Source organism: Quercus suber, unplaced genomic scaffold (genome assembly GCF_002906115.3).
Source record: "Quercus suber isolate HL8 unplaced genomic scaffold, Cork oak 2.0 scaffold_17, whole genome shotgun sequence".
NCBI lineage: Eukaryota > Viridiplantae > Streptophyta > Magnoliopsida > Fagales > Fagaceae > Quercus > Quercus suber.
This window is the reverse complement of record NW_027069482.1, coordinates 1,049,600-1,121,688: the sequence shown is the minus strand read 5'-3', so window position 1 is coordinate 1,121,688 and position 72,089 is coordinate 1,049,600. Positions and strand designations below refer to the sequence as shown.

Here is a 72,089-nt window from a genome sequence, read left to right as displayed (position 1 = left end):
TCTTGCATGCTCCTCGGACCACAAAACTTATGGGGAAACTAATAACTTTCAGCAATTACCTAAGGGTTGAATGGAATCAGGGTGTTGCACTGACCCTTGGACCATGGCCCCTGAGGAGATTAACTACTCCAAACATCTATCTGGGTGATGAGTAGAATCTAAAAGGAGTCCGACTTTTTGGACCCCCTACCCTTTCCCCATTCAACAAAGACGTGAACCAAGGTCTTGCATGGTCCTTAGACTCAAACATGTGGGAAAACCAACAACTTTCGACAATTATCTAAGTACTGGAAAGAACCAAGATCTTGCATGGTCCTTAAACTCAAACCTGTGGGGAAACCAATAACTTTCGACAATTATCTAAGTATTGGACAGAACCAAGGTCTTGCATGGTCCTCGGACTCAAACCTGTGGGGAAACCAACAATTTTCGACAATTATCTAAGTATCGGACAGAACCAAGGTCTTGCATGGTCCTCGAACTCAAACTTGTGGGGAAACCAACAACTTTTAACGATTATCTAGGTGTTGGGCAGAAGAACCAAGGTCTTGTATGGTCCTCGGACTCAAACCTGTGGAGAAGCCAACAACTTTCGATAATTATCTAAGTATTGGACAGAACTAAGGTCTTGCATGGTCCTCGGACTCAAACTTGTGTGGAAACCAACAACTTTCGACAATTATCTAAGTATTGGACAAAACCAAGGTCTTGCATGGTCATCGGACTCAAACCTGTAGGGAAGCCAACAACTTTTGATAATTATCTAAGTATCGGACAGAACCAAAGTCTTGCATAGTCCTCGGACTCAAACCTATGGGGAAACCAACAACTTTTGATGATTATCTAAGTGTTGGACAGAAGAACCAAGGTCTTGCATGGTTCTCGGACTCAAACCTGTGGGGAAGCCAACAACTTTTGACAATTATCTAAGTATCGGACAGAACGAAGATCTCGCATGGTCCTCGAACTCAAACCTGTGGGGAAGCCAACAACTTTTGACAATTATCTAGGTGTTGGACAGAAGAACCAAGGTCTTGCATGGTTCTTAGACTCAAACCTGTGGGGAAACCAACAACTTTTGAAAATTATCTAAGTATTGGATAGAATCAATGTCTTGCATGGTTCTCGAATTCAATATATTTTCACAGTTACACAATTTGTGGTATAGAATACATGGTTATGTTCCCGATTATTTCTACCTAACTAACTTATTTAAGGCTAGCAACCGAGTGCCGTAGTTGGCTTTGTTAAAGTCAGGGCGACGATTTTTTTGTTGCCACCAACGACATTAGTTCCAAGTCCCATTGAAGGGAAGAATGACAATACACACATTAAATAATCACTGCAAAGAAAGAAAAAATTCATAAAGTAAAAATTACAGCCATTTTTTTATTAAATAAAGGAAAGGTACATCATACACCAAATGTCTTAGACAGGCTTGTTTTAAAGCTAACTATAAAAAGAGAGGCTGAGACAGATTTGTTTTAAAGCTAACTATAAAAAGAGAGGCTGAGGCAGACTTGTTTTAAAGCTAACTATAAAAAGAGAGGTTGAGGTAGGCTTGTTTTAAGGCTACCAACTGCGATTGAGCCAGTACGGGTGGTACCGGCAATGAGAAAGGAGAAGAAGCAGAAGCACCTGATGGCCCCATCCCAAGACGTTCCCTTGATTCTCTCCCAGTTTCATGATAATTAAGCATTGGAGATGGCAACGCTCAGGCATCAACCGTTCAGCAATCTTATAAGCCTCCATTGGTAAGTAAACTGGACGCAAATCACTACCAGCTTGAAGGACAGGCAAAGATGCATACTGGAAAAAAATGTTATATTTCTCACGAACCTTTCTCCTAACTGCAAGATGTCCTACCATTAAGGTGAGACCTAGACTTTGTCGCACCGAAAGTCTGATACGATCTACGCCTGCTTCGATTCTTGGCTAAAGGAGGAGGGTCTCCTTTCTTACTCGATTGAAAGGCAAGAACATCTTTGGCCTCTGCTTCCTTTGCCTCAACTGCGTCGCCCAGGTTCTAGGCAATATTCTTGGTTCCTGAAAGGGGCTTGGCTTTCTTGCCCTCGCCTTAATCCAAGGCCATCTCATTCCCTAGGCCATGATCACGATCTTGGCAAGGTCCTTGGAAATGCCTAGAGGGCTGAGAACTTAAAATTCCTGTTGAACTTAAGGATTTGTAAATGTGGAAGAATGATTCCCCTAGAGCGCCTTATATAGGAGGTGAAATCCAACGAAAATTAATTCGCACGGAACTCGAAGAGAGAGTCACAGGCGAAATAACTCCCGCCCAATTTTTGAAGAAATCCTCAACCGTTGAATCTGCGTTGCTTCGCAAAGGCATTAATGAGGGCGCACTTCGTATACTGAAGCGCCAGGAACGCACCATAAGCAAGTGAAGAGACTCAGATGCTAACGGAAGGCAAGACTTGACAAGCCATGGCAAAGACCCTAGAACATCAAAATCCTCCTCTCCATCCGGGGAACCGGACAGCAAGATTTTGAGGGGCTATTGTGGGGCCTAAGAATTCGGCGACCCCGACCCATTTTTGTACTGGGCCCAAGACCCATGCCAAGAAGAAAGGAATGTCTGAAGACGAACTAAGAGAGCCCATATTGCTGAAAGACATCACCGAGGACAATCCTATCCTTGGCCAACAAGATCATAGAAGGGAAGAGTGGCGCGCCATCAAGGGCAGCCTCCCAGAGCATTCAGAAAAGAAGGATGAGTGCAAGGGATCAGCCATGGGGGCGTGGTGGAGGAGCACTTCAAAGAGAAACCGTCACCTCCGCATTAAGTACCCTCAACTAACGTCCTAGCTGCATTAATGGGGAAATGACCTATGAACAGCGCTACCTCGATTACCGTGACTCACAGAACATCATAAATGATGTCTGATGGGACAGGCACTCAAGTATAGGCTTAGATATTTAACAAATGGAAAGCTAAAATCATTTAAAGATGACTATATAATAAGAGAAACCCACCATGGGGAGGGGGGGCAATCAAAAGAACTCCTGCAACCATGGCCACCTAATGCATACTAGAACAAAGCTCCTCGAATGGTGCCGAGGACGAACGTTCTTTGATAAACTCAGCTCGTTTCTATTTGATCATCATGTAAATCCATTCTAGTCGTTATTCACGCACTAAGGCCTAACTCTTTGGCCCACTCTCTACAAATTTATTGTACTAGGCTCACTAGGCCAAGATTCCTTACGTTTTGGGCTTGGCCCGAAAATCGTGACCCTACAGTTGACTAAACATAGTTTTCCTTTGACTTTTTTTTTTCTGGTGTTACTAATCACTAAAAAATACGGAAAAATATCTTTACACAAGCTTTTCCATTAAAACAAACAAAAACATTTTGTTTCATTATATTTGTATAAAATTACTCCAATTTGACCAAAGTTTAATACTCTTATTACCATTTGCTCTGCCAAATTATATTATTATAATTGACGATATAATTATCAAAATCAATAATTTATAATTCTAGTTTCTCAAAAAAAAAAATATATATATATATATTAAAAATGACAATATTCATTCATAATCTGTTATTATAATGGAAAACATAAAAATATACATTCTTCAAGCCAAATAATTAATGATCTCTTCATTCTTTTTGGCAGCACTAGTAGGAAATAACAGTTAAATTTGCACTACCAAAAGAATAAACCTAAAACTTGCACAAATCAAAGATATTCATTTATCCATATTCTTGAATTATTTTCATTGAATTACTTTTAAGGTTATATATATATATATATATATATTGGGTGCTATCTGCATTAGGGTAGGCATGGACCGTGGCAAAGGGGACAAAACTTAGGTACAATATCTTAAGTGCTGTTTTTTAGGTTTCCTTCTTAAGATTTAGTCATATAACTATTTAACTAAAAAATACACTTTCATCTCATAAGAAAAAATCCACATGGCAAAATCTTAAAAATGGAATATAAAGAACAGCACCTAAGTATTATATCTAAGTCTTTGCTCGATGAAGGACAAGTGGCATAACGAGGGTAACAGAACATGGCCAGCATTACATTACTCCAACCACAAGAATAATTAATCATGTTTTAAACAATACAAAGAATAAAATTGAAGTCATTTCCACTGCGTAAAGTATTACTTCGTGGCCAAGCCTTTTCTTTAAGAAGCTTTTATTAATGGCTTATGAACTATGAGGTGGGTATCATTTGTCCTTTCTCTCTACAACAAAATATCCTTATTCACACCAACATTAATTAAAATAGAACAAAATTTATGTACGGTACCTTAAGTGTTATTCTTTAGATTTTTCTCTTAAGATTCAACCATATGCCTACTTAACTAAAAAATATACTTCCATCTCCATAAATAAAAATTCACATGACAGAATTTAAAAAAAAAAAACCTAAAGAGCAGCATTTAAATACTGTACCTAAGTCTTTCCTCTTAAAATATTGTGTATTAATTCGATTTTTCATGTTGGAATATGCCAATGCCTAGAAATCCCAATCATGGATTAATAATGATGATAGTGGAAATACTTGTAGCAGACCAAGCATTGCGCAATAGTTATAAAAATATAAAAACATCAGAATAATCAAATGAATTTGGAAATATGTGAGAAGGTTTGACTCAAATATCATTTTTATTTGGTGAGTTTTGTATTGTTTGGACTCTTTGGTCTTCTCGCTTTTGTATCTCAGTTTTAGACTTTTAGTTACAACAAATAAAGAAACAGCTCAAGGTGAAAGAATCCAGAAAATGGAAGAATTGAATATCCTTCTCAATTTGCATATCTTTTCCTGGTGTTCTACTTATCTCTCTATAGCTCTTCAAGGTTTACAAAATCATCTTGATTTCGAATTCTTGTAAGAAAAAGCTCCACATTTTGCCTAATTAATTTTTTTTTTTTATACAAGATAAAATTATATTCTACCATAATCTAAGTGTATGTGTGTGTAAAATTCCCTTCTGGAGACTTGAACTCCAGCTCTTACCCCCGCACTCCACAAGCACTTATACTTGTGGAGTGACCATCGCACCAATGGTATGCGGTGGGTGCCTAATTAATTCTTAAAATCTCTTACATTAATTTATGTATAATTGTGTAAAATTGATTTATAACAACAGTAACCACGTAAATTTACACTGACAATTTGGCACTATTTATTTTGCATTTAGTTTTTTATTTTTTTTTTACATGTCCTAATAAAAAAGGAAAAAAGTTAATAGTAGTTGTTGTATGTAAAGAAACAAAAACAATTTTAAAAAAATTAAGAAAATTGGATATTTTAATGAAACGTATTATAAAATAAATAATCTGATATGGGGTGTATAGAAAAATAAGTATTTAAAATAGAAAAAGCAGATTCTTATTCTAAAATAGACCAAAAAAAAAAAAATTGTACCAACTTATGCGAATTGCAAATGCTCTTTAGACGTGCTCTGCTTGTTTTAGCAGTGACATTTTCTAGAAAACGAGTCATTTTTCAATAAGTATTTTCTATAAAACTATCTCATTTTCCAATGTTTGGTAGCAACTTTAAATGAGTTGAAAAACAACCTCCTAACTTCCTTTATTTAGCCTACTATGAGATATAGTTGTTTTCCAAAAAAATTTAATGGAAAATAATTTCTAAAAATAAGTCATACTTTTTATATTTACCAAAGATAGTTTTCTTTTGACTTTTTTTTTTTTTTATGCTACCAAACAATAGAAAATATGAAAAACTATCTTTACACAAGATTTTCCATTGAAACAAACAGAGCAGTAGATGAAATTTTAGAAAAATAACTAGAACTTTTGTAGAACACTTTACTTGCCAACTTGGTTGACTTTTTTCTTTTTCTTTTCAATTTATAATTTTTCCGATACTTGCACAACTAGGGTAAAAGATTTTATAAAAAAAAAATTTTAAAAAAGACCGAACCCTACTTTTGAACGTCCATAAATTTTAAGATGTTTGTTTAATTAAAGTACTCTTTTGAAGTTAAAGATGAGTTAGAATTTGTTCACATAATTTTTTAGCTTCAATTAGAGTATTCCTTTTAATGTTAAGGCAAGCTTAGAATTTTATTCAACGAAAGAGAGAAAGTGAGTCACTCCATGCATCCTCTCCCTCACAATATTTTATCAGGGAGAACACCACAGTCTTTTGCTTTGTTGTAACAACCTTCCTAAAGTCTATCCTGGTTCTTTTAAAACCTTCCATCAAGTGCTCTTATACATTGGGCGAGATACGAGGTTGATGTCGCGGAAGCCTGAAGAGAAACACACACGATGCTCTCTTGATGGAACAGAAACTAAACTGTTAGTTTCTGGTAGTAAACCTCGAATCCATGAGGGGTTTTCCTGAATCCACAAGGAGATAAAACTGGAATCCACCAGAAGAAAATTTGACAAAAGTTTGTGTTTATTGATAATAGTCTAATTTGCCTCTGACGGCGACAAAACATATAAGTACTAAGAAAAAAACGTTTAAAACCCTAATTCGCGCTAATTAAGCGATTAGGTGACAAAATTACCGAATTTTACCAAAAATGGCAAAATTGAGTTAAATGCAGAATCATAAATTACTGACCTTAAGGGTTGTCCCAAAACAGACGGGACCTTATTCTGACTTTTAAACTAAAAGTTATTAAGGAAAAACAAATATTACTATAAATAGCAAAAACACTGTTATCGGGGCCTTAATGAAGGAATTCGCCTAAATTTTGGCGACGTTCATAACATGATTCTGGATCAGAACATCGTTTACCTTCAACCTGCCAAATTTCATGCAATTCCGACACTGTTACCCCGATGGCCCCTACTGGCACCCCCCTTTGATCTTGCGTTGTGACTTCTTGCGCCCCTGCTGCTCAACGAAGGCATGTGCTATCTGTTCTACATCAGAGGTAAACACGTGTTGTGCCCATGTTACATCAAGTGTAAGAGAACTTGACACAAGCCAAACCCATATACAAATCAGGCTTCAACTTATCCATGGTAATGGGTTGTTGTCCCATTTTGAAAACTCAGAGCCATGACTATATTAAGAGGAATATAAGGATCGGCCAAAATGAGTATTTACCCATAATTTGAAAACTATCTAGTAAAATATCTCTGTTTTGAAAATATTTAACAAAATGCCTCTGTTTTTTAAACTCAATTTTTATATAATCGAGTTATAGGTGAAACTCGACGTTAACAATGTCGAGTTCTATGCATATTTTTCCACTTAATTTTTTTTTTTTAATTTAAGTGAAACTCAACATTGCTAATGTTGAGTTCCACTCATAAAATCGATTTTAAGAATATTGAGTTTTACACAAAACTTGATTTTGTTAAAATCGAGTTCCAAAAAATGGACATTTTGCTAAATAATTTTAAATAGGCGAAAATACACTTTTGGTCCCTACATTTTGGACCTATTCTCAATTTGGTCCCTAAATTGATTTAGCTCCTAAGTCAGTCCCTGATTTTTAAAAATCGTTTTTAAAATAGTCCTTGCCGTCAACCCAGTGACAGAAAATGCTGAGGTGGCAAACGGAATACACTGTTTGCTGACGTGGCTAATAAAATAATAATAAAAAAATATATTTAACATTTTTTTAATGCCATGTCAGCATTTTCTGAATTAAAAAAAGCCACGTCAGTTTAATTAAAAAAATAAAAATAATTTATATTTTTCAATTTCAATTTAATTCAAACTAAATTTAAAAAAAAAAACTTTTAAATCTAATATTATTATTATTATTATTATTATTGCTTTCATTATTTTTAAGGAGAGAAGAACACAAGAACTTGTTCTTCAAGTGCTTTGAATCCAAGAACAATCAAACCCACAACAAGAGCACAATTAAACCCAGAACAATGCAAAATTTTATACTAAATCCCTATCCTCAACCGAAACCTCCAGAACACGAAAAAATCATCAAACCCAAACCCACATAAGAAAACCAACCCAGAAAAATCATCAAACCTCCAACCCAGAAAAATGTCAAACCCAGAAACCTCCAACCCAGAACATGAACTTCATTCTTCACGTTTTTCTCCAAATCAAGACAAACCCAATTGACTAACCCACTCAAAATCAATCTCAGCACAAAAAATCCATACCCACAAACTGAAACCACCACCAACAACCAAAACAACCACCACAATCACCCACACCACCAACCACAACAACCACAAATCACCACCAAAAACTCACCGCCGATCAACCTAGCACCACCCACTGCCGAGAGTCAAACCCAAACTCAAACAAAACCCAAGACCCATACTAAAACTCAAAACACCCAAACAAAATCCAAATTCCAAATCCAAAACCCAAACCATCTGCCGCCACTGCCACCACCACTACCACCATCAACATTGCCAAATCCATACCCACAAACCCAAATAATAATAAATAAATAAATAAAAAAACCAAATCAAATCTGAATCCCACCTGTGCCGATCTACCACAACCACCAAACCCAAGACTCGCGGCGGCCCATGGCGAGCAAAACCACGGCCACCCATTAGCACCAACAGCCCCACGCCAGCCCACGGTGATCTGAATCCCACCTGTGCCAATCTAAACCCACCCACGGCGAGCCACGACCACCAAAACGCCACCACTCAACCAGAAATCACCGATTCGGAGAGAGGGAGATCGAGATGAGTAAAAAAAATAGAGAAATAGAGAGGGAGAAGAAGGCTGAATCGGTGATTTCTGATTTAGGGAGATTGAGTGTAGGGTGAAGAGAGAGAGAGGGAGTTTGAAATTAGTGGCAGAGAGTGTAGAAGATTTGTTTTTTAAGTTGATGAGGTTAACCAAAAACAAAAACAAAAAGAGTTAAAACGTTTCTGAATTTTTATTTTTTAAGAAATGATTTTAGTTTAAATTAGATTTAAGGTTTTTTTTTTAAAATTTAATTTACATTTTTTTTAAATTTTCTCTGGATTTTTTTATTAATTTAAATGGTGACATGGCATTAAAAAAATGTTAAATATATTTTTTTATTATTATTTTATTAGCCACATCAGCAAACAGTGTATTCCGTTTGCCACCTTAGCATATTCTGTCACTGGGTTGACGGCAAGGACTATTTTAAAAACGATTTTTAAAAATCAGGGACTGACTTAGGAGCTAAATCAATTTAGGGACCAAATTGAGAATAGGTCCAAAATGTAGGGACCAAAAGTGCATTTTCGCCTTTTAAAAAATAAAAAAGACATTTTGCTACATATTTTTAAAATTAGGGCTAGATACTCATTTCTCTTCCCCCCCCCCCCCCAACACCTCCCAAAGGATCTGAGCATGCATAGAGGTTAGTATTGGTGGTGCCAAAAATAGTTTTTGGTACCAGAAAAAGTAGTTTATCTATTTTACCACCTCACTTTGCAAAACACCCAATATTAATAGTTTTATTTTATCATTCAACACATTTCAATGGTTTTATTTTAGCATTCAACACATTTAAATAATATAAATAACACAATAAAATAATATATCTACTACAATAAACAACAACCACAACTAAAAGGAAAGCAAAAACAAAAGTTTTTTTTTAAAAAATTTTAAATCAAGCCTAAGAAAACGAAAGTTAAAAAAAAAAAATATATATATATATATAAAGGCAACCAGCAGGTATCTAATACGTAATCTGAGGTAGGAGCTAATAAAATATTATTTTTTGTTTAACATTTGAGCTACAGTGCACACAAAAAGATGCGGTGCCCTGTAGCTCAACAGCAAAAAATAACTTTAGTCACTTTTGTTACATGATTTAGTAACCCATTTTAGGAAACTTTTTATAAAAATAAAAAATAAAAAAAAAAAATGAAAAAGTAAGGGACTGTTTGGATTTTCAGTTTCCATCGCCTATAACTCTGTATCCATCACCCATAACTCAAAATATGTGGGTCCTATGGCTGAGAAGTGTGTTTGGCATTATTTCCAGTTTTTGTTTTCATCACTCAATTCTTTTTTTGAGTGATGAGTTATAAAAACTGAAAACACATTTTAGGTGTTTTCAAGTTCTAGAAACAGAGTTATGATGGCATTTTCGTAATTAAACCCACATACATAGGACTCACTGTTAGTGCAAAGTCACACCAGGCACTACTTTTGACATCAAGACCAACGGCTCTCTTTACCAATATCACTATACACTCCATCTTCTACCAAAGAAAGTCCTCACATGAACTGAAGCTAAAATCTGTCTACCCTCACCTTCACGTAGATCATCATACTCTATCTTCACACACGCAGTGCCCGATCCGAGCTCAACCAACCCGCGTCACCGTGTCACAGTCACGCAGTGCTTCACGCGCCAACCAAATTGATCTCCCCAACCTCTTTCTCAGCTTTTTTCACAGAAGTTTGCTTCTCTGTTTTTTTTTTTTTTTTTTTTTTTTCTTTCTTTGTTTGATGTGTGGGTTTTCACATGTGATTTAATTGTATCAACACATGGTGATGAAGTTTGCTTCTATGTTATTTTTTTCTCTGTTTGATGTTTGGGTTTTCGCATCTGATTTGATCTATTGAAACCCGTGGTGAACCTGTTTGCTTCTCTATTTTTTTCTTTTTCTTTTTTTTTCTTTGTTTGATGTTTGGCTTTTCGCATTTGATTTGTTCCATTTTGGTGCTCATAGTGATGTGGTTTCAACCAGTGGTAATGAAGTTTACATCTTTTACATTTGGGTTTTTAGACCCATGTTAATCTCCAAAATCAAATGACCAAGGTATCAAATAGAACAATACCCCCAAGCAACCACATTTCCTTGGTTTATTTATCCCTACCCATGAGCATTATTGTCTTTTTCAAAACTTTTGTTAAACTTATTTAATTTCTATAAGAAAGAACTTCTCATATTTGCATTGAAGTAGTCCAAGGTAAAAGGACCAAATGCTACAAAAAGAATAAAAGAATCTGGCTTAGGAAGCTACAAACTTACCTTACATGAGAGACCTTACACTGACCTTACATGAGAGACTTACAAGAGATTTTACAAGCTAAGTTGATTATAATTTGGAGGTAATCAAGTTGTAATAGTTGAGTTAAACAAATATGCATTGATAACTGTTTGATCCGTTATGTAATAATTTGGAGTAGATTTGGATTCGAGTTTGTGCTTTGGGAAAGTAACAGGGCTGAAGGGAGAAGGGGAAATGAGAAAAGAGAAAAATATGGGGATGAAACCTTCCGTGGGTAGGTTAACAGCTTTGCTCTGACCAAGTTACAGGTATGAGGCCCACAAAAAGTTGAAAATTTTTAGTTATAACAAGTTGAGTGAAGTGTGCCAAACAGGTGGGGTATAAGAAATTGAGGTATTTTAAGTAATGAGTGATGAGTGATGAAAATTGAGTGAGGAGTGAAGAAAAAAAAAAAACAAATAGCCCATAATTAACTGTTTTGACAACTTTTTCAATTTTCCATAAAAACTTTCCCAAAATGAATGGTTAATATGTGTCCTAAGGCACACATTAACCACACATTAACCGGACCCTTTGTTATATTTAGCATTTTAGCAATTTATCTCCACTGATACTAATGCTCTTAGAGCATCCATAGCAGTGGAGCTAAAAATTTAGCTTTTTCGCTCCACCAAAAGTTACTTTATCTATTTTACCTACACATATGCTGCAGCAGTGGATCTATTTTAACTTTCAACACAATAAAATAATATAAACATCACAATAAAATAATATATCCCTTACAATAAAATAATATATTCCACTACCCAAGAAACATCCACGGCACCAACCACAACCACCTCTACCATCAGCCACAGCCACAACTACACCGACAACCACCACCACCACCACCGCCACAACCACCACTCTACTTTGGCAACCACAACACAACATAGGAAAAAAAAAACAAAAAATAAAAAACAAAACAAAACAACAACCACAATCACAACCCCATCACCACCAATCACCACAAACCACCAACCATGACAACCACAACCACAATCACAACCACTGCCACAGCCACAACCACAACCACAACCACAACCATAACCATAAACCACAAAACTCATAGCCAAAATACACAAAACCCACTGCTAAAGCCAAAATCATCCATCGGCACCACAACCAAAATCCACAAACCCACTGTCAAAATCATCCACTACCACTACCATAGCCAAAATCAACCACCACCACCACCACCACCACAGCCCCCAAACCCATATGAAAATACATAAAATAAAATAAAAATAAAAAATAAAAACACACACACACACACACACACAATCACAGCAAAGAGAAAGGAGAGATGGACGGCAGCAATAGCTTGTGGCTTGGGGCTTGAGTCAAAGCGAGGTGGCTCTGTGGCAGCTGGGTGAGTGAGATCGGCGAATAGAGGAAGATGGGTGATTGGCGATATGGGTTTGCAGTGGCTGGGTCAGTGAGGGCGAAGTGGGTCTGTGGGTCAGTGAGGAGAACGTGGGTTTGTGGGTCAGTGAGGGCGATATGGGCGGTCTGTGGTGGTGAACTGTGCTGGTGTCGGTGACGTCGAGCTTCAGTGGTCGCGACGTTGACGATGGTCGGGTTAGCAGCGGTAAACAGAGTGAGAAAAGACCTGAGTTGAGAGAGTGAGAGGTTGAGAGACTTGAGCTAAATGAGAGAGAGTGAATGAGACATCGTTGAAAAAAAAGAAAAAGAGCAAGTTGTACCCGAGGAATAAAAAATTACTTTTTTTTTTTTTAGATGTAAGCTACATAGCACATCTATTTATAGATGTGCACTATAGCAATTCGGCTAAAAAATTTAGCTATTGCCACTGCAAAGGAGTTTTTTGTATTTTGGTACATCTAAAATAAAACACATCTAAAATAACTATATAACTATTTAGCTCCACTGCTGCAATACTCTTACATCCTTGTTACTTCCTAGTCGCCCTAGGAAGTAGCACACTTCTCTCACAATAATGTCATGAAAAATTATGCTACCTAAAAGCATTCGCAGCAGTGGTGCTAAATAGCTATATTGTTATTTTTAGTACCATTAAACACAAAAGAAGCCCATAGCAGTGGAGCTATAAGCAAAATTTTTTGCTTCTCCGCTACAGTGCACATCTAAAGATAGATGTGCACTGTAGCTCAAAAGTAAAAAAAAAAAAAAAAATTATTATTTTAATCTGCCGGTTATTAAAATAATGCCTCTCTCTCTCTCTCTCTCTTCTTTGAAAATCTCTCTCAAAGAGTCCGGCCTCTCATTCTCTCACTCCGGCCTCCCAAGCCGCTGATCAGCCTTACTCCGGCCTCACTCCCGCCTCTCACTCTCTCACTCCGGTCTCACTCTCTCAATTCCGATCTCCTAAGCCGCCGATCAGCCTCACTCTGGCCTCACTCTCTCACTCTGGCCTCTCACTCTCTCACTCCGGTCTCTCAAGCCGCCGATCAGCCTCACTCCGACTTCACTCCCTCACTCCAGCCTCTCACTCTCTCACTGCGGATCGCCAACCCAACTCGCCGACTTGATTGGAGTGCTTGCTCGTGGTGGGTTTTTTTTTTTTTTTTTTTTTTTGCTGTGGACTGGTGGTGGTGGTAGTGGTGGTGGTGGTGGTGGTGGTTGTAGCTGTTATTTTTTTTGGATAGGGTGATATATTATTTTATTATTGTAGAAATATTATTTTATTGTAGTATTTATATTATTTTATTGAGTTAAAAGTTAAAATAGATTTACTGCAGCAGTATATGTGGAAGATCATAGGTAAAATAGATAAAACAATTTTTTGTGTAGCTAAATAGCTAAAATTTTAGGTTTACTGCTACGAATGTTCTATCATCATATATTCCGAGAATCCATATATGCATGCAAAACTCTGACCGCAGCAGGGTTCCAGTCACCCAACTGTTAACATAATTGCTGAATCTTTTATCTTCTGATGATGTTTGCCTCCCGAAGCGATTACATCCTCTGCAATATCTTTCATTGCTAGGTAGCATCTGTTTATTAGCCCAAGTCGTAGTAAAGATAGAACTTGATGACAGTCAAAAAAGTAAGAAACAAACAAAGAACCTGAGAAATTACCCAGTTATTGGCTTATTGCAAGAAATGCGGAATCTCTTTCTTGGGAAAATAAAAATTTTAAAAGCAAGCAAGAAAGAAAAAGAGAGAGAGAGAGAGAACAAAAAGAGACTGCTTCTTCAGCATCCATCAGATGCATTTATACTTTCTGAAAGTGTCACTGAAAATAAAACAGAAAATCCAATCTCATCTTACAAAACTTGCCTCAAATGTTGATGTCAGACAAATAATTCATAATTGGTTGCCAGAACATAGCAAATATGCGCCTTTTTTTACACAAAAGTACAAAACAAGTGAAGCATACAAGTTGATAGGCCTCTGGCATTGACCCTAGCAAATTGGGTAAACTGGAAATTTGTATGAGCCTCATTGTGCCTTGATTTATGCACTTTCTTCAATCAAAATAAAGTGTCCATAACACTGATGCTTTTATCAGTGCCCAACGCTTCTGCTTTAGTTGAAAGGTGGGAGCTTGAAAAGAAAGATTGATGCTACTCAAAGCTTCCCACCTGCCAGATACCGTCCACTGTTATTCCTGCATCCAAGCTCTAAGAAAACTTATTCCTTCAACATGATCCAGGTAACCTTGCCCAAAGAAAAACACTTGAGAGTATAATTAATAAATTGATTATGCTAGGAAATAAAAAAACCAGCAGACATTTTGTAATGCATGTGCAAGTAAAGTGATGCAATCTTGAGTTTCCCAGACAACATAAGAGCAAATCACCTAATATCAAAGATGAAACAACAGTATTGAGAAATCAATTCGGTTTCATGCCAGGACAATCTACATCTACCATTGAAACTACTTTCTTAGACATTTTATGGAAAAATATAGATAAGTATGAAAAGATTTCTGCATGATTTTTATTGACCAAGATAATGTATGATAGGGTAGCTAGAGCAGATATGTAGTGAGTTTTAGAAAAGGAGTTCTTCTAAAATATACTAACTGGATTAAGGATATGTATCATAATGGAGTTGTATTTAGTGTGAGAACAAGAGGATGTATTCCAAGTGAGTTTTTCTACCACTATAATTTTGCAACAAGCATCAAGAATCAACATTAAGTCCATATCCTTTTGCACTAATTATGGAAGAGCTCACTGAATTGATTCAAGATGAATTACCTGTGTATGCTTTTTGCAGGTGATATAATTTAAGTTAATGAAACTAGAAGTGGAGTTGATGTCAAATTAGAATTTGAAGAGATGCATTAGAATCTAAACACTTTCGGCTGAGTAGGACTAATATAGAGTATATGAAATATAAATTTAGTAAAAGTAGAAAACAGTGCTTAAGGGATTGTAACACTTAATGGTCAAGAGATACAAAAGAGTGAGTGCTTTCAATGTCTTGAGATTGAAGAGGATGTGAATCATATGATAAGCATTGGATGGATGAAGTGGAGAAACGCGTAGGAGTATTGTGTAGTCATGAAATGTCTATCAAGTTAAAAGAAAAGTTTACAATTATAAGACCAACTATGCTCTATAATACTGAATGTTGGGCTATTAAGAAGCAAGGAAAAATATGATTAGTATGAAATGTTAATGGATTAGTAGAAATACAAAGAAAGATATGATTCAAAAATTTGCTAAGAGATATTGTTGTCCCCTATTGATGAAAAGATGAGGGAGTCACTTGTTATGGGTTGGTCATGCGCTACGTAGAGCAATTAATGCACCAATGAGAAAATGTGAGTTTATTAAAGTTGAGGATAGGAAACAAAAAAAGGTAGAGGAAAACCTTTTAAAAAAACACATTAGCAGAGGAAGTAAAAAAGGATGACAATTAAAGATGTACAAAAGGCATATGTCTGAATAGGATAGAATAGCAAAAAAGAATCCATATTACCAACCCGACTTAGTCTGTTAGATCTACAGCCAACCCCATAGCGGCATGGATGTTGTTGTTTTTGTACACTATAAAAGTAAAACACACCAGTAAAAAAAAGAAAATTGCACATAAATTACAACATGGTATACAACAAAACTGAACCATAGCAGATGCAGCTACACTGCTGCCTCCAAGTGGAGTAGATAAACACAAATGATGTCTGATTAAAGAATAAGGTGCATTCCTACATAATTGCAACATTAACAATCTAAATTCTCCATAAAGCAATAGAAAATAACAGGCTGGTTTATTTCAATGAAAGAAAATAAAAACACAAATATTCATCAATAAAATTGCAGTGATAGAAGTAAAACACGAACATTCATGGATAAATTTCCTATGATAGAACAAAAGGAGGATGAGGGCATTGCAATTTCATACCTGGGGGATACGGTGCAAAATTAACCATCTGGTTGATGACAATTTAGTTGAAGAAAACTGTACGCACATCTCTGGTAATATATGTTCTCCTAATCTCTTCATACTGTTCAATCTATGCCACCCCCAAGCCTTCTTGACAAATCCTTCAAATAGGATAAAAAAAGAGCATATGCACACATGTGCACAATAAGGAAGATATGATCATTGCACACCTTGAGGATAAGGTGTGCAATGACCAGAACGCACTACCTCCAATAACAAATATCATCCTACTCTCCCTCTTTCCACACCTTCCAGGCCTTCCCCATCTTCCAGAAAGGATCACTCTGGCAGATACAGGCATGGGTCGTGCATGTGTGATAATAAAAAAGGAAACTTCCAAAAACGAAACTTCATTACCTTTACAATGCAATTTATTGAGAATATATGTTAAAAGATTAGAGGAAACCTTAGGAAGTAAGGATTGGAAGAAGGAAAAAAAAAAGCCTCAAAGACAATTAGATACAAAAATAAACATCTTGATTAACAGGGACTACAAAATCAAGAAATGGAGTTCATTGATTTTAAAATTAATATCTAAATCAGAATAAGTTAACTCTATATCAACTATGATTGAGGGAGTTCGATAGGATGTTATCACAAGGAAAAGCTCTCAACTCCATATGGATCTCCCATGAGTTAAATATACATGCTAATGCAATGACCTAAGTAAGTTCAATAGGTGATAATAAAGAAAAAGAAACTCAGCAGAAGTAAATAACCATCATAAGTTTTTATTCAAAGTCTAACTGCAACAATGTACACGCAACTCAAGCTACAAAAACCGGTTAAGGTTTCAGTTACAAAGCAAGCAAAGAAGACAAAGTTACGACTAAATTGACAATTTTTTGCCAGTTTACAAAGAGAACTGATAGTCTCACACTTAAGTAGTCTACAAATATTCATCAATCTTTCTTATCCTCAATTATTTCCTTTCAATTAGTACTCTGTCCATTCTCGACACCAAGACCATATAAAACACCAGCGTATTTCTCTGTAGATCCACTGAAGAAGGTTTCCCTCAACTTCCTAAACGTAGAAGCCGTCAGCAAACTATCAGAACCTGCTTGATGACACACACCAACTCTCTCCACGTCCAACAACTCTGCAAGCTTGTTCAACCCACCATGAAGGCTGTTGCAAAACTTCATCAAATGCTTGATATCATACACCGTGGGGAAATACATATTGATCAAATCAAAGAACCCCGCTTGCGTATCAGGCAGACTCCGGCATGTCAACAGCTTAAGCAAGTACCCAAAATCATACCCACTATGGAAAGTAACCCATTGCACACCATCGTTCAACACAATCCCCGACGACATCAAAAGCTCACCAAACCGATTCACATCAATCCCCCTCTCATTATTCTTCTTGAAATCAATCCCACACTGGTGCAACAACTCAATTGAATCACTGGCGAAGATATCCTCGCTTATATTAAACTCGCGGAAATTGAATTGCCAGATGCAAAACTTGTCAGTCCCACAAGTGGGAAGATTCCCATTTTCGTCGGAGAATGTGAGACCCAATTGGATCAACTTCAGCATATCAACATTATCTTTCAAAGTTTGATAATTATAGTCATTAATATTCTTAAAAGTCCCGACAGGTCGAAGAACCACACCAGGAAACTCAGTGTCCATAGCAATAAAATTATAATTATCAACAACTTCACGGATCAGAGAAAACTCTTCTTCCAAATTATCATTCCAAACCTCCCTGATTTGAATCGAATCCCCTTTCGGTAAAATCGACATTTCCAATGTTTCAATTCAGGCAACAGGATGGGAAATACTATCAAACCCAGATCTGAAAACACAAAAAGTTTTGTTCTTTTGCCTAAGTTCAAAGCTTTGCAAAAAAACGACAGCGTTTTTTGCTTCAGACAGATCTAGAACATACCAAAGAGAATAACAGTAAATCTATAAATTCTTATTCTTTAAACAAAAAAAAAAAAAGGGATTCAGATGAAACTCCAAAAAACCTGAACTGGGTTTGGTTACTTGCAAATCAGAGTCTCCAAAAACGACAGCGTTTTTGGTGGTTCCACTAGATCTGAAACAAACAAAACAAACATAAGCCAAAAAAAAACAAAAACAAAAACAAAAACCAAAGTATAGAACTAGTTTGAACAGTCTTAATAATCTTCACAAAGAAAAGCAAAGTGAGAGATCTGACCTTGGAAAAGTGAAAGATGGGGTTTGGAAAAAACAGATCTAGAAGTTGGTAGATGAAGTGATGATATTATGGGGGGTGGTGGGTAGCGAACTCTCTAGGTCAACGAACCAGAGAGAGGGGAAAATGGGGTCTGAGACCTTTTACTGGGGGTGTGGTCTGTGGCGTGCTGTGCGTGTTGTGGTTCCTTCTTATTTCTTTCCTTTACCAAGTGGGGGCGAGCGAAAGTGATGTTGCCCAAGAATGGGTCAAACGATGCCGTTTCTCTCTCTCCCCCATGCTTCATGTCCTGATTTTTTCAACAAAAGTTTTTTTTCCCTCTACTTAATAAGCTCCTTCAGGACATTTATTAATAAGACTAGTTTTAAAAAAATTTATTTTTACTACTATATTTTTTTAAGATAGTTTTTACTTATGACGTCTATTTCTGATGATGATGATAGTTAATTGAAATTTTTATTAAGCTGATAAACATTCGTTAACTTTTTTTTTTTATCAAAATATATGAGTATGCGTTTGGGTTATAATTAAAAATGAAAATTATTTTACTATTGAGTTTATTTTTGTTATTATTCATGCGTCTCACTAGACTTTTTGGCACTATTTATAAGTTCTACTATAATATTTCAACTAACTTTTATTTTTATTTACAGTACTTTCAGTAATAATTTTTCAATTTTAACAAAATAAGCAGTATCCAAACACATCCTGAATATAGCGGTATGTATTAAGTCATATAACTTTGTCAAATTTTTTTTTTTTTTATGAGTTGTCAAATTATTATTTTGACCAAATCACATAGAAATAAGTTGTTAAAATAAGTTATACACGTGAATGGTTTTGTTAAGTTGTCACATAGTTGGAGGGGGGATTGGTAAATTACATATCCATTTGGGTCTCAAAGCAAAAATTGATTCGGGTCTTTACCTTTGTTCGGACTTTGGATTGGAGTCTCTCACTCATCATTGCGCTGGCTTTGGCAGATTCTTTTTCAAATTTTATTAGCGCATAATAATACACTAGTCTAAAATTTTGTAAGATTTGTTTGAGCTGTAAATGTGTCAGCAATCAGCATCTCTCTCTCTTTCTCTCTCTAATCTCTATAGGTTCTTCCTCTCTCTTTTTTTCTTTTTCTTTTTCCTTTTCTTTTTTAACTAAGGCTACATTTGTTTTGGTTGAAAATAATTTTAAGAAATCCTTTTACACCACACTCTGTGTTTGGTACGTACTAAAAATTGGGTCAACTGAAATTGATTTTTTGCATTGACTGTAAAATAAGGTCTCTCTGGTGTAAAACCATTTCATGGTTTATTTTACCTTCAAATGAATTACACCCAAGAAAATAGAAGAGAGAGAGAAATAGCTAGAGGAGATCGCACATCCAAGCACCGGCTCGCTTGTTGCACCCGAGCACTAGCTCGTCACACCCCAATACCGGCTCGCTCGTCGCACCCCAGCACCGGCGAGATCGCACCCACTCAACCTCACCACCATGCTCCACTGCTACATGTCTCCGATCCACATCCAAGCTACCCATCTACCCACATAACCCAATCCCCATTTTGGCAAACCCACGCCCACCCGATCTAGCTAGTGCCGTCCTCCGTCGGTACTGATCTCTCTCTTTTCTGATCTGGCTGCCGCCGTCCTCCGTTGGTACTAAGATCGCACTTTCCCGATCTATCTCTCACTCTTTCTTCCTCCTCTCACCGAGTATATTATGTATATATTGTGAATAAATGGTTTTATTTTGATTTTTGGTTATGTTAAGTGTGTATTTTAAAATTTTCTATTATAAAATTTGTTTGAAAACTGAGAAAATGACTAAGAAAATGTGAAGTATTTGTAGGAAAATAGCATTTTTAGAATGTTACCAAACACCGAAAATCGTTTTCTGGACTATTTTCCATTGCAGAACCAAACACTTGGATTTCATTTTCCTTACGAGAATTTATTTTCCCTTGCATTCATTTTACGCTCGGAATTCGATTTACATCGAACTAAACGTAGGCTAAAATATATATATATATATTTTTTTTGTTTTTTTGAATATATGTAAACCATTAAAGTTAATATAGAAAAGAAGTAGTTTGTTTGTTTGATTAAAAAAAAAAAAAGATAAATGAAAAATTAAGCAGGTTCGTAGCACATGAGTGGATAAAGATTGAAAGGAGTATGTTCTATTCGCTCCATATAATGGGCTGCATTTGAACTATTTTAACATGACAAGTCATAGCAGCAATCCCTTGTTTCGGTTTTCACCATTCCACACGAGAGAATAAAATGAACATCGAGTACACACAATTTCCTTGACCATATAATACCCATGAACAACTAAGTACAAGTTACAAAATTCTCTTTATTTGTTTATTTATTTTTTTGTCGTTCTAAAATTTTAAAAGTAGGTCTCTATCAATATCAAAGACTTGGCCATACCACTTAATTTAGGCCTAATATGCATTTTGATTTTACAGGAATCGTCGTGGAGGGGATGAATGTGATGTCTTGTCGCAATCAGATTCATGTATTTTCGTATTTTGGTTCAACGCGGAAAGGAAGACTGTTATTACCAAATGTGATGGCTTTCCCAATTTTCACAGCTGTTTGATAGGATGAGTTTGGTTTATGTAGGAAGTGTATAATGAAAAAGTTGAGTTTTTAAAAAGTGTATAATGAAAAAGAATATTTTTTAAAAGTTGAGTGTTTGGTAAAAATTGTTAAAAAGTGTTTTTTAAAAAAACTGAATGTTTGGCTAGCACTTATAAAAGTGGCAGTTTGAGAGATAAATTACAAAAAATGACAATGTATATATAAGGGAGTTTATTTTATACGTTTATTTTTTTTTTGTTTTTATGTGAGTTTATTTCATACTTAAATTAACCACTTTATATACTTAAATCAATTTTTCTCTTTCTAAAAAAATTATTTTTTTCTCATCAATATTAGCTAATAATAATCTACCACTTAAGATTTATTGTGAAAATATTATAAAATTATTGTGATAATTGATACTGATTTTAATTTGAATGTACTATTACAATTATTTTCTTCTCTTTCTAAAAAAATTATTTTTTTCTCACCAATATTAGCTAATAATAACCTACCACTTAAGATTTATTGTGAAAATATTGTGATAAAAATTGATATAGATTTTAATTTTAACGTACTATTAAAATTATTTTTTTCTCACCAATATTAGCTAATAATAACCTACTACTTAAGATTTATTGTGAAAGTATTGTAATAAAAATTGATACAGATTTTAATTTTACGTACTATTAAAATTATTTTTTTCTCTTTCTAAATTTTTTTTTTCACTAATATTAGCTAATAATAACCTACCCTTTAAGATTTATTGTGAAAACATTGTACAAATATTGTGATAACATTTCCTCCATCTTCTTTTTTTCCTTTTTTTTTCTCTCTTTTTTTCTCCTCCACCCACGTACCCTTCTCTCTTTTTTTTTTTTTTTTTTTTTTCCCTTTTTCCCTACCACTTCCCCTCCAAAACATTCCACTTTTCACTTTTTTCTTCATTCTTTCCCCTTTTTCCCTTTCACTTCCTCCAGAACGTTCCACTGCTGAGCTCTTTTTTTTTTTTGACAATTCGAAAGCCGCTCTCACTTCCTCCAGAGAAGATGAGGATGATGATGATGATGATTGAAACATTGGGTTTGTATTTGTATTTGATTTTGATTTTAGGTTTGGGTTATGGGTTTTCAGTTAATGGGTTAATTTTGAGTTGATTTTCTGTGAATTTTGGGTTTGATTTTGAGTTGATTTTCTGTGAATTTTGGGTTTGATTTTGAGTTGATTTTGTTTTGGGTTGATTTTGAGTTGTGTTTGAAATGGGTTTTGTTGATTTTGTTGATTGTGGTGGTAGACCGGTGATAGACCGGGTTTGAAATGAGTTGATTTCAATTTTGTTGATTTTGTTGGGTGGTGCTGTGTTTGTAGCAGAATGGTGAGGGAATAGCAGAGAGATGAGATGAAAGGAGAGGAATGAGGCGCACGGACTGAGGACTGAGGACATATTGAAGGGTAATTTGGTAATTGCCAATATTCTCCAACAGATATATGATGAACGCGCATGGGACTTTTGCAAAATGGACCGAAGTGGAGCTTTCAGTGAATGCGCGATTCTTCACAAATATAAAAAGCAACTTTTGACAAAAAGTTGTGTTTTGAGCTTCACCAAAGGCACATTTAGGCCTGACTTTTTTCAAAAAACACTTTTTGGGCTCAAAACGTGGAAACAAACGGGCACATAGTTGCAACCTATTGTATCGTGACATGAAGTGGACAGAAACCAAAAACACTAATGATGCCCGCTTCCAAAACAAAAATTATTAGGAAGACCTGTTTGATTACTCTCATAATACTTTATTTATATTTAATGGATTTATTTTATATATGGGAAAGGTTTTGTTGGCACACTAGTATAAGCAATTATTATATGATAAGTTATATGCCAGAAAAAAGAAAGTAATACATATTCAAGATCATGTGCAATGCACATGATCAGGTAGACCTTTTGACGATGCTATTCTTAAGCTTGGGGGCAACCCCCCGCCCCCCCCCCCCCCCCCAAATTTTTTTTTTTAAATACTAGTATATATTTATGTACTAACTTTAGTAATTTGGTTCAATAAAATTACACTTAATCTCCCCTAACAATATAGTTGATTCTTTTAAAGGCCATAAAAAAAATTAAAAAAAAAAAGTTATAGATCTAAAATCTAGAACAAAATTAACAAGCCCAAAAAAAATTAGCCTAACAACAAAAATGACAAATAACAAAGCTAAAAATAGTTAAGCCTAATCAATTAATTTTACCTAAATCAAAAATGGATGAAGGGGGTAACAATCCAAGCAACATAAAATTTTAGAGGATAGAATCCAAATTCTAAAACTTTAGAGTGTAAAATTTAAAAACCCCTAAACTTTAGGGGTACAGTTTGCAATCTAGCCTTAAAATAATATAAATGGCTCATTAAAATAATAAATATAAAAACAACCACCACAAAATTCTTTTGCAACCAACCACAGCCACACCACCATTGTGGCAACCACAACCCACCACACACACACACATAAAAAATAATAATAATAAATAAATAAATAAAACACTACATCACCACTAGCCATAGCTAAACCCACAAAACCCATAGCCAAAATCAACAGTCTTGTTCGTTTATAAACCTACTTGTCTCTACCATTCATATGTCCAACCCATATACAATTCAAACTTGTAAAGCACTGAGCTATCATGTCTTCATCCACAAAATGTTAATTGAATTCACCAATAAATCAAATTGGTCAAGAAAGTCTCATTGTCTTGAAGAATGGACACATTCATAAAATGGGTTGGAGGGCTGCAAATGGAGGAGAGGGGAGAAAAGGGGTTAGGCAACTAGCCAAAGAAGAGAGAGAGAGAGAAAAGGTTAGGTGGATTGAGATTTGAGAGTACATAAATGCTTGCATATAATTTCATATGGAATTGCTTGAGAGTACATAAACGCCTTATAGCTCTCGATATGATAGAGGGGGTCTTTCACGTCATTGAATATTTACAACTATGACATTTTTAACTTTCATGGTAAAGGGAAAACCATTGCTTATAAGGTAAACTGCACATCAATAGTTTAGTCCAATGCTTCCACCGTTGTTGGTCTTTCCCTTTATGGTCTCCATCAATCCATTAAGATTTACTTTTACCTCTTTCAATTGCTCGTCCTAGGGATTGAGATCAAGTGCAACACCTTACCTGATGCTATAGCAATGAATGGTTAAAATTGAAAGTTATAAAAAAATAAAAAATAAAATAAAAAAACTTTCAATCTCAACCATTGAATAAAAAAATTTGAAAAATAGTTGAAAGAAGTAAAAAATTTATGTGAAAGGGAGTAGGGTAATTGCACCCAGTTTGTAGAGGATCCAAATCCCTTGTCCTAGTATGTAGAGGATTCAATCTTATTTGGAATTTTAAGGCTAGTCATTCAACTTTCTGCTCATCATGTCATTTTCAACTCATTCTTCATTCTTCATTCCTTTCACATTGTTTCCTTTTTCCCTTAGACGCTTGTGGGGATCATCTTGAGAAGGCAAAAGTTGTTGCATGATTTTTTAGTTATATTATAAGTTGTTGCATGCTTTGGGTCAAGTCCCTCACTTGTTTTTTTAAAAGTAGCAACCCTTTACCAATCTTGAGGATGATCCAATGGCGAAATTAGGATTTCAATTTAGCGGGGACAAAATTGAAAGACAATTTTAAAAAATAGCCTAAAAAAAATTTAATCAATATTAATAATAAATAAATAAACAACTATATTGTTATAACATTTTGTTGTGTCTTTAACATTATTATTTTTTATTATATTATATTATATTGTGTATAATATTAATACGAGGGCCCATTGATTGAGTTGTTGTGGCTGATTTGAAAGGAAAAAAAAAAGGATTGGGGAGAAAATATAAAAGAGTAGCAGGAATTGTGTAGTGTGGTGAAATCATGTGTGACAATGGCTTTCAAGAAGTGAGAGCTAGTCTCTTTTTCTTAGGTGCTAGGCTTCTTGATTAAGTAGTATAGGTTTTANACAAAATTCTTTTGCAACCAACCACAGTCACACCACCATTGTGGCAACCACAACCCACCACACACACACACATAAAAAAAAATAATAATAAATAAATAAATAAAACACTACATCACCACTAGCCATAGCTAAACCCACAAAACCCATAGCCAAAATCAACAGTCTTGTTCGTTTATAAACCTACTTGTCTCTACCATTCATATGTCCAACCCATATACAATTCAAACTTGTAAAGCACTGAGCTATCATGTCTTCATCCACAAAATGTTAATTGAATTCACCAATAAATCAAATTGGTCAAGAAAGTCTCATTGTCTTGAAGAATGGACACATTCATAAAATGGGTTGGAGGGCTGCAAATGGAGGAGAGGGGAGAAAAGGGGTTAGGCAACTAGCCAAAGAAGAGAGAGAGAGAGAAAAGGTTAGGTGGATTGAGATTTGAGAGTACATAAATGCTTGCATATAATTTCATATGGAATTGCTTGAGAGTACATAAACGCCTTATAGCTCTCGATATGATAGAGGGGGTCTTTCACGTCATTGAATATTTACAACTATGACATTTTTAACTTTCATGGTAAAGGGAAAACCATTGCTTATAAGGTAAACTGCACATCAATAGTTTAGTCCAATGCTTCCACCGTTGTTGGTCTTTCCCTTTATGGTCTCCATCAATCCATTAAGATTTACTTTTACCTCTTTCAATTGCTCGTCCTAGGGATTGAGATCAAGTGCAACACCTTACCTGATGCTATAGCAATGAATGGTTAAAATTGAAAGTTATAAAAAAATAAAAAATAAAATAAAAAAACTTTCAATCTCAACCATTGAATAAAAAAATTTGAAAAATAGTTGAAAGAAGTAAAAAATTTATGTGAAAGGGAGTAGGGTAATTGCACCCAGTTTGTAGAGGATCCAAATCCCTTGTCCTAGTATGTAGAGGATTCAATCTTATTTGGAATTTTAAGGCTAGTCATTCAACTTTCTGCTCATCATGTCATTTTCAACTCATTCTTCATTCTTCATTCCTTTCACATTGTTTCCTTTTTCCCTTAGACGCTTGTGGGGATCATCTTGAGAAGGCAAAAGTTGTTGCATGATTTTTTAGTTATATTATAAGTTGTTGCATGCTTTGGGTCAAGTCCCTCACTTGTTTTTTTAAAAGTAGCAACCCTTTACCAATCTTGAGGATGATCCAATGGCGAAATTAGGATTTCAATTTAGCGGGGACAAAATTGAAAGACAATTTTAAAAAATAGCCTAAAAAAAATTTAATCAATATTAATAATAAATAAATAAACAACTATATTGTTATAACATTTTGTTGTGTCTTTAACATTATTATTTTTTATTATATTATATTATATTGTGTATAATATTAATACGAGGGCCCATTGATTGAGTTGTTGTGGCTGATTTGAAAGGAAAAAAAAAAGGATTGGGGAGAAAATATAAAAGAGTAGCAGGAATTGTGTAGTGTGGTGAAATCATGTGTGACAATGGCTTTCAAGAAGTGAGAGCTAGTCTCTTTTTCTTAGGTGCTAGGCTTCTTGATTAAGTAGTATAGGTTTTTTGTTTTTTTCTTATGTCAGTGGTATAGGTTGGTTATTGTGGGAATGCTTCTTTGTTTTTTATTTTCTCATGTCAGGAGAGGCAATACCTTAAAGAGTTAAAATTGTTTTATTTAAAATTCATTTTTTTGAGGAGCCTGCGGGGGAGGGGGTTGGAAGTCTCTTGGGCGCCCCCTCCCCCCTGGCGCCTCCCATGGGATGATCATTATGGTTGCCTTGTTTGCTTGCAACTATAGTGTTATGTTGAGTGTCTATTAATTGACATAGTATGAACTATTAAACTATACAACCTTTGTCACAAGGGAAAGATGATAATTAGATTCTCATGGACAATACCAATTGACGAAGCATTTGATTGTAGGACTAATGTTGATAATGAATACCTGCAATGAAAAAGGAAATTTTGGAGGGAGATCAGTATGGTGTTAGCCTAAATTTCTCCAATACTTAAAGAATGTTACTTCCATGTAAAGAAAGTTGGAGTTTTTAGCAATCATTGAGTTACATTTAATATAGCATGGAATTTGATTTATATTGAATTTTGGTTCCTTGACCTTATTAGTGATCTTTTCTTGTATTATTATTATTATTATCTGAAATATAATTCTATTATAACCTAATTTAAATATATGGACACAAAATCTTTAATATAGAGACTTAAACCGTTTAACCTCAATCTTTACCTACCACTCCATAAACGGTTAAAGTTGTGGAGTGATTGATTAGATTATTACTTTATTTTTAGCAATCATGGGAGCAAAATTATTGCTTCCCCGTTCAAGTTTGTCAGACTTTAATTTGGGAGCTGTGGAGCCGTGTACGTGTACAACATATTAACATTAACTCTATTTATAGATTAGACTTTTTTTTTTTTTTTATGAGAATGATTTATGGACTAGACTTGGTCAGTTGACATGACATGAATAGAATATGTACCTTGGGCCTACGCGTACGAGTTGGGCATATATGCTTTAGAATACAGGGCTTGCCAAATTTTGCAACCACCTTACTTGGCAATAAATTAAGGAAAAAGACTATCACTACAGTCACAATTTCAAAGTATTTTAACGATTTTTTCTATAGATTGGATTAGTTCAATTGATAAAATTTTTGGTGATTGAATAAAAAATTTAAGATTCAATTCTCATTTAAATTAAAAAATTTATTAATATTTTGGTTTGATGATAAAAAAGACAATCACAAAAAATAGACTCTATAAATTAAAACTCTATAATAATAAAAAGCAATGATTTTTTTGTGCGTGTGCTATGTGTGAAATAGTCCTTGCTCATAAATTAAAGCCTAAAGCTTTTTAAAATCTTATTTTTGAAAATTATTATACTAATTAAAATTTGAAAAAAAAAATTTTGTTTAGAAGATTAAAATTTGAATTTGATATAACTACAATATATTAATTGTGGAAAATTGAATGGTACGTTTTACAATCATAATTAAAATTATGCATTTTTAAGTGTTTTAGTATTTATATATTTTTTTAATGAATATATACAAATAAAAGGCTAATATATATATATATATAAATAATTTTTTTTTGAAAATATAAAAGGCTAATATTAAAATACTTGAAAGTTGAAACAATCAATTTTGATCATAGTGAGTAATCATATCCGAGAGCCAGAGCTTACATCGAAGAATTTACAAGTCAACGAACAATATATTTTACAAGCAAGTTGATAAGCTGAAATATAGGAACACCGACCGTCAAAGCTTTCGTAGCTCAGTTGGTTAGAGCACCCGTTTAGTAAGCGGGAGGTCTTGAGTTCGACTCTCAACGAAAGCATAACAAAAGCTATGTATATGTTTTTTGCTCTCCGCAATTTTCGGTTACTACTTTATCTGACCCATTTTACATTGTTCATCGCAGGAGACACAACAGAATATGAATCCGAGAATCTTTTAACCCCAGATAAATCGTAGGAGACACACAACAGAATACGAATCCGAGAATCTATTAACCCCAGATAAAAAGACAAAAGTACCTAGTACAGTACACAAACTGTTAAAATTAAATGCCAACCAATCAGGAGCTAGACTTTGATTTCTTCCCACCACGTGTCTCTCCCTCACTCGTCCCCAATCCTAGGTCACAACGCTCTCTCTCTCTTTCTCATTGGTTGAATCGGATTCTGTTAGTTATGTAATGTAATATGTAGTACTACTGTTACTGTTTTTTTTTTTTTTTTTTTTTCCTTAATGCTCTGTTTGTTTCCCGAGAAAACGAAATTTATTTTAATTTCTTTTGCTTCTCGCACATTTTTATTTTCTCACCAAATGTATTAACTAATATTTTTCCGTGCATGTTTAATAATTGTGCCAGAGTTTTCCTACATGTGATCTCTGATTCTCATCTATTGGGTCAATGTGCTAAAACTTACTCATAATTGGAATTAATTTTAAATTTCGATTGTTGTTTTTAATTCCAAATGATTTTGTTAATCATGCGGAGCCTCTATATTAGCAAAGATTTTAGTTTTTTTTATTTATTTATTTTTTATGGTGCAAACTTTACTGGAAAATTTGAATTTTTGTTTCTTTCAAGACGTGGCCTTTAATAAATTAATCTGTGTGGTTCCTTGAAATTTTGAGAGAGGAAAAATAACTCCCAGGTTTCAATATTGTTAGATTTCTGAACAATTAGAACAAAACATTTTTAACATGTGCTATTGTACCATCAAGTGTATGTCTTTCGAGGCCAAGATCCTCGTAGCTCAACTGTACACCTATTACTGGTTTCACTCTTGAACTGAACTTTATCAAACTGAATTATTATTATTAATTAGCTCATTACTATACAACATACTGAATCAACCTTATTTTATAGAATATCTGCTATGTAAGTACTTTATGTTTTCCCTAAAATCTTTAACATGTTAGGGAGCGGCTCTCTGTATTCGAACACCTGAATGGCTATTGGTCTGTGGCTAGAGAGCTGAGTAATGTCAATGCCAAAACAATTGCAGCTGACAAAGGTCTACTTCTTTGTTGGGTCTGAATTTATCTGCAAATAATTGTCAAGAAAAACATGGATCAGATACGGAACACAATTATGCAACATGAAGCGTTATTCAAGGAACAGGTACAGAGTTTTTTCTGTGCACTATAACAGAATGGGTTTAATCCCAGATGAGTGTCAATTGTATTCAACTATTGAGAAAAAAAAAGAAAAGAAAAAAGAATTGTTGATGGTTCATGTACTGTAGACTGCTCACTGACTTAGTGACACTGAGTTAAGTGGTAAAGGTCCTTGTTAATTAGAAAGAATGAATGCCATTGAGAATGATCCCTAAAAAGAAGATACAAGGAAAGCATAATTATTTACTCCTAACAATGACCTGGAGCATTTTAGGTGAACAAAGGCATTTCTTATAAGGAAGTTTAAATGTCTGGTTTTCTTTCTGAAATTGTTTCTTTATGTATCCAATTTTTTAAAAATGGCATGGATGTCTTCCAATAGTGACTAGATTTATATTAATTGCAGTCTTTGAGCGTTACACATGAACTTTCATGTAGAGCTTTGGCCTTTGGACACACAACTATATTATTTGGTGCTTGCATTCCTGTTGTTTCTTTGGGGTAGGATAGAAAATCTTTTTCTTTTTTAACTTTATATTTATCATACCAATCATTATTACTATCACTATAATTGGGATGGTATGGTTTGAGTATTTTCTTTGTGTTTGCTAGGAGAGGAGGGTGAGTATTTTCTTTGTGTTTGCTAGGAGAGGAGGGAGAGCTGGGGCAAGGGGGGGGGGGGTGTTGTAGAACATGGATCCTTAAATTTTAATTGTAAAGATAAAGCGACCTGGTTTATGCATCTGGTGATTTCATTATTCATAAATTTTTGTATTCCAAATCATTAGGCTGTGTGTTTTGAGGCAATTTCTCAAGTATATTCTTGAAACTCTATTCTAGCATCAATATTTTGTTAAAAACACATTTTATGTTCTCCAAATGAATGAAAACAAGTTCTTTAAGTCCTTAGTGGGAAGTTCTTTGCAGAAAGCAAGTTGACAGACATGACTCAGGAGCAGGTCATGTTTCACTGGCTCAATGTCTCTTCCCTTGCTTCATATGGATTCTTGTGTGGACTTTTAAGTACATCACTCTTAATTACCATCACATTGATGGTAATCTCTTTCAACAGAATAGCTCTCCTCTTCCTGATATTGAGGTGTTTTTGTTCTTGGAGGTGGAATGTTCTTTATTCCACCCCTTCCAGATTGCAATGTTATTGTTTTTGCCACCCAATTTTATTGTCTATATTATGACTACTGCAGGTTCAGGCTCTGCACAAGCTGTACAATATTCAAAAGTCTGCAATGCAAGAAATAAAAATTTACTCTCAGGCCCAAATTCTTGCTTGCAGTTCTAAAGGTTTTGTACTTTTAGATGATAGATACAGCAGTTCTGTTTTGGATGAGAAACATCTGAGGCCAACCTATGCTACTGGTCAAGCTTATAAGGATGAGTCGCTAAGTCTTTCCTTGCACCCTTTCTATGCATTAGATCATAAAGGATGTGATTCAGAATGGATAAATAGCAGAGGGGTTGAAACTCTCCAAACTGCTCAGAGTAAACCGATCAGAAATTTTGATCTTGAAAAGCTCCCGGAGGACTGCATGGATGAATCTGAGTATCAGATTGAGCCAAACAGCTCCAAAATGTCAGATGAAAACTCCATTTTGTTAAAAAGAACCACAAATGCAGATGGAGATTCTTCCGTCAAAGAAAATTTATCTGCTATTCAAATGGGTTCTCCAAGTTTGAAGCAGATTTATCCAAAAACAAACATAAGCATACTTTCAGAAAATGGTCAAGAAATCATTCAAAATTGTGACAGAGTTTCAGAAGACAAAGCTTACAGAAATGAGATAAAAAGATTTGCTTTAAGTTTTCTGACTCCAAATAACACCAGTGAAAATAAAACATCACAAGATTTTCCAAGAAAGTGCTTGCCTGCAGGTGCCAAGTCCGATCTATGCCAGTATTCAATGCACATTGAAAAGCCAACAGTATTGCATCAGGTTTTTATCTTGATCTTGCATGTTATACCTTCTTACAGTGATTTTCGTTGAGTAAGGCTGCATTAATCATTCTGGTATAAATTAAATCACTCACTCAGTTTTTTTTTTTTTTTAAATGAAATCCATCTGAAGTGCAAGAGAATTTAATACCCAAACATCTTTTCATGTTATGCATGGTTTTATATTTGAGTCACACTTTGGCTTTTGTGAATTGAAATTAATTTTTGTAGATTTATGGATGATTAATACATAACAAAATGTATTAATGGCATATGTGCACACATGGATGCAGAACAATTGTGACAATGAATCATGTAGTGCATTACTGGTTGATCGATCTTATACTAAGTCTGCATTTACATGATGATTTTGACCATAAATTTCATTGCTAAAACTTATAGGAAATAAGTCTGCATTACACAGAGCATTTCTGTACATTGCATTTAGCATTTTTTTCTTTTTTTGGGGGGGCCTTTTTTCCTCATAGTTTCCTAGATGGGTTATGCAAATTGAAGCCCATCTTTCCTTGTATCTGTGAAATTTTTCCAAAATATTCTTAGATATTCAATGTTTGTGGAGTCAATGCGAAAAAAATGATTGATATCTTTGTTCTTTGTTTATAAGATAGGGGGCACTTTTTATTTGATTATTCATAACAAATCTGTAGAAATATAATTTTCCCCGCTGCCACTCTTGGATATTGATTTATGCTCATTTTATCTCTGTCCTGATTGTCAAATTCTTTCATCCTCAATGGATTTTAGGTCACATTCCCTTGCACCTTTTTGTTTTTAAATGACATGGTACAAGCAAGTTGTTATTTTGAATCACTCCCATGAATCTGCCCAACATGTTAACGAGTTGGTTATGTTTGGTTTGGGTTCAGTAGTTTTGGGTGCATCCTCAACTTAGTAACCTGTAGCCAACCAATTGCCATATTGGTCTTCAGGGGTGAAATTGAAGTGCCTATTTCTGGCCTTCCCTATGGTCTTAGAAATTTAATTCTGTTTCAACTGAAAGCTAGGAGAAGTCATCTTCTAAACCTGTAGCCTGTTCCATGAGAGACATCACATCGACAGGATCCGTTTGGGAGTTCATAAGGGAATGAAATGGAATGATTATAAGGGAATGGAATGTATTTAAGTAAGGGACAAAAATGGAAAAGAGTGGAATTGAATGAAATTAAGTAACTTTAATTGAATGTTTTAAAACATAGGAATGAAAATAAATGAAAATGAATGGAATGTAAGTAATCTTGTTTAGGAGCAACATGTAGAGAATGAAATGGAATCATTTTATGACAATATTACTATTAGACCCTTATTTTAAAATAAAGGGTTGAATATATTTTGGGAGTTTTAGTAAAAAAATCATTAAATCTAATTCCATTCCCTCCCATTCTTCCCAATTTCAGGGAGAATGAAAATTTGAGGTTTTAAGGGAATAGAGAAGAATGAGTGTTTCCTCCTACCTATTTCATTCCCTCGCACTTAAACTCCCAAATAACGGAATGAGCTTTCCATTCCCTCCATTAAAACTCCCAAACAAGAGAAGGGAATAATATTTTAAAATTATTATTTTCATTCTTTTCCATTCCATTCTATTCCCTCCTCCCAAACGAGGCCTAATGTTTCTTTATTCAGTCATCCAACTTACAGGTATTCAGCTAGTTGAATTCCAACCCCATGCAGTTGCTTTTTTTATCAGTTAGCTTGCTAAAAATAGCTCACACTGAATATTTGTTTGTCTATCTAAAGCTTATCTGAGATCTATTTCTGTATTTCCTACATTTTCCTTCTTTCCAGGGCTTTGTAAATTTCATGACTCAGAAATATAATACTTTAGATTCTGGGGAAGATAGTCTTCAGAAAATTCTAGCTCTGGCAAATGGTCATATTGTTGAGGGTTTCTTCCCAAAGAATCCTGTCATCTGCTCTCAAGGTTCATCAACCCTGGATTCTGTGCAGCATGATTCTACATATTGTAAGGGATTCGCCATCCAAAGGTCCCTTTCCTTGAAATCAAATTCAATTTCAGGAAAGCAAGACCTGAACTCATTTCCTTTATCCTCTCAAACAAGCACATATCATAAAGATGAAAATCAAAATGACTCAGATAATGGAAGCAATAGTGTACACTCCCACTATATGAAGAGATGTAAGGAAAAAAATATCATCATTCAATTGGAGGATTCTCCTGGACCTGGTGATGGTTGTTGTGAGGCAGTTCAGAAAAGCCATGGTGGAGGACAAGCTGTTCAATCAGAATGTGAAGAAGTGCCCCAGGTCATCAAAGATGGTTTGAAAGTTTTGGTCTCCTCCACCCATTCTGATTCTGAAGTCAAACACGTTGAAAGTAGTATGTACTCAAATTCCAAATGTAACAATGTAGCAGTATCTGAAAAACCAGTTTTTGGGAGAGAAGGTAATGACAATATTGTAGATAAATCACCTCAGGATGAAGCATTTGAAAGTATTGCTGCAGAGATTTTGCTCAGTATGGCACCCAGCGCTGCACAAGTTGATATCCAGATGCATGGCACTCAAACAAAGGTGGAGTTGCACAAGGCCAGTGAAGAGAATATGATTTCTGATAAGACGTGGAATCCATGCCAGAGAAGGCATGCCAATTACTGTCAAGATGGTGAGAGTGAATCCTTAAAATGGGTGAAGACTGTTAATAGGAGGAGGACTGCAAGAAGACCCCGATGACTAGTTCTTGTAAAAATTTGTTCCATGTATATTTCCTTAGAGCTTCATATGATTTAGCAAAATGAATGTGAGGATGTGGCCTTGTAGATTTGGTGTGGCATGTGTGTCTGTCTGCTCTTTTCCTCATCTATGAAGATTGCAAAGACAAACACATTCAACGTTGTACAATTGTAAGCAATTTATGGACAAATTTTAATTCCATTGAGAGTTGTTTTAGAATAGGAAATCCCACTGCTTCTGCAATACCATGTTTACAACTCCCTCTTGCACAAAAAGACATCTTGCCGCTCGTGTAAAACATGCTTAGCTGTAATTGTCTAATGTGAAGATTAATTTCAGAAATGTTTTTCCACATCTATGAAGATTGTCACCTTGTCACCTATGTCCAATGATCCTCAAACTTAGAGTCCGTTTAGGAACAACTTATTTAGCTAAAACTGAAAATTTTTTGCTGAAAATACTGTAAATAAAGCTAAAAGTTAGTTGAAATAGTATAATGGAACTCATGAATAATACCAAAAAGAGCAATGAGACTCATAAATAATAGTAAAAATAAGCTAAATAGTAAAAGAAGTTGCCCAATATAAGCCATCCCAAACGCAACCTTGATTAATAAGATGGCACTAGCATCTAGCTAGGTGAGTTAAATTTTAGTCTGAGCATTCCAAGAAAAACTCAGTTTTGTTTAATGCTGTCTAATGGCATGTAAACTGGGATTGAATAGTTTTTTAACAGCCTGTCCTTTATGAGTCGCCCTGGAACAAAGCCATCTTGCCAAGAAGTTAGCATTTTGGGAGGTAAAACTTTCAATTTATTTGCCAAAAACTTTAGATATTACTTCATAGATGACATTACAATACATAAGCTCATAGGCCTATCACTGTTGGCAGTGGCAGCACAGTTGGATTTAGGAATGAGCAAAATGGTGTCGTTCAATTACTTAAACAAGAGGCCTTGAACAACAATACTTTGGACAGCTGCAAAAAACATTTGGAGCTATTGTGATCCAAGATACGAGACACACCATCTGGCTGGTACAGGGGCGTTGTGAGATCCCATGTTGAAGGGTGATTCCCTTATTTCAAAAAATAGTTGTATAATTATTTGAAATTTTGAGCCTCATTCATGTTGCAATTAATCCTCAATTTTTTCCAAGTTTAGAATCATTACTTTTGTTGCTACTTGCTGCCAAGGCTCTGTGCAAGTATCATGAGTCCATGATGCCTCAAATAGCTTCTCAACTTTATGGTTATTCTAAACTCAAACAACAAGCCTTGGAAGAATGGAAAATTGGGAAGAGACCCTTTATTTAATTTTAGTGGAAACGTATAATTGATTTTAAAATTTAAAATCAAATTTTATTTTAGTCCTCAAAAAAATTGTAAATAAATCAAATTAGTCCTTCTATTTCTGTGACCTTGTCAATTGTCATTATAATGGAGCGCCACACTGCCACATGCTTTATCGAATTTTATTACACGAGAAAAAACCATAACAGCTAAAGGTACAATGGATTAACTTTGTACCTTTACAAATTTTTTTTAAACTATATATTTTTTTTCTGAGGTCAAATTTTAAGAACTAAAATATAATTTGATCCATTATTTTTACAATAATATTTGTCCCATGCACTTTTGCATATACTTTGCCCCAATTGTCTTATGTGACATCTCATTAAAAAAAAAAAAAAAAAAAACTATCTCATGTGACAAATTGTAAATAGCTATATGTCACTATCAATGGACTCACAATTTTTTCTCTACCGCTTACCGTCTATCATGTAAGACAATTGTAGCCCAAGTGTGTGAGAAAAAGTATGGTGATAGCATTTTTTTTTTTTTTTTTTATGGGAGTAATAGCATTATTGATATAAATAAATATGTGTAAATTTGCAAAATTACTATAGTAATTGTGTATATTTACATAGTTACTATAGTAATGTATTTCATTAATTTTTTTTCTTTTTTCTGTCACCTCTTGCTCTCATGAGAATCTTTCTATCTCTCTATAAAAAATGAATGAAAAATGATTATTTAATTTATATATATATATATATAATAGATAATCTATTTGCCTAGTTGATAAAAATGCGTAACATATCCGTACAGTAGACGTACATACCTAAAAATAAATAAATAAAACTCACATCTGCCATCTGATTCTCAAATATATGATAAAATACTCGAAATTTTGGAATGAAAAGTTTCATTCCTGATTATGGCTGAGTTTGGTTCAACTTTTTGAAATTAGGCTTTTTAAAAAAAGTGGGGTTTTCAAAAAGTGCTTTATGAAATTGGGCTTTTTGTAAAAAGCTGAGTGCGAGGACCTGATTTGGGCTGTGAACCCACTACGTGGAAGGACTTAAACCTAAGAGACCCAAAACAATAAATTTATAGAGAATGGGTTGAAAAACTGGACTATAGTTTATCAAACAGATATTGGAATGGATTCAAGTAGGAGAATGAAAAGAAGTAGGATTATATCAAAGAAAAAACAATCCTTGGCAGGATCCGAGGTGAACTGTTCTTGTTTATTATCCTCAAATTATGTTACAAGTTTGATTCCTGAATGCTTAGTGTTTTTTCTTATGATTTTCGATCTCCCTTTTATAAAGGACCTCTCTCCTTATATAGTTCATTCTAAAACATCTTGATCTTACACTTGTTGATCACCTGCATTACCACTTGAGTGTTTGTCCCGTCAGACACCCTCTCTGATTATGTATGCCTTGGGGCGCCAACTTTGTACTGTTCAGGGGTCTTCTCTATATTAATGCAGCCAAGAAAGTAGCTGCAGAACATTTAATGTGGTAGTAACAGTTTTTTTTCCTAAGATATCTAAAGTCTTCTCTCGGTCTAATGTCTCCACAATGTCTATTCATACCGACAGAACTTTCTAGGAGATTTTCTTCCGAGAAGACATTTATCCTCGGCTTGTCTCGTTAAGCTTTTGTGGCCAGAACCAACTCTTTTATTCGTTAACACGGTCTCTAATGATGGAGATTCTTTCTCCTCAGACTAGTCCTAATCCTCGACTTGGGCCATAGGCCCAATGGCCAAATGTATAATGGACTTCCGGGCCTAATATCCCTGCACTGAGTATTTGGTAAAAGTTGTTAAAAATTGCTTTTTGAAAAAGTTGAGTGTTTGGCTAGCACTTATAAAAGTGGTGGTTTGAGTAGTAAATTACCAAAAATGACAATGTATATATAAAAGAGTTTATTTCATACTTAAATCAATATTGTAAAATTATTTTTTTCTCACCAATATTAGCTAATAATAATCTATCATTTAAGACTTATTGTAAAAGTATTGTGATAATTTATACTGATTTTAATTTGAACGTACTATTACAATTATTTTTTTTATCACTAATATTAACTAATAATAACCTACCATTTAAGATTTATTGTGAAAGTATTATAAAAATATTGTGACAGTATTTCTCTATTTTAATTTCTTATTCTTTATTTTATGTTTCCCTTATTTTATTTTATTTTTTTTATCCATATTTCCTTCTAATTTTTCCTTCTTCTTTTTTCCTACTTTTTTTCTCCTCCACACACGTACCCTTACTCTTTTTTTTTCTTTTTTTCCTTCTTTCCTCTTTTTCCCTACCACTTCCTCCACACATGTGCCCTTACTTTTTTTCTTTATTTCCTTCCTTTTGTCTTTTTCCCTACCACTTCACACTTCAGAATGTTCCACACAGAGTTGAGCTCTTTCTTCCTCTTTCTTTTTCTATTTTCTTTATTCCTTTCTCCCTTTTCTCTTGCCACTTCGTCTTCAACTTTCTTTCCCTTTATCCCATCAAAACACACAAACTTAAAGGTCACACACAACCAAACCATTTGATTCTCATCAAACGAAGTTGGCTGAATACCATGTCAAAACTCCGGTGGTACCTGGTGGTTTTTGGTAGCAGACTAGTGTTGCTTGGTGTTTTGTTGATCAAAACTCTATTTTCAAAATATATTTCTCAGATCAGATTAGACATAAATAAAATTAAAATATATATATGCAAAGGAATGGGCATTGTAGAAGACAAAGAAATAAGAAGAAGAGGATGGCGTGAGAGTGAGCTTTAGGGCAAATGGCAGAGCAGAGAGATAAGATGAGAGGAATGAGGAATATGGACGTGAGAATTGAGGACATTTTCTGATTTATTGAAGGGTAATTTGGTCATTGCACTGTGAGTCCAACGGATATAAATCAACGCGCACAGGCTTTTTCCAAAATGCACCTCTGAGATCCTTTGTGGCATTGCGCATTCTCTTCACAAACCCAAAACACAACTTTTTCTAAAAAGTTGTGTTTTATACCTAACCAAATGGGATTTTTGTATTTGCTTTCTTCAAAACGGGCTTTTTGGGTTGGGAAAGCTGAAACAAACAGGCACTATTATGGATAAGTGTTAAATCTGTACTTAAACATGGTAGTTAAATAGTGATAAAAGTAAAACTATGAAGTAAAATTTTTTAGATGGTAAAATAGAGACTGGGGTAGAAACCCGGTTGCTAGTGCTCTTAAGATTGCTACTAGGGCTAGACGTTATCAACTATTCAGCTACAGTAAAAGATTAAAATAATCCTAATAAATAGACTTTAAAGAAGACAACACATATCACTTAAACTTTGTAAAACTCAAGATACTAACAGTATCGTAAAAAGTATGGGGTTGTTAGGTAGTATATTTTAAATAACAGTTTTCAGTGTTTAAACAATATTACACATTTTTTTACACATTTTTTCATCACACGTATTTTCAAAAAATACAAACAACGTTACTAGAACAATATTACCAAACACCCTATTTTGTCTGCCATCAGCAAGCCTACTTTTTTTTTTTTTTTTTAAATAATCATTTTATTTTTGTAATTTCACTCTTTTTTGAATAATTGTATTTATCTAAAAAAAAAACACCTAGCAAATATGTTAGTATTTTTGTGGCAAAGTTTTAAAATATAAATGTGTTATATATGTACTATACACGTTCTGTTATTTCTATTGTGCGCACCAAGATGAGGTTGTTGGGCTTGGACTCACTTGGGCTCACAACTTACTTGTAATATGAGCTTTGAATTTCCTACTTTGGGTCATTCTTGGCCCAGAGACTCGATGAAGTTTCTCTCTCCCTCTCTCTCTCTCTCTCTCTCTCTCTCTCTCTATCTCTTTTTGTATCGCTCCTTCTCTAACCTCTATCTCCTTTAGAACCTTTAGACTACCAACTCCCTCTTCTTCTCCAACTTCTTCTATTTAGAGCATTTTGATTAGTGGGGTACTATGATTACATTTGCAGTTAGTGGTTTCAAGGGTCCAATGCTGTTTTCTTTAGGTGGATGTTTGGTAGGAGTGGCTTTGGAACCAGTTCCCGTTGAAGGTGGATGCTCTGGGGGCAATGTTCCCCAGAGCCTTATCGGGCATCCGAGGTACGGTTTTCCTGCGCAGTCGTTCTTCAGTGGCAATGAGATTTGCCGGTCACGTTCCATTGTCGCAGAGCTATGAGCCAGTTTTTCAACAACTGGCTACAGGTTTTGGGTTACCCATAAGATCACGGGGCACGCGTTTGTGTCCCTCGTGGGCCTTCATCCTAGCATTTGACAGGGGAGTTAGTAACCATGGGCCGTTCTTTGAAGCTTGGGCCCAAGGCCTAGACGGCTTTGGGGGCCAGATGTCGTACATCTATGTTTCTATATTTTTTGGTCAATTTTTTGAAACGTACTTTCATTAAAGATGCCGAATTATTTCTTTTTGTACACTTACCATATTATACACGTACAATAATAATTTACTGAATGTTTTTAAAAAATGATTATGTGAAAAAAAAGTGATATATTAATATCGAAAAAAAAAAAAAACTCATAAATGTATGTTTTGTTTCTGTTTTTGTTTTTTTGGCTTTAATTTTGAGTTGGCAAGAATCGGTGGTGGGACCCGTAATGCCAACATAGCTACTAGCTACTAGTACGAAACAAGTAGAAGGTCCGAAACAATTCCACAACCTCCCTTTGCCTCTTCCCCAAGCTTTTAACTCTTCTCTTCTCTCCTCTTTTCTTACATTTGAACCAAAATTTTTTTTGTAAAAAATGGCAAGCAGAAGAGCTTCTTCAAGGCTGAGCAAGTCTCTTATAGGAGCCACAGCCACAGCCACTGCTGCTAGACTCTCACACTCTCACCCTCGTTCCGTGCGCCCACTCTCTTCATATATCCTTCGCAATTCTCTACCCTCTTCGTCTCGGCCTCGTGTATTTGGCGGTGGTGTATCGGACAGCAATGTCGCTTCGGCTAAGTTTCTGGCCAACACTTTCACGCGCCATTTTCATGCTTCCACACCCTCCTTCCACTCTGCCTCCAACGGGTCTCAGGTTCCAATTCATACAATACTCGACTACCTTGTTTCATTCATTCACGCATTTATACAAACACAAAGCATACAAGCAAAAAAACTTTTTATGTGATTCTTGTATTGAAAATTTATGAACACCCTTTTGCTCTTTTTTGTTAGATAATCATATTGGATGAAATTTTATGAAGACCCTTACGTGCATTTTTGTTAGATAATCATACTGGATGATTTGTTTGTGTGTGTGTGGTGTCACTGGTGTGTGTATATTTTGGTTTATTGAATTTAATCATTAAATAAATTCTAATACTTCTCTCATGTGGGCCCTACTCTACATTAATAAGTGGGGGCTTAGCATGTGAGATTTTTAATTTTTAAATGGAAGGTAGAGCAAAGACTGGTTTTGAACTCAAAATCATCTGATTTGATATCATGATAAATCAAAAATACTCCCAAAAACTTAAGCGGTTAGGGTAGGAAATGATGAATTTAATTGTTTTAACGGCTATTCTAACAAAAAAAAAGTAATTGATTAATACAATTGTTGAGTTTTGGTCTTATAAAATTTGGTTAATTTATTTATCATTTTAATTTTGATAGTGGTGTAGTTTAACCCATTGCTCTGAGATTGTCCTATGGCTTTAGTCTCATGGTTCAACATATATAGTAGTAGAACGTCCTTCTTTGTCTGGTACAGATTTTAGTATGCTGGCTAAGTATGAAACTCTTTATCTTTATCCCTTTTTTAAAATTTAAAATCAGGCTAATCCATCAGAGTTCACTGAGATGGCATGGGAGGGACTTGTTGACGCTGTCAATGCTGCACGGGCTAGCAAACAACAAGTGGTGGAATCTGAGCATTTGATGAAAGCCCTTCTGGAGCAAAAGGATGGGTTAGCCAGGAGAATATTCACCAAGGCAGGACTTGACAACACTTCAGTTCTGCAGGCTACAGATGACTTTATATCTAAGCAACCAAAGGTAGTTGCTTTGATCATGATATGGTATTGGGTAAAATGCATCGACCCAATTTGCCCCCAAGTACAAAACGCGCTTAACATTGTTTGTGCTCCTTTCACCTAAAATTAATTTGCGGTCAAGTTAATTGTCACAATGCAGTCCTACAGTGTTTGTATTGTGGCAATTATATGCACAGGGGAGTTTCTGGGCTGTAAATACTAGATGAACAAAAGATAGAGATAGAGAAGGAAGCAGAAACAGACTTGGAGTAGGAGGGAAACTTTCAAACTGTGTTAAGTGTGTTTTATGCTTAGGGGGCAAATTGGATGTTTTTTGAAAAGTCTGGGTAGTGCCTGACATTAGCCCAAACCTCAGGGGTGGTTTTTGTATTCTACCCTGTAGTATTTGTTATTGCTGGTTTTTCTTTTTTCTGGAAATGTGATCATTTTTCTTTGTGGTAGGTCGTGGGTGACACTAGTGGTCCTATTATGGGCTCATATCTTACTATCCTCTTGGACAATTCCCACAAGCATAAGAAAGAAATGGGAGATGATTTTGTGTCGGTGGAGCATCTTGTGTTGGCATTCTATTCTGACAAGAGGTTTGGAAAGAAGTTATTTAGTGACCTCCAGCTCAGTGAGAAAGATTTGAAGGATGCTGTTAGTGCTGTTCGCGGAAGTCAGAGAGTAACTGATCAAAGTACAAATTCAATCTCTTGTAGTTCTAGTTCTGCAGATATTTTAGCATCTTAATGCCATTTTATTCAGAAACAATATGCATGAGTTGTACATATAATGGAACAAAATCATGGAAGCTGCAAAGATAGTCTTTTATTTATTGGTAAATTACACATGCACCCACTAGATTTTGAACTCATGACCTCATTCTCTGCCCATTTTTATGAGAGCAGGAAGTGTCATTTGAGCTAGGGCTGACTGGCAAGCCGCAAAAGATAGTATTCACTAAATTTATTACCACATGTCATGTAAGAATATGAACAGGGGCGGAGCCACCTTATACTGTGGGGAGGCCATGGCCCCCCCAAAAATGTTCAAATTTTTTTTATAGTTAGGTAAAAATAGGCCCTAAAGAATTTTTGTCAGATTTGGCCCCTTCAAATGAAACTGATTGGCCCCCTCAAGTCTCCTTGATTCCTCAAATTTATTCAATTATGTTGACCTTTTGTTAGTCTTTCTTCATCTCTCCTCCCCCAACATGTCATCACACAAGCCCAACTTGTATAATTTTTACTATTGGGCTGTAGCTTCCCTTTATAGAAGGTTATTACTTCACCTTTTCAATTTGTATTTTCCTTCTACCTCATCACTCACGGTGAAAGTGTTCCTTAATCTCTCTACTCCTCCATTTCTTCTCCTTTTTCATTTCTATTTTACATCAAATTCTATTCATTTTATCTAAGTTCAATTTCTATTTCTATTTATTTATATTATGGTTGATCATTTTTTTTTTCTTCCTCTTATTTATTAATCCAATTGATAGTCTAATTCATTATTTATATTTAGTATTTCATGCTAACAAACTAAGACAACCATATTTAAGTAAGCTTTGGTATGACAAACACATCTAATACTAGATTAGATGCATAAATCTTAATTTTATTTGAAAAAGCTCATACACATTCCAAAACTAACAAATTTGTCTATGTTTGACAAATTTGTCCAGTAATGAGTGGGTCACACACACACACACACACACACACACATATATATATATATATATCTTGTTAATCAATATGATCATTTAGTCTTGGCTGGCCCCCCAAAGGAAAATTTCTAGCTTCGCCCTGAATATGAAGCAGTGTGTTAGGTTGCTCCTGCTTTTCATTTTTTGTTATGTAGGACATCTTTTTTTCTCAAATGTTGATATTGGGATCTGTAATTGGATCAAGATATTGTTGCATTTTTTTAGGAAAGTATTGCATAACACCCTTGTTTTCTAGTTGAGGTACTATGATGCTCAAGTCATAACAAAGTAGCTAATCTTGATATTCTAGATCTTTTTTAGGATTCCCTGTTAAACTTCTTAAATTAACAGCAGTAAGGACAGAGGTTCTTAAGACGTCAGAGAGATATAAGGGGAAAATTGAGATCATCTTGAAACACTTTTGTGACTTTCTTTTCCAATTTTCCACCTCAAGTTGATCTTTAACAACAATATAATCCCACCTTCTAGTGCTGCTTTTGTTATTTGTTACCTTTATCTCATACTCCTGTTTCTTGTTGTATGTAGATCCTGAAGGAAAATATGAGGCATTGGAGAAATATGGGAATGACTTGACAGAACTTGCGAGGCGAGGCAAACTTGATCCTGTAATCGGTCGAGATGACGAAATTCGCCGTTGTATACAGATATTATCTAGGAGAACAAAAAATAATCCTGTTATTATTGGTGAACCTGGTGTGGGGAAGACTGCAATTGCTGAAGGGTATGTTTTTTGAAGTGCTATGTGTGTTTCACTTATGGGAAATCATGCTTCATCTTAGTTTTGACAAGTACAAGAAAGTTGTGCCTTAGGTGATCTTATGTATATATGTAAGTATCTGCTGCTATCAGACAGTTTAGTTCTTTTTCAGATCTTTTTAATTCACTCTTTACGATAAACATCAGAGAAATAATGGAAAGAAAAGAACTAGTAGCTCTTGGCTAATTTTTTTTTTTCACCTTACTAATGTCAACTTATGGTAAAAATCTACTCATATTTGGTACCTTGCAACTTATAGAGTCCACTGCTATTTTATTATGATTTATGCTCTTGCTGCAAATTCAAATCATGAGATCTGGTATTACTAAATAATTAAATGGAAATATATAGAAGGATTTGTCAAAAAAAAAAAGAAAAAAAGAAAAGAAAAGGAAATACATAGATGGCTTACTTAATCAAGACCAACTATGTAGCATAGGAGGATTTTACATTTAAGTCTAGATGAGAGAATTGAAGGATTTTTTTTTGGGTCAGGGGAGTAACTCACTGAAGCTTATGCTACCAGTGTTTGGCTATAGTTTGCTTTTCTGCCTTATTGTAATGTATGAATGTGAAGCCTGAAATACTGTTATGGAGAAGACATTTGCTATCAATGCTTTGCTCTATCTTGAACATAAAATTGTTTAGAAAACAAGTTAGTTGTAATAGAAATGGCCTATATGATGCTTTATGATGATAACTTAAGTTAGGCTTTGGTTTAACCCAACTTTTTATTCATAATATAGAAATTGTAACATGATATCTTTACATTCTTTTAGGAATCATACCAGTTAGGTTTGTGCATTTGAATTTGGTGTTTCAATTTCATCCATTCATTTTTTTTCCTCTCATGAAATTCTTCTGTTCACTCTGACAGCCATTTTGAAGTGTTGGTTATGTTGACCATTTCTTGTAAGCATACGCTAGTATCATCATAGTTTATTTACTTGTGACATTGAGTGCTGGGCTATAGCGAACTTCCTATGAATAACCTGCATATCCATTAGTTATAAATTTGCACTAATAATTTTAATATCCTCTTCAGATTAGCTCAACGAATTGTACGAGGGGATGTTCCAGAACCACTGTTAAATCGGAAGGTAGTAAAGTTCTTTTTTCTAATTCGTTATTTATTTTTGGGTAAATTACACCCACCTCCGTTGAGGTTTACAGAATGAAACTTTCCCCCAAATGCTTCATGAAATGAAACTCTCCTCAAGGTTTTTTATAAATGCAACTGTGAAGATTTCACTAACAGAATATTCCATTTTAAAAAAGATTCATAGTAATTTATACATATCTAGGGAGTACTTATAAATCCACAAACCTGGAGGGGAGTGTCATTTCATCCATAATTTGGGTAAGAATCCTTTAAAATATATATATATATATATATTATTAGTTTTATCGCATTTTGAGAGGGCATGGACTAAACTGTTGCATTTATACAAATCTCAAGGGGGAGTGCCATTCAATAAACCTCAAGGGAGGGTGGTGTAATTTACCCTTTATTTTTTATTAAGTTTGGATCCTCTCTAGCCAAGAGCCTTGTGGCTTAGTGGCACTAGGTTCTGAACCCTTCCCCTCCCCCACCCCCCTCCCACAAAAAAGAAAAAAGAAAAAGGAAAAAAGTAGTTTTAAATCATCATTCTTTCTTAGGAGTTCTTTAACACAATTCTAAGACAACTCCATAGCCATGTTGCTATGGCTTTTTGAGCCTGAACTTTTTTTTTTTTTTTTTTTTTTTTTTTTCTCTTTAGGTATATCGTGTTTGTAGAGTTTAATTAAGCAATACATGAGATACAATTTGCCTTATCATATATATTTGATGGCTTAGCAGATTTTGAAATCAATAAGTAATAGTTTTACAACATTTAAATGAAATTAAGATTTGCCTTTCCATCGGAATGAAAATCTTCCACAGTACTTTCAGTAGTAGGTATTGGACTTAAAACATCCAATGTTTAACGGAAGAGTTGACTAAAATTCTACTACATATATGATTTTTTTTAATCCAATCAATGACATCTTAGATCTGGGCGTTGGTGGAACAGATTCAGTTGAGATTGGAGTTTGATTGACTGAACCTATTGCCTGTTGTATATCTTCATCACAATATGTCATGTTTGTCATCACAATTGATTAGGATTATAAATCCAGTTGTGTAGATAATTGTTCTAATCCCAGCAGATGGAACTATTTAGGACATGTTTATATAACAATTCAAACTAAGCTTTCTGTATTGTTAATTTTTTTACCATGACTTTACTTCATTGTTTACTACTAAACTTTTTAATCAGTTAAAATTTGAATTTAATTTTTTTTTACTCTTGTGGTGTACAGTTAATCTCCCTAGACATGGGTTCATTGCTTGCTGGTGCCAAGTTTCGTGGAGATTTTGAAGAAAGGTTGAAAGCTGTCTTGAAGGAGGTCACTGCTTCAAATGGGCAGATTGTCTTATTCATTGATGAGATTCATACTGTTGTTGGTGCAGGTTTGTACCCTCATTCTGTGTTAAATATAGAGCTAGATTCCTCTCATGTAGAATTTGGCATCTTTGTTTTCTTTTTCTGTGGTATATATGTTGCTGCCTAGAGCATGATTGATTTACTATGCGAAAGCGCAAATGACAATCAGTCATTTGCACATGCATAGGTGTATGTTCACCAATTTGCTTGTATTTAGCTACATGTTAATGTGGCATGTATGCTCAAATTACAATGTAATGAATTATGCACTCATATATTGAATCTTATATGGTAGTTTTGTTGATGATATGCCTGTAGGTGCTACAGGTGGTGCAATGGATGCCGGGAACTTGTTGAAACCGATGCTTGGGCGAGGTGAGCTTCGATGTATAGGAGCGACTACATTGAATGAGTACAGAAAATACATTGAGAAGGATCCTGCACTTGAGCGTAGATTTCAACAAGTATTCTGTGATCAACCCTCTGTTGAAGACACAATATCCATTCTTCGTGGATTGCGAGAGCGATATGAGCTGCATCATGGTGTTAAAATATCAGACAGTGCTCTTGTTTCAGCAGCAGTTCTAGCAGATCGATACATCACAGGACGGTTTTTGCCAGACAAAGGTAAATTGTAACTTAAGTGTTTGATATTGGATGTTAATTTCAGTTGACAAAATAGTTTTATGTTAATTATTTCCTTGCTATGCATTCACTTGCCAATTAATTGAGATTTGGTTTTCTAAATAGATAATAGCATGGTTCTTTCCTACTTATATAAAAAAAAAAAAATAATGCTACAACCACAAACTATTTTACAACATTTTTACAGAATTTTGATGTGCCCAACCTCTTATTGGTTTTCATTTAGATCCACCATTAATATCACTTTTTCATTTACCAATAATCACTCTCCATATCAATAGTTTGTAAAATTTTTTGTAAAATAGTTTGTATTTATAGTATTATTCAAAAAAAAAAAAAAAAAGCATTGTTCATTCCTATTAAAGGGTTCAAAACTTTTTCATGGGCAGAGGCATTGTTCCACTTCTGGATTTGGAATCAGATTTTTTAAAAAAGGTTTTCCCTTGTTTTGTTCTTTTCTTTTAATAGTTAAAAAATAAACTTTATGACATTTGTTCTTTTCCCTTGCAAGAGTGCCCTTTATGGATGGATTTGACCAATCGTTGACATTTTTTATGACAAGTGACACATGTTGTCTCTCTTGCTAAGCTATAAGAACTGGGGAGTTTTTTGTAGGAACAAATAGCTTTTTGTGTTTTCTATTTTTTCCTCCTTGTAATCCTCTGAGCTTGGTATTTTCCAGGGAGATATGATTCCTTTTAAGATCTTGTTCAAATCTGCAAAAAAAAGAAAAAAAGTAGAAGTTTGGTGCTATTAAAAATCATAAAGTTTATGCGTCTACTATTTGAAAGAAATTGAAAACGAGACAGATGGAAGCTTATGATGAGCTAAACATACAGAAAGAATCAACTATGGAGGAAACGAGACAACTAGTTCATTTTTCTCAATGATCACCACGTATAAGTATGAGTATTTAAATACAAGCTCTAAGACAGTTACAGCCAAACTAATCGAGTCTTCGTTACAACTAATCGAAACAGAATAACTAATACAAAAATGGAATGCAGCTACTGTGACAGAAACAAATCTGTTTTAATGGCTTATAACTGAGACCAGTCTAAATAATAGGTCTTTTAGAGCAAGTCAAGAACAGAGGCTTAAATGTCTTGCAGCTGAGCATGAGATAGTAACTTTGATACAGGAGACACAAGGAGATTTTTATTTTAATTTAGTATATTTATTTTTGCAAGTCAATTGTATTTTTATGTTTTAGGTCCTAGTAGTTTATTAGGCTATTAGTATTTTAATATCTGAAAGCATAGTTATTTTTGTAATAAGGAAATTAGGGTTTCTTACACCAATTAGAATTTGGGTTTAGTTTTTCCTATATAATCAAATTTATTGTACTCCTTTTGGAGATGATTTAGAGATGAATGGAAAGTGGCCTTTTGGTTTCTTTTGGTCTAGTGTTGACTCCAACCAACCCTAGGTGCCGACTCCTAGCAGTTTTTCCCCGCTTGGTGCCAACTCCAAACAATCCTAGGTGCTGACTTCTAGGTTCCTATCCTTTATTTTCCTGTATAATTTTGTTCCAATTGTCTTGCATCAAACTTCAAAGGCTCAAATGAAAGGAATGACTTGATTTCAACTCTTTGCACACAACGCCTTGTTTGGAAAAGAGCTACTTGTCATTTGCTAAGCTTGAGAAATGATTATCATTTGGCATCGTCTTCAACACTATTCTCTTTAAGCATTTTCTAATTTAGATTTTTTTTTTCCCCTTTTGCTTTCAGCCATTGATCTTGTTGATGAAGCCGCTGCAAAGCTGAAAATGGAGATCACTTCTAAGCCTACAGAGTTGGATGAAATAGACAGAGCTATTCTGAAGTTGGAGATGGAAAAGCTCTCTCTTAAAAATGATACTGATAAAGCATCCAAAGAAAGGTTAAGCAAACTGGAAAACGATTTAACTTCGCTTAAAACAAAACAGAAAGAATTAACTGAACAGTGGGATCGTGAGAAGGCTCTCATGACAAAGATAAGATCAATAAAACACGAGGTAATTAATAATTATTCACTTGGTGTAAGAATTCTTTGACACGAGAAATATCATCATATTTTTGATTCATATCTTTTTCAATGTTTGCAGATTGATAGAGTTAACCTAGAGATGGAAGCTGCTGAGCGTGAGTATGACCTAAATCGTGCAGCTGAACTCAAATATGGAACTCTAATGTCCCTTCAACGCCAATTAGAAGAGGCAGAGAAGAATCTTGCTGACTTCCGGAAGTCTGGAAAATCTTTGCTTCGAGAAGAGGTCACTGATCTTGATATCGCTGAGATTGTAAGCAAATGGACTGGTATACCCTTATCAAATCTTCAGCAATCAGAGAGAGACAAACTAGTCCACCTGGAACAGGTTCTTCACAAGAGGGTGATTGGTCAAGATCTTGCGGTTAAATCAGTTGCAGATGCTATCCGACGATCAAGGGCAGGGTTGTCTGACCCAAATCGGCCCATAGCAAGTTTCATGTTCATGGGCCTACCGGTGTTGGGAAAACAGAGCTTGCAAAGGCCTTAGCTGGTTATCTCTTTAACACGGAAAATGCTCTTGTCAGGATTGATATGAGTGAGTACATGGAGAAGCATGCAGTTTCACGCTTAGTTGGAGCCCTCCTGGTTATGTTGGTTATGAAGAAGGTGGCCAGTTAACTGAGGTGGTTCGTCGAAGGCCTTATTCTGTAGTACTCTTTGATGAAATAGAGAAAGCACATCATGATGTCTTCAACATTTTGTTACAATTGTTGGACGATGGAAGGATAACTGATTCTCAAGGAAGGACTGTTAGTTTCACAAATTGTGTTGTGATAATGACTTCGAACATTGGCTCCCATTATATACTTGAGACTCTTAGTAGCTCACAGGATAGCAAGGAAACAGTTTACGAAATAATGAAAAACAAGTTGTTGAACTGGCTAGACAAACTTTCCGTCCAGAATTCATGAATCGAATCGATGAGTATATTGTGTTCCAGCCCCTGGACTCCAATGAAATAAGTAAAATAGTCGAGATACAGGTAAATAATCTTCTCCATAAGGTCATATAAAAATTTGGTGTGTTCTTTTAATGAGGCTTATGCTAATCGTCATTAAATGCCTTCATTTGCCTACTGCAAGTGCAAGCCTTGCAGTGTGATGCAGTCATTCATGCATAGTTTTTGTTTTCTTTTTCTTTTTGGGCCCTGCCCTGGGGGAGGGGGAAGGGGGAGGGAGAGTATAACCAACACCAAATTCTGGGGAGAGGATCCACTAGTTGATTGTGGTCTTATTGTTAAATAATACTAGTCACTGATTTTCATGACTATCTAGAGGAAGCATGAGACCATACTGATACATTTAGGACAATTGTTCACATATAATCTCATGCTGTTTAAGTGACACATCCAAAGCTTCAATTCCCCTATAGGGATTGCAAAAGGTAGGGTCAGACTGAAATAGTGTTAGTCTTTTATAACTTTCCTGAACATATCTAATTTAACCCAGGCCTGTTTTAATGTATATATTTTTGTACATTGACTCTTGCTTTTATTACAGCAATCTGAAGTATGATCTTTCTGTCTTTCTTAATTTTTTGTTTTTAAGAGTTTATTTATTGCTAATGCAATCCCATAGTTAGAAAATTCTTTTTTCCATTGTCATAAAATTACATTTTTAACACGTTATTTCCCTTTTCAGCTGAATCGGTTAAAAGACAGGCTCAAACAGAAGAATATTGATCTTCATTACACTAAGGAAGCTGTTGAGCTTCTTGGGATGTTGGGCTTTGACCCGAACTTTGGAGCGAGGCCAGTGAAGAGGGTAATACAGCAGTTGGTTGAGAATGAAATTGCAATGGGAGTTTTGAGAGGAGACTTTAAAGAGGATGACTCAGTTATTGTTGATGCATCTCCGTCAGCCAAAAACATTCCTCCCAAAACAGATTGCGGATAAAGAAACTGGAGAGCAGCCGTGTGCTGGATTCCATGGTTGCTAATGACTGAGTTTGCATTTTGGAGTTGTAAATATGGTAAATAGAAAGTTAAGTTTGAGTTCTGCCAATTTTTTGGTATGCTGGCCAAGGCATCAGAGTTTATGCTTGATTTTTAGTTAGTTAAGTTGGGTAGCTACTAGAACTTATTTTCTTTGGTACTTGGAAACGTGGTCTTTGAACCTTTCCTTGAAAACTCTGGACAACACAAAAGTTTTTGCAAAATCACTTGGAAGAACCTGAAGCACCTAAAAGTGTACTTGTACTCTCTTATAGTCTGGGTTTTAAATTTTGCTTTGAAAATCTTTGTACTCTCTCTCCTCTCTCTCTCTCTCTCTCTCTCATATTAGTGAATAAATATAAATACTGATAATTAATAGGAAAAATGCAAATTGCACTCTTTAGGTTTGGGTGGTCCCAAAATTTTATTTTTTATCATTTAGTCCTTAATACTTAAAAATATTTGTTGTCAATATGACCCTTATGACTTCTCCTGTTAAAATTTTTCCGTTAATTCATCACAAAACAACGTAGTTTTTGTAGGCTTTTTTTTTTTTTTTTTTTTAAATTACAAATTTTAATATTAAAAAAGCTAGTCAAATCTTTTTCTTTTTTTAATATGTGGAAAACATAAACCGTTCTTGTTTTATTTCAAGATTTGTACAAAAGAAAATGAATCTATGAACTTTGAGCTCGTTCTTCAATTTGGCATGTTGATAGTGATGCTATTGGCAATGAAGCTTATGATAGTGGTGTGAAAGTTGGGTCTAATAAAAGGAAAGCTGAGTCTGATGACGAAAGTGGATATTATTCCAGTGATGGTTAGACTTATCAAGGTGGTAAGATGAAGTATGTGTACTAGAGAGAAATTTAATCTACTAGTGGCAATGAAGATAAATGTGAACAGAAACTACATGTGAGGAATGAAGTGAAGTTGAGGATGCCCAACAATGGAAAGCACGTCCATTTGGCAAAAAGATTGTAATATTATGAAGATTGTGGATTTCATTTTGGGGAGGAAGGGAGAAGATCATTTGGAAGAATTGGTTTGTTCTAGAGATGAGGCTCGCAAAGATAAATGATTTTAGACCACCTGACTTAGAAGCGTAACAATTTTAAATCAGCCGGGGAAATTGTTTTATTCATTCTTTGGGTTGTAAATATTGTTGCTTCAAAATTAGGGTTTGATAATCGATGCAACTCTGTGAACGTAGTCTAATTTTTGTTTCATGTAATTGTTTTATGCTCTTTTTTTCTCTCTATTTTTGGTTCTCGCATATACTGGGAATTAGAATCATATGTGTCTTTCCCTTGAAATTTACTTTGAAATTGAAGAGTCATATCCACTAAATAGATGAACTTTAAGGAGAAAAATAGTGAGTCGTTTTACAGTTGGCTAATATGGGTGAGATTAAGGAGTGAGCTTGTTGTCAAGCTCTTCACTGACACCATGGAGTTTCTCTTGGAGAGAGAGAGAGAGAGAGAGAGAGAGAGTAAAGTGTTACACAAGTTTTAGTTTAGGGAGCCGATTATGCATTCTTATAGTTAAGGGATAAGTTTAAAATGAGATATAATTTATGGTAGAAAAGTGTAATTTCTCATTTAAAATCAAAATATGAAAAAAAAAAAAAATACATATTTACATATTTTGGAAGGATTAACATCAACTTTTAATGGAAGCAAACAAAAATATTAAATTGACAATTAACGTAAACTTTAAGGATTAAAATTACAAATGAAATATAACAATTCACCAAAACTTAAAGAATGTGATTTGCATTTTAGGCTAATTAGTAATTAAAAACACAACAACATCAATTCTCTTAACAGAGAAAAACAAATTTATGATTTCTGTCTTTGTTATCTTTACTTTTACTACATTGCTAGCTTTAATTGAATATAAGTGATGTTGGATCGGAACTCTTAATATATAAAGAGAGAGAGAGAGAATATAATATATATATATATGTTTATAATTTGTCACTTGACAAAATAATAATAAAAAAATGTTTATACATCATAAATTTTTTTTTAAAAAAAGTTAAATAAATGTTTATTATTTGTTTTTGGATAACATGAAAACATTATTGGTGGCAAATTTTAAAAAAGTAAACTACTATAATAAGAATGAAAAAAATAGCATATTCATTAATTAATTAAATTTAAAAATAACTCTTAAAACTCATATTCCCCATGTAAAAACAATCTTCATAAAAAAATCAACTTAAAAATAAAAATTTTCCCTTTTACATTTTTTAAAAACATTTTTAAGGAAGAAAAAGGGGAAATGGTTATATGAATTTAATGCCAATTTTATCATAAATTTAAGAGTATTTATAATGACTTGTGTCACAATAACATGTATTTTTAGAAAGTAATAATTTATAACAACATTCTTCCTCAAATTTTGGATCCTATATATATATAGAGAGAGAGAGAGAGAGAGAGAGAGAGAGAGAGAGAGAGAGAGGTCATAATTATTTTTCTACTTAATTCTATCCGTTATAAAGAGAGAGAGAGAGAATATAATATATATATATATGTTTATAATTTGTCACTTGACAAAATAATAATAAAAAAATGTTTATACATCATAAATTTTTTTTTAAAAAAAGTTAAATAAATGTTTATTATTTGTTTTTGGATAACATGAAAACATTATTGGTGGCAAATTTTAAAAAAGTAAACTACTATAATAAGAATGAAAAAAATAGCATATTCATTAATTAATTAAATTTAAAAATAACTCTTAAAACTCATATTCCCCATGTAAAAACAATCTTCATAAAAAAATCAACTTAAAAATAAAAATTTTACCGATTACATTTTTTAAAAACATTTTTAAGGAAGAAAAAGGGGAAATGGTTATATGAATTTAATGCCAATTTTATCATAAATTTAAGAGTATTTTTAATGACTTGTGTCACAATAACATGTATTTTTAGAAAGTAATAATTTATAACAACATTCTTCCTCAAATTTTGGATCCTATATATATATAGAGAGAGAGAGAGAGAGAGAGAGAGAGAGAGAGAGAGAGAGGTCATAATTATTTTTCTACTTAATTCTATCCGAGTTGTTCTCAAAGGATTCAAGAAACCCAAAAAACTTGTTTATTATTACTGGCAAAGGCATTTCGATACCACCAAAAAAAAAAAAAAACTTTGAAGATCTGTCTACCCCCTTTATATTTTTCATGAAAGTTAAAAAATCACTATAAATTTTAACTAATAACCACTTTTATCATTGTAAATGACTATTACACCATATTCTTTCCACTTATTAGTCTTAGTATTAAATCAGTACTATATCATACATAGCTTATTATGTCAAACCATACTGAAGGTACATGATCCTAAAAATAAATACTATTATTTAATGGAAGCGAATTTTTAAAAGTAAAATTTTTATATTAAATACTATTATATGAATGGCAAAAATAACATATTCATTAATTAATTCAATTGAAAATAACTCTTAAAACTCATATCCCAATCACCTTAAAAATAAAAATTCACCTAATACATTTTTAAACGTTTTTAAGAAAGAGAAAGAGGAACAATCACATGAATTTAATGTCATTATCATAAATTTAAGAATATTTATAATAACTCATGTCACAACAACATGTATTTTTAGAAACATTATCTGTTACTTTTTTATATATAGAGTTTTTTTTTTTTTTTGGGAGAATCTTGTATAGAGAATAGTAAGCCTAAAGTATCGAGATATTATAAATGTTCTTCTAGTGAACTCTACTTGAGATTTGATATGTCAAGGGATTCTGTTAAAATAAACCCTAGAGTTTACTTATGAATAATTGTTTGCAAAGGGGGCAGTCTTAGCCCTCCGATGTTTGACCTTAATGACGCCGACCAAAACCAACAACTATACTTTGGTCTCATATATATATATATATATATAAATTAGCTTCCAAAACTAGGGGTGTCAATGTTCGACCCAACCCGCGAACACGACACGAATCCAACACGGGTTTTTTCGGGTTAGGGTTGGGCCTTAATGGGTTTGGGTCATAAACAGGTCAACCCGAAAACGACACAATAAAAAACGGGTCATAAACGAGTCAACCTGCGTAACCCGCAATAAACACGTTTCACACGCCAATTTATTTGTGTCAACCCGAAATGACCCACTTAACACAACCCGTTTAACTCATATAACAAATAAATATTTATTTTATTTTAGATTTGTCAAATACCTTTTATATCCAACATATATTTTAAATTTACAAAGAAAAGTAAGTAATTACAAAAATTTACAAGGGATATAATTGGAAATTGAAATTTTACAGACCTTAGAACTACTAATACTTTTCTTCTTCTTCTTTTTTTTTTTTGGTGGCATAGAACTTACACAAATGAAATTGGATAAGCTTGTAGAAGATGTTATGAATTCAGACATCAACAAAGAATCTATGGATGATAATTGTGGTCATAGTCAAGATTAGTTTACTGTTTGCTCAAATTCTTTCAATATTGATACTTAGCATTTGGCGAGTTCCAAGAATATTATATTTTTGTTGAACTATGTTATTTTATTTTGTGAAACTTTGTTATTTTGAATTTGAATTGAAGTGTATGCACTTCTTTTGAAATGTAAAGAACTTATTACTAGATGAATGTTATATTTTTGTTGAATTATATTATTTTGAATGTGGGTTGAAGCCTTGAAGTGTATGCACTGCTTTTTGGGATGTAAAAATAATTATTTCTAGATAGATGTTATATTTAATATTACGCAGATTGAAATGGGTTGTGTTACATTCGTGTCAACCCAACACGACTCATTTATTAAGCGTGTCAAATGGGTTGGGTCAGGTCAACCTGCCTTATTAACAGGTCGGATTAGGGTTGAAGGATCATGATACGATTATTAAATGGGTTGGGTTAGGGTTGAGCCATTTAGTCGAATACCCCTATCTCGACACGACACAAACTCGACTCGCTAACCCAAATTGACACCCCTATCCAAAACAATATCAATTGGCATGAGTTTCCACCACCATTCACTTGATGTCTTTGGCTCGATTGGCAAGTTCATGGAAAATAAAAAGTCCAACTGACCCATAAACACTTCTAATTTAAGCTAAATAAATTTTTGACAAATCTCAAGTTATCTTAAGATTCTCTCCCATTTATATTCTCTAATTTTTTAGCCAGATGTGAGATATGTATCATTTATTTGATTTTTTGTGGTTTATATGCATTTTTTTTAAGACCATTAGATTTGTTTTTTTTTTTTTCTCTCTTATATCTAATTTGAACATCCTTCGTCTTGTCAATAATTAGCTCACCTTGAACATTGATTTTTTTCAATTTTATAATTTTGCACGCAATCAAACATATGTATTTGTATAAATAATTTAGGTAAAAACTCAACCAATCTAGGTCCTAATAAGTCACTTTGTCAGGAAGCAAGCATCTCAATTCTCAGCTGACTAATGTACGTGGATGTCGGTGCCGTCGCTTGTTTGCCAATGAAGTTTCTACTTTCTAGGTGAATGTACATTGTGCTGTAGGGTATACGATAGACCAAGATCAAAACCTACTTTCGTCATGTTTGAAGTGATTTATTATGTATGTGGGAGAATCGCCCGCGTTGCTTCAAAATAATATGTCAATTTCTTCAATGAGTTGCTTCAAATACATCTTCAAGGTATTCGTGCACGTGCTAGTGCATTGACCAGCCAGGGATAGACATGTGGACATTAGGCATTAGACATTAGTGAAAAACCATAATTTGACAAAATTTTTTTTTTTCTGTTTCATTATTTTAGTGAAAAACCATACTTTGACAATGCTTTTTTCTGTTTCATTCAAATTGGCAGCCAGGCGGGCTTGATCGTTTAGGTTGGTTGGCCACGAGTCTTGCAGGCTTGATCTTTTTAATTAGTTGGCCATGAATCTTGTAGCTCAACTATTTAGCATCTCTTGATATTTCCAATGAAAATATTCAAAATTCAAATCTAGGAAGTGCATAAGTTTAAGTTACAAATAATAAAAAATGCACAAAATTTGACCAAGAGTTTTATAGCTCATTTGACTACTACCTTCTAGTATTTCTAATAGAAACATTTGAGTCTTATAAGTCAACTGCTTGGCTAAGAGTCTTGTGCACAGTTCATTTAAGATTGAAGCTCACCCAGCTGCCACCATAACTCTCGTCCGTTCCCTTTTTTCCTCACATCCTTCGAATCTTAAATGATCTTATATATAATTACAAAATCCTCAAACATGTAACTACGTCACCAGTATACACTCATACAAAGTTATTGTGCATACCTACTATCGTTGAAATTCTAGTCCATATTACAAGCAGAGTACAAAATCAAGCGCCATCAGTGGCTGTACCGTCCAACTCAGCTTCAAAAGTGGACCACAATGGACAATTATGAAGCTAGATGAACCGTGTTTTGATCTACCCACATCCACGACCATGCTTGGTAATAAAGTATATCAATAATTTGGTTGAGAATTGCAAGTAAATGCTTCCAGTAATTCTTATTGGCATCGAGAGAAATAAAGAGTAAACACAGTGCAAAACAGAGCACTCATAATTAGTACAGAACACAGTACAATCCCATAGAGTAGCCTCTCTTACAAGTTACAACATCTCTCCAACAATAAAATTATGAGTTCATACTTCATAACCACATCCTAGTCCATGGTGCATGTCCTCGACACGTCCATCGGTCTATTGCACGCATTAACAACTACATTGTATCTTAAATCCTTTGCTGGGGGTCATCTGTAAATCATACATTTAGATAAACTAACTTTGTTGCCCTTAATATAGCTAAATGGACCATTTTGTGTAACTATGTGGCCCGGGTAGAATATCCATCTCATCCATCCCTGATTTTTGCCTACAGAATCATTTGAGAAATGGAAGTTGCTCTCTTTCTTTTGAAATTTGCCATTTCGTTTTTCTTTAATGAAATGCATTATTTAAAAAAAAAAAAAAAAAAAAGTGAGACTATAGGAGTTGCAACCAAAATTAAAAACCCAAGGTTGGAAGTGACTGTGATTTTGCATTCTTCTACACCAAGAGTCTCCAATCAAATTCGCTTCTTATTCATGTTTACATATGGAACAGATGGACCTTAACAAATTTTCTTAGGTAAAAAAACTTCATTCCCACAGAATATTTACAACAAAATCGACAACAAATCTCGAGTACATGGCAAAGATAAGATTACAAAATGACTATACCCCACAAAACACCGAGATGTACATATACCTTGTGGGGACAAAATGTGACATGACTTTTATTTGCATCGAACAGCTCACCACTCTAAATCAAAACAGCTTTACTCCATTAAGATCTGTAATTAGGTAATAGAAAAATAGCTCATTAAACAAGGACAAAGCAGAGCATTGACAATAGATAAGGTAATTAATAGCATTGCTAAATTAATGAAAGAAAACAGAGTTTTAACAGCCCATGTTCTCACTGCACCATCAATAAACAAATTCAATTCAACTCTGTAAATCCAAAGATTCCGGACGAAAAATTCAGACCCAGAAATCAAAACCAACAGAGGAAAGATTCCCAAATGGAAAAAAGAATGTGAATGGTCTCTATCTCCAGGCATTAAGAAAATGACCGACACCTTCCCCACCCACATATTTATACATTCATGAATAGTTTAATAGAGAACCAAATGGGCCAACGGCGTAGACATAATTGTACTGATGGTTTGAAAGTGATGCCTTCAATCTTATAGATTAACTCACAAAAATTGTGAATGACTGAAGCACCCTCGGATTTTCCATATTTGCTTTCCATGCCACCCGCATGTGACAAGGAAAGATCTATAGAAAGTGACTTCATAATTCATAAGGTTGTTGTCTGTGACCGGTACCTTGGCAGGTTTCATATGCAGCCAGCTACCATAATTTGAAGCAATGAAGCTTCTCTATCTCAAATTCAGTGTCACCCATATTCCTTTGTTGAAACAGTGTCACACTGTCAACCATTCAAGCCAAAATAGTTCACAGAACAAAATGTATTTCACCCAAATGAAAAAAATTCTACTGCAATTATATTATGTGATTAACTTTTATGTAGATTTTGACAAGCAATGGCTACTATTTTAACTCACTATAACAAAGCTACAAAAAGACCAGAAGCCAATGAGGTTATGAAAAGAAGACTAACTTAGGATTTCTTCTCTTCAATCTCTCTTCCTTGGCTGCTTCAATGCATCAAAATGGCAAGCTCTTTGAAGTCGAACTAGCCGTGAGGGACTTGAAATGATCTGATGGAACGAAATCTTGAGGCAAATTTGCCCTTTTTACAATTCTCCTCATGTTATTTTGTAGACTCTGTTGGACTAATTGCTTAACTGCTTTCTTCTCATCACTCATCATATCTTCTGCCTCCTCCAAACACTCAATTGGACCCCCATTCGGGTTTGTAGAAGACGATGAAGACCCATATATAGGAGCAGATACCGCTGCACCCAAATTCCCACCATAATTCTCAAAAACTTGCTTTCCTTTATCCACTCTCAAACAATCTAAGATCCTTGAAGCCCTCTTTTGGGCCAATGTGCTACCCAAAAGCGTTAATTCTAGCAAGGACGATACAACTCCAGCCTCAATCATCGCCTGCCTATCACCATAGGCTTTGTGTGCCATCACCATCAAAATATATGATGCTTTTTCTTGGCAACCCGGTGAATCGTTCCAATTCAAAGCATCAATCAATACTGGAAATGCATCCGGGGCAACGCTAATTGCCTTTCGACCTTCCGAGGTTGATACCAAATTGCTAAGAATCGCAAGACCTCTTTCACTTAATTCCATATCCCCAAGTGTTTTCAATAGAAATGGGATCAAATCGGTTTCCAAAATGAACGGAACATTGCACGAGAAGATTGATAGATTGTAGAGCGCTCGAAGGGCATCTTGCTTGGATTGGGGGCTACTTTGATGGTTTTTAAGCGTTTTTACCAAGAATGGGATTGCACCCGATGATCCAATCACTGATTTGTTCAAATCCAATGCACTCAAGCCAAGGAAATTCGCCACTATAGCTTCGGACACTAATGGGTTCGGAGCATTTGGAGATTCTATAAGCTTTAGCATGTTGTGAACAGCACCAGCTTTCACAATGGCCGCTTTGTTCCTGCAAAAGCACCAAAATAATTAGACCCCAAAAATTTAAATAAAAATAGCAATTAAAGTGAATACTAAATGAAATAAATTCTAAAACAATAGCAAGCAAACAATTAGGTAACAGTCATACACGTTACGCCAAACTTTTCAATACATTACTGTTTCAAAAAAAAAAATAACACAAAAATATGAGGAACTGTTATACTAGTTGCCAAAAAGACATAAATAAACTGAATTAGAAAAGGAAAAAAATAAAAATAAAAGTCACATTTTTAAGAAACAAAATAAAAGTACTACTAACTACTAAAAGTGGAATAAATTAAGCCCAAAACACCCATTAAATAACGAAAACAACTTCTCCTTCGCAAAAAATAGCACAAAATTAAACACCACCATAGAGCGTTATTGCGTGAAAACGACCGAAACCGCCAACCGTGACTTTGAAAAAATAAGAGATAACCACGATCAAAATTATATCTCGATGATGCTAATTAATAATTATTATAAACTGTATTAATATTTACTACATGGTTTTTTTTTATTTTATTACAAAATAAATAAAAATAAAATTAGTATCGGATTCATGACCGAAACTTTGGGAACCGGAAAAGAGAGAGGAACTCACGCGTCGTTGCCGATTCCGAGATTGAGAAGCGCGTAGAGCGAAGCGATCTGAGATTCGGCGTCGTTTTCGTGATGGTCGAGCATTCCGACGAGCGGAGGGATCGCTCCGAGCATGGCGAGAGTGGCTCTGGCTTCCGAGTCTTCCTTGGCGCGAAGCCTCACATTGCCGGCGGCGGCTTTTCGTTTCGCTGAATCCTCGCCTTGCAGTTCCTTAGCTACGAGCTTCAGCTCCTCCAGGGCCTCCACTTTCTTCTTCGTCTCCGCGTCGGTGTCGGTCTCCGACGAGGGGGAGCACTCCGCCATGTTGAGAAGGTCGGAGAGCTTCTCCGACTTGGCCTTCTTCGGCTTCTCCGGCGGCTTCGAGGGTTTCGAGACCGATCTGGTTTCTGCCACGAAATCGCTCTTGGGGCGGTGGCGGGAACCGCCGCCGCAGCTCATGGCGTTGAAGAGTTTGCGGCGGAATGCGGAGCCGGAGAACGAGGTCCATATGCGAGAGTGGCCGCCGGCGCCGCCGGTGGGGCCGTCGAGGACTAGAGATCCGACGTCGTTTCTGTGACACTTCGCCATTCAGTCCGATGACGCGTCAGCCGAACTACATTGCACAGAGAGAGAAACAGTGTAGAGGAAATGAGTGTGAATGTACTAAATTCTGATATATGTTTGTTTTGTTTTTCTATGATGAGAGAGAGAGAGAGAGAGAGATTGTGAGTTGTTGTTTGTTTTGTATTTTAATTGAGTTACTGGGTGTACTATCTTATAGTGTTGATAAACAAAGAAAGAAGAGTGAGTGGAGTGACTGTGACGGTAAGGTTTGTTTGTGTCCCTAGTTTGTACTGTTAGTAAGTAGTAGTTGTTGTGTTGTGTTCTTGCTTGTGCGAATGTGTTTCCATATAAACAGCAACAATCAAATTAAAAATAAGATAACAACAACAACAACAATCAAATTTTGTTTTGTTTTCTTAAAAATAAACACTAATCTTATAATATTCTCATAAACTATTTATTTATAAAAAAAATAAAAAATAAAAAAAAACTTTGTGAACTAGTAAATAAAAATATTTTCTAACATTCTATTAAAAAAAATTTAAAGAAAAATATTGATAATGTTTTTCGAGTTCGATCTTAGCATAGCATTGTTTTATAAATTCTACCCAAATTTTTAAGTAGGAAATCATTTTTTTTTACTTACCCACAATTTTTGAATACAACCTATAAGAACTAACACTTCTTTCTCTTATAAATCTAATTAAAAAATTTATCATAAATTCTTTTTATTTAGTAGAGAATAAAGAAAAAAGAGAGGTTTTCAAAAAAAAAAAAGAGAGAAAAAATAAAATAAAATAAAAATGGGAAGAAAAGTTCTACATTTTCTCTAAATTTGTTGAGCACTAGTTTAAATAAATTTTTGCACAAATTTGAATAATGTTGAAGAGTTCAATGTGAGAATTTTTTTTAGTGAGTCTTACCTACATATTAAAATTAACTTCATAAGCATAACAAATTAAAATTAAAAAATTAAAAAAGATAGCGAACAAAACAATAAAAATATATAAAAATAAGTTAATAATAATAAATAAATTAAAAAAAAAAATAAACAAACAAACACATAGACGTTATTATAGTGTGATTTGTAGATTGTAGTAGTAGAGTGTATAGTGCTGACACCATTACTGCACTCCTTTTCGATTCATTCATTCATTCTATGCCGTCCAGCTAATTTTGATACGTGTTAATCAAAGAAGCTTCCCGTGGGACCCAGGTGTTGCTCCGTCAATAAGCCAATCTGTGGGGTCATCTAATAAGTCTGATTTGAGGGTGCATGAGAATACGGTAGACATGGGAGTATAGCGTATAATGTGTATATGGTTGGGTTGGTGATCTAAAAGAGTGTACGTGGAAAAGTGTGCATATACTCTAACTTTAATGGAGATGGATGGGGTACCCAAGGAGCGTTTCTTCTTCTCTCTCTGTTTTGGGAAAGCTGAGTTCTTCCAACACAGAGAATCTTGTACATACTTTGCCCTAATTTGTATATTTGTAAAAGGAGAATTATAGTATTACAAACAATACGTCACACAATGAGTTATAAGGGGTGAAGAAAAAAATGGCAGATTTATGTGAATCTATAACTCTACAATTCTATTACTCACAACTCGTCATATTGTGAATTGTGGCAAAAGTTATGTGACAGTTTGTGGTCTTAGCATTGCTCACGTGTCAATGTATGATAGGATTACATCACTTATACATGAGATGGTGGGACTATCACCGGCACTTACAAAATTGATCTAATCACCACTTGATACAAGCGCTAATTGTGGTAAAATATGAATAAGCACGTATGTCTCTAGACTTCTTAGAGAGAAGCTTTCATCTCATGTTTTAGCAGTAACACACTATGGATATGGAATTATATACATAGAGTCAATCTTGAACATGTGTCCAAATTGTGTAGTATTGGATTCAATCATCCGAGCCAAATCCCTTCTGTTTATACCATTATCACAAAATTATTTAAAAATTTAATTTAACTTTGTTAACAATTAATGATTTCATGGAGGGGTTATATGCTATATTATAGAGTATTTGGTTGATTTAATAATCATTTAGAAACCTAAGGTGCAACCATAATTTTATAATTGAATTATGTTAATGGTAACTTCGGATTTGTAATGAGATGACAAAAGGCCTAAGGCACATTGGAGTTAATGTTTTTATTTTCCTTTCGTCCCACCTCAACCCATATTCTAAAAGCCCACATGGGTTGGCTCAATAACTAATCCTAGCACTACACCTAAAAAAGGATTAGTGAGTTAAGAAAACCGAAACATCTCATTTTATATGCGTTTAAGAAAGCAGAAAAGTTCTTCCCCTTGAAACACAACTAATTCAAGAGAGAAGAAAATAAAAGGGGGCATGTTTTGTAGTAAAATATTTTCAAATGTAAAATATTTTACATGTAAAACCAGGGACGGAACTAGGATTCGAAGTTGGGAGGGGCCAAAGTATAAATACAAAAAAGTTTATGAAAATCAAAACTAACATCTACACAATCTTTGTCAAATTTCATCCCATTCATTAACATTATAATCTCATATTTTCACAATTTGGATTGATACTGATTTAATCGGTGGTAATTTTTTAGAATTTTGTTTGAAAATTTTCATGCATTGGGACATCAACACTAGAGGCAATGCTGCATTACTAGCTTCAAATTATTTGTAATTTTTTCTCTTTAAAAAAATCAAATATTATAGATAATTTTCCCATCATCAACCATTCAAATAAAAGTTTCATTATTTTCATATTATATAGCTCTATAGCTTCAAAATTTAGTCCAAAAAATAAAACCAAACATGCTCCACAAGCTACAACAACATTAATGTTAATAAATTATTTTCTAAAAATAGTTAATAATTCCTAAAATAAATCATGAAATGTTATCAATTAATAACATTTATTACTATTCACTGCACACGTTTTTGGAAGAAATTTTTAATTTTCCGGATTGGGGGGGGGGGGAGGGCAATGGCCCCCCTCTACCATAACGTGGGTCCGTCTCTGTCAGGGACGGACCCAGGTGCAGGGCAAAGGGGGCCCGGGCCCCCCCTGGGTCCAAAAAAAAAAATTTAGTATGTAAAATTTTAAAAAAACAGGTTTGGGCCCTTTGGTTTTTAGCTTGGGCCCCCCTTGGTTTTTAGCTCAGGCCCCCAGCCAGCCAGCCCAAGAGTTTTTAAAAACCATGAAAACATTAAAAATATATATATATATTGTATAAATCTATTTATAATAATAATAATAATATAATATATAATAATGTGGTTTATATTAGAATATTAGATTATCTATTTATATCTGATAATAGTAGGAGGACAAATAATTTTTTAATTGTTTGATTTGATCTAATTGCACTTAAATAGTAATTTGCACCTCATTGTTCACACTTTTTTTTAACAAATATTATTGTATAAATCTTCAAATTTCATACCTATTAATCAATTTTTTATCCTAAATGTTGAAACATTAGATGTAACTTCTTAGAAACGCTCTAAAATGTAAAAAGGTAAGTTCAAACCTATTAACCTAAGCACAAATAATTTAGTACAGTGAAAAAAATGTAAGCACAAGTTTACTTAAAGTTAGTTTGTGAAATAAAGTAATTTAATTTTGGCCATAATTTGGGCCAAATTAACTTGAGTTTTTTGCATTTTGAGCCAATGTAGGCTTAACCTATTAACACAATGTAGGCATAACTAACTTGCTCCTCCTAAGAAAATTTCCTGGCTCTGCCAGTGACTATATGGATGTGCGTTTGAATTTTTTTTTTTTTTTCGCTTATCTCCAGCCCCCCCTAGCTTGAAATCCTGCGTCCGTCCCTGGTCGCTGTGTAAAACCCCAACCACACACAAACCTAGATTAGAAACTCAGCCACCCATGAATTCATATCGGCACTGTGTTACGATGGGTGGCAGATCAACAAGGGAGTAACAACCAAAAACTCAGCCACTCACAAACCCACTTCATTGGCGAGAGTGTAACACCCAACAAACCCAACTACAGCGAGATCAAAGTAGCCAATGGAGAGATTGGTGAGATCACAGCAACCACCAAAATCCCAAGGCCGTCACTCATTAGTTGACTTGGTTTTACAGTTTGACTGTAAAATATCTTACCGTTAACTACTTTTTACAACAAAAAAAAATATAAAAAATGAGTAAAATATTTTTACAGTGAAACAAAAAGAACAGTGGTTAATCCCGATTATAATTTTTCCCAAGAGTACTTTTATAACTAGGACTTCATTATCACTTGCTGTTGTAGGAGTTCCTTGTCAAAACCCAAAAGCTTTTTGTGAGAGTAAAACTCAAAAGCTTAAATAGTAAAAACATTTTTGCTATACAAACTCCTTTCTGTAACGTGCACGGTGCATCTTAACTTTAACTCAATAAGCAAAGTCAAAGCTTTCTTAGCACAAGCATTCACCTCTTTTGGAGTTTGGGTTCTACTGAACAGTTTTGAAATCATTAACCATTATCATTCTGATTTTACACCAGCTGGTGCTAATAATTGGTCATATGTGATCGAAGTTGCTTATAAAATATTTGTGACCCAAAAAAAATTCCAAATTTTCTCGTGACTCTCATAACCAAACTAAAGCTATTATTTATTTTTGACTTTAGGTGATAATTGGCATGCAATAATGGTGTTTAGAAATGGAACAATCTAATCCACCAATCTGTACTCCTTTTTGAATTTTCTCAAAGAAAACAACCAACATATGTGATACTAATGTCAACAAGCAAAGCAATCACATAATATGGGATTGAGACATGAAAATAGTAGATAAGCACGTGATAAGATTTGACAGCAAATAAATAAAATGTGTACAAACTAGTACAAATTTAAGGAAACATCACAGAAATTCATTTTTACTTTATATTTTCTGCTAGTCTCAGATAGTTCATAGTTGTATTGAATACGATACATTCTCTTTTAGAATAAGAACAAGGGCCGTGAAGCAGGTAGATGGGGATTTTGATTATGTTAGTTGTTACTGTTATTGTTTGTGGTTGTCCCATTCTTAGGGCAGGTAAAGTCAATTAAAGGCATTAAAGTACATGATTAAATTCTCCGTTGGCTCTCTATATGTTGAAATATGTGTCTTTTTTTTTTTTTTTTTTAATTGAGTTCAAATATGTCTCTTGAGACATGCTAACTATGAATTTCAATTTTGGAACAAATATGACCAATGATAATGTAACTGTGACGTGTACTTTGGGATATTGGGAATTTGTGAGAATGCAAAGAGCATGGTTAGGTATATATTTTTGGAAAATGCTAACGAGTACCCTTAGGGCATTGGTTAATAATCCATTTAAAGAAGATTTTTATGAGAAATGAAAAAAAAAAAAAAAGTAATTAATATTTTGACAGTTTTTTTCATTTCCTATAAAAGAAGTATCAAAACTTTCTTAAAATGGATTATTAACAAGTGCCCTAAGAGCACTCGTTAGCATGACCCCATATTTTTTTAAAATTTCTCTTGAAGTTGGAGTAAATGAAGGCCATCAGGAGTTCTAAAAGGTGATTCTGAGGTATTATGAAGGCATTAACAGAGACAGAAATTTCATTAACTTTGTTTGTTACTTTAATCCAAAATGCTAAGACTATTATATAGCTATGAATCACTCCTATATTCTATCTCGTTTTAAATTCCAGCTCATTCCGCTCAATTCCATCCATTTCGGCCCATTTCGCTAAATTTTACCTGGTATGGTGATTTCGGTCAATATGTAAACGAATCATTATATTTTTTTTTTAACTTTTTTTTTTAATTACTTCACTTACATATAACATTTTTTTCCTTTAGTAATGTGTTTTTCTTTTTTCTTTTTACTTTACTCACATATGATATTGTTTTTTTCTTCATTAATATATATTTTTTTCTTTACTTATATATGACATTGTGAGAGTGCCTTTTTTTTTAGCACTATGGCCCAAGGATCCTGGGCCGTGTGAGATGTTCTTGGTGGACTGGGATCAATTCTCCGCAGCTAAAGGGCTGTTTTAAGAATAGATTGGTGCACAGAACAAACTTCCTACAATACAAACAACTAACAAAAAAGTATTCGTATTGAATGACATTTTAACAGTAAAAGAAATGCATAAAAAATGAAATATAATGCAAAGAACACGTTAGGGATCCTCTAATTAGTGAGGTGTGTTTCATTAGTTTCTTTTAATTGTGATTACAAAGCTCACCAAGACATGATGCAAGGTTCAAATGAGTTCAAAAACTACAGACTTTGATAGCCATTCAAGCTTCAAAGACTTGCAAATTTTGAATTCGTTGAATCCGAGCGTGTACTGTGGTGGCTGCCTCTGGGATACCGGGAACAGATTCCTCTGTTTTCCCTTTAGTTTTACAGAGTCTCTTCTACAATCTTTGTGAGACTTTTGAGAAATGACTTTAAATGCCTTAACGAATGATCTAAGCGTCCAAAATTGAATGCCTTATCCTTTTTCCTTTCCCCCTTTTTATAGCACAGCTTCGGGCTCTCGGGGTACTACCGATTTTTCCTTTTTCCCCTTTGAAGTCGGTTCCGTGCCTGGTTGCTTCAGGATCATGTCATTTCCCTTTTCTTCATAGTTTCTTTCTTTTTGTTGCGACCAGATGAAAGTCTCCCAGCTAGCTTCCCATTTCCAGATTTTCCCGTTGGCTGAACTGAGGCCTTTTGGCTTTTGCTCCAGCTTTCCCAATTGTATTTTTCCTTGTTTCTTTCTTCAAATGGTTGGAACCAAAGCTCCTGCATTTTTGCTTTGTACTTCCACTGTGTGCCTGGGTCATAAGGTCCGCGTGCCTTTTGTCTCTTTTCTTTCTTCAAATCTGCTTTAGTTTCACTTCACGCGTCCAGGGATCCTCTGCCTCTGGTACTGCTTCTGGGCGTCCCGACCCAATTCTTCCTTCTGGGCTTCCTTTGGCTTGCTGTTTCTTTTATCTGTTTTCTTGGGCCCCTTTCTTCGTGGACATCTGGATCAGATCCTCTGGGCTCCTTTTCTTTTCTTTCTTTTCTTCTTCTTTTCTTTATTGTGAGAACCCACCCTTTATTTTCTCTCTTTTTTCTTTTGGTGAAATGGGCCCAAAGTCTTTTTCCATCTCTATTTTTTTGGCCTATTTGTGGCTATTTAATTATTTTGAACCTCAACAGACATGTTTATATATTTATATAGTGTAATGATGGTATTAAGAATGTGCATTATTTGATTTTGAATTAATGATTTGATATGGTATAATATAATATGATGCAGACTTAGCTAGGTATATAAATTTGTAATTTATATATATATATATATATAAAGCTTTAATGGTAATCTCGAAACGGTATGCCGAAATAGGCGATACCGAAATGTTTTGTTTCAATAGACAAATTAAAATGGAGTTTAAAACGGTATTTAGAACATTTCAAACACTATTTCAAAATCATTTAGATGGTTGAATTGTACTTTTAGGAGATGTAATAGGAACAAAGTAACTTGTAATTTGGCTAGACATATAATAAATATCCTGATTTTTTTTGTGAGCACGGTTAGGGTTTTTAATATTTTTTGGTCGGTTTGGTTAAAAAATATAAGAGCCCATATATCTCCGGACCGGAACCCATGTGCTAGATGGATTTACCTTTTTTTTCTTATATAAAAAGCAAAGATCATGGTTGGTGTTCTTTAGCGCAATGAAGAAAGTAGAAGGAAGCAGAATTTTTTTTAACACAAATGTGGAACCGATTCTTTGAGCCATAACGTTAACGGCAACAATAATTTTTGTATAATATCAGAAGCAGATTGCAGCCCGTTTTCAGGGTTTCGTATATTTATTACGAGATACAAACAACCCATGTTTGTTGGTGTCAGTAAGATGTTTCCTTTATTAGCAAAAGGAAGTTGAATTTTCACGCCTGCTGTAGAATTGCAGGTGTTTATTTATTTCACTCGACAACAAGAACCTTGGCCATGTTTCTTGGTCTCACCTTCGTTGTAATTTCAGTTTAGTTTACATTATCTATATTGACGTGTGTTTAGCTCCAACTTAAAAAGCCACCTTATTTTATTATTTAACTTATTTTCGCTACTATTTATAGGTCTCACTGCACTTTTTGGTATTATTTATAGGTTTCACTATACTGTTTCAGCTAATTTTTACCTTTATCTACAATACTTTCAGTAAAAAATTTTCAATTTCAGTAAAATAAGCAAATCCAAAACAAACCCTCAAAAATGTAAATTTTAGCTTCATCCAAGTTTCAAATGTCCACTTTAGTCAGGAAACTTGTAACCTTCTATTCCAAATATAATGTAAATGTAATTTATAGTGAATGTTATTATCAAAATAAACAATTACAGGAGATTGTGGTAGAAACAAGTATTTCCAAGGAAAGAAGCAAGAATGCAAGAGTAGATACTAGATAGTTGGGGAAGTAAGGAAGAATATAAAGTTAAAAAATAAAGCTCTGAATTACAAATGAAGAGAAGCATGCCTTTTATAGGTAGAAACAAGCATTATTTGAATAGTGGGGAATAGTAGGAATTATAGATGGATATATATATACACACACATATAGTTGGGGAAGTAAGGAAGAATATAAAGTTAAAAAAATAAGCTCTGAATTACAAATGAAGTAAAGCAAGCCTTTTATAGGTAGAAACAAGCATTATTCGAATAGTGGGAAATAGCAGGAATCATGGATGAATATGAATATATATATATATATATATATTAAATTCTATCGATCGTATAACAAGTTAGAATTTGCAAGACAGAGGGTTAGTGCCTTCTGTCATTCAAACTAAGGTTTCAAATTCAAATGATCCTTATCACAAGCTAGGGCTTGTAAGGCATATGGTAACTATGGTTAAATCTGATTCAGTCTATCTGGTATAATAAAAGTAAAAAAATTAACGAATGCCTAAAAGCATTGATTTAGAAAATATATATAAAAACTTTTTATAAAAAAAGAAGGAATGGATTATTTTGACAGTTTTTTACATTACCCATAAAAGTTATATCAAGATTTTCCTAAAATTGTCTATGAACAAATGCCATAATGGCACCATGGATCCATAATAAAAATCCTTACCACCAAATTAACCCGTTATAGCGGGCCAGGCATAAAATACTTATGGTCACCAAGGGTGGACAGAAAGCTGCCAATCTGCACCAAATTTTAAGCTGAAAGGAAAGGGTAAAGAGTGAAGACTGAATAGTAATCCATTAGGCCCGTTAACACCCACTCTACACTCATAATTCATAAAAGGTACAAGGAAAGTAAAGTCCACAATAGGTGATATGGTCACCTCTTACATCTTTTGCAGAGATATAAATGCCCGCACTAAATGCAATAATAACAAATATCAGAGGAACATTATAATATCAGACANATATATATATATATATATATATTTCAAATCAAAGTTTTCACAACATTTAAAAAAAAAAATTAAAACATTATATGATTGTCTCATTATTAATTATGTCAATACCATTTTTAGGTACATAATTTGGCAAGTGTCACCCAACCATCTCTCACTCAATATTGGACCTTGTATTATGAGTATATGCAAACATCAATTTTATTAGTATTTAGAGTTGACATGTATGAATTCCACATTTAAAAGGATGTTTGCATACATATGTAGCATAAGATATTTTTTACTCGTGCTCAATTGTGTACATTTGTTTTTACTATTTTTATGGCAAAAAATCACCCTTTGTATATGTAATATCCCAAATTGTGTTGATTTGATTGGATTGAAACGAATTGTATGAGTATGTATCATGAAGGCATGTTGTGAGTCCTATATCAACTATTTTTTTGGTGAATCTTGAGTATAAGTGATTACAGAGAGTTGCAATTGCAACTTAATAAATTCTTTTGGTATATAATCGAAAATATAATTAGTCTCAGTTGTGAAGCTACTAATTTGGTCTTAGAATTACTAAGCCAACTTCAATTAATGCATTTTATTCAAACTAAGTTAGACATAACATGTATCTTCTTTCGTTTAGTTAACAATCTACAGCAGCTATCACGATAACAGGTACCAGCCACCACCAAATCCAAAACCCATGTACCTGATTTTACTAATTAATAATGCATGGTGAAGAGACTAAAGTTCTACTACTTGCTTTCTGTAATTGGAAGGTATGCGCCTTCGGCTGCTAACCAGACATTGTCAGCACGCTTTTCTCGGACACCACAGACCTGTACAGGCACATGGATTGTCAATGGATAAAATTCAATTGAATAGCATAGTTCGAGAATTGTAAATGGGTATATGAACCCTGAGCAATAACGGAAACAGCAAATCTTTTAAGCTAACAAAATAATTCTGATTACTATTAATTGCCCAAAAAAGAAGAAGGAAGCAATTCCCTGTTCTCACCTCTTGCTGCCCTCCAGCAATGCGGGAGTATTTCTTGTCATGACTATGAAGGTAGCCGCCAGTGTCCACATGTTGAAGCCGAATCCTTT

General features: G+C 34.4%; 5 protein-coding genes, 1 long non-coding RNA gene and 1 other non-coding gene across 9 annotated transcripts in view; 4 read left to right on the top strand and 3 right to left on the bottom strand.

Annotated features, from left to right (window-relative positions):
- Nucleotides 1–17,046: 17,046 nt before the first annotated feature.
- Nucleotides 17,047–18,706, bottom strand: LOC112033884 (probable CCR4-associated factor 1 homolog 7). 2 transcript variants are annotated; one of them, XM_024066657.2, is made up of 3 exons: nt 18,514–18,706; nt 18,320–18,390; nt 17,047–18,144 (listed from the first exon to the last, which is right to left on the bottom strand). In XM_024066657.2, exon 3 carries the CDS (start codon nt 18,090–18,092, stop codon nt 17,268–17,270), a length of 825 nt encoding a protein of 274 aa, XP_023922425.1. In that variant the 5' UTR covers nt 18,093–18,144; nt 18,320–18,390; nt 18,514–18,706; the 3' UTR covers nt 17,047–17,267. The 2 variants fall into 2 exon arrangements, with proteins under 2 accessions (XP_023922425.1, XP_023922426.1); XM_024066658.2 differs by having other exon boundaries at nt 17,047–18,226; nt 18,514–18,705.
- Nucleotides 18,707–21,975: 3,269 nt separating this feature from the next.
- LOC136061863 (uncharacterized) lies at nt 21,976–22,924 on the top strand. Its single transcript, XR_010623719.1, has 2 exons — nt 21,976–22,182; nt 22,471–22,924. It is a non-coding gene; the product is annotated as an uncharacterized LOC136061863 (long non-coding RNA).
- A 5,480-nt stretch (nt 22,925–28,404) lies between these two features.
- Nucleotides 28,405–28,478, top strand: TRNAT-AGU (transfer RNA threonine (anticodon AGU)). The gene has a single exon. It is a non-coding gene; the product is annotated as a tRNA-Thr (tRNA).
- Nucleotides 28,479–28,905: 427 nt separating this feature from the next.
- LOC112033897 (uncharacterized) lies at nt 28,906–34,676 on the top strand. 2 transcript variants are annotated; one of them, XM_065759897.1, is made up of 3 exons: nt 28,906–29,774; nt 30,976–31,722; nt 33,528–34,676. In XM_065759897.1, the coding sequence occupies exons 1-3, from the start codon at nt 29,721–29,723 to the stop codon at nt 34,431–34,433; spliced, it is 1,707 nt and encodes a 568-aa protein (XP_065615969.1). In that variant the 5' UTR covers nt 28,906–29,720; the 3' UTR covers nt 34,434–34,676. The 2 variants fall into 2 exon arrangements, with proteins under 2 accessions (XP_065615969.1, XP_065615964.1); XM_065759892.1 differs by lacking the exon at nt 28,906–29,774 and adding an exon at nt 30,629–30,825.
- A 5,745-nt stretch (nt 34,677–40,421) lies between these two features.
- On the top strand, nt 40,422–51,598 carry LOC112033896 (chaperone protein ClpB4, mitochondrial). Its single transcript, XM_024066669.2, is given in 14 exon segments — nt 40,422–40,796; nt 41,537–41,755; nt 42,196–42,433; nt 43,985–44,180; nt 45,262–45,316; nt 46,560–46,710; nt 47,003–47,311; nt 49,063–49,328; nt 49,419–49,803; nt 49,806–49,937; nt 49,940–50,224; nt 50,227–50,345; nt 51,004–51,234; nt 51,237–51,598. Coding segments are annotated over 14 exon segments (2,937 nt in total). The 5' UTR covers nt 40,422–40,517; the 3' UTR covers nt 51,309–51,598.
- Nucleotides 51,599–58,326: 6,728 nt separating this feature from the next.
- On the bottom strand, nt 58,327–61,842 carry LOC112033899 (U-box domain-containing protein 7). Its single transcript, XM_024066674.2, has 3 exons — nt 61,064–61,842; nt 59,477–60,448; nt 58,327–58,640 (listed from the first exon to the last, which is right to left on the bottom strand). The coding sequence occupies exons 1-2, from the start codon at nt 61,627–61,629 to the stop codon at nt 59,524–59,526; spliced, it is 1,491 nt and encodes a 496-aa protein (XP_023922442.2). The 5' UTR covers nt 61,630–61,842; the 3' UTR covers nt 58,327–58,640; nt 59,477–59,523.
- A 9,753-nt stretch (nt 61,843–71,595) lies between these two features.
- LOC112026334 (stromal cell-derived factor 2-like protein) overlaps nt 71,596–72,089 on the bottom strand; it is a 10,586-nt gene continuing 10,092 nt past the window's right edge. The window contains exons 5-6 of the mRNA XM_024059020.2: nt 72,001–72,089; nt 71,596–71,819 (exon numbers count right to left, since the gene is read on the bottom strand). The exon at nt 72,001–72,089 is cut by the window's right edge and continues 41 nt beyond it. Coding sequence (XP_023914788.1) covers nt 71,736–71,819; nt 72,001–72,089 — 173 coding nt within the window. The 3' untranslated portion in view covers nt 71,596–71,735. The remainder of the gene's footprint in view (nt 71,820–72,000) is intronic.

What these genes read in the sequence shown, in the direction of transcription:
- LOC112033884 (XM_024066657.2), bottom strand. Translation starts at nt 18,092, where the DNA reads ATGTCGATTTTACCGAAAGGGGATTCGATTCAAATCAGGGAGGTTTGG.
- LOC112033897 (XM_065759892.1), top strand. Translation starts at nt 30,715, where the DNA reads ATGACTCAGGAGCAGGTCATGTTTCACTGGCTCAATGTCTCTTCCCTT. An exon ending in TAATTACCATCACATTGATG is followed by an intron (nt 30,826 to 30,975) that starts GTAATCTCTTTC and finishes TGACTACTGCAG; the next exon opens with GTTCAGGCTCTGCACAAGCT. An exon ending in AGCCAACAGTATTGCATCAG is followed by an intron (nt 31,723 to 33,527) that starts GTTTTTATCTTG and finishes CCTTCTTTCCAG; the next exon opens with GGCTTTGTAAATTTCATGAC.
- LOC112033899 (XM_024066674.2), bottom strand. Translation starts at nt 61,629, where the DNA reads ATGGCGAAGTGTCACAGAAACGACGTCGGATCTCTAGTCCTCGACGGC. An exon ending in CTCGGAATCGGCAACGACGC is followed by an intron (nt 60,449 to 61,063) that starts GTGAGTTCCTCT and finishes GTGCTTTTGCAG; the next exon opens with GAACAAAGCGGCCATTGTGA.